This window comes from Eurytemora carolleeae, unplaced genomic scaffold (assembly GCF_000591075.1).
Source record: "Eurytemora carolleeae unplaced genomic scaffold, Eaff_2.0 scaffold568, whole genome shotgun sequence".
Lineage (NCBI taxonomy): Eukaryota > Metazoa > Arthropoda > Copepoda > Calanoida > Temoridae > Eurytemora > Eurytemora carolleeae.
In genome coordinates, this window is record NW_019396882.1 from 152485 (window position 1) to 214351 (window position 61867).

Below are 61867 nucleotides of genomic sequence, written 5' to 3' on the forward strand. Positions count from 1 at the left end.
GGTTTATGAATGATCAAAATTTCAAATATTTGTCTCCATCAAAATTCGATCTTCATTAAATTTTGGAAAATTTTGAAAATCCACGAAAGTTTTTGTGAAAATCCGCGAATTATTTTTGTTTTGTTTTACGATGTACACAAAGAGAAAATGTTCACAATTAATTTAGAAGATGGGCGCGACTAAGGCTAGTAATTGAATAAATGAATTACAGTGATAACCAGAAAACTCTGGAATAGGAAGTTGACTTTTAGACTCAAGTTAATAGATAACACTGCTGAAATTGGACCATCAGATTTCACGTCAAAATACCTAAACTTTTTCTTGTGAATATGTTAATGTGCAGTTTACTGAGTTATAATCTCAATTTACAGGAAATGTCATCTAGGGAATTTTGAGTAAATCCATTTTTCAGATATTGTAGAAATCAAGGTCATTTTCTGGTCTAAAAACAAATGTATCTTTTGACGTCAAACCTTACAGAAATCCAACGTATAGAAACCGCTACGTATAGCAACAAGGCGTATTTTACGGGAGAACATTTTTTATATTTTTGAGAAATTAAGTAATCAGTGTAAAGTAAATATAATTTTCATAAAATCCTTTTATTTAAATGGTAAAACGCAATTTTATGAAATCATATTAGCATTACTAGAGAACTTTTTAAAAAACTTTTAGATTATTTTTTCTTAAAATAAAACTGTAGATAACATTTTTATAAAATATCTTTTTTAATAGTAACACGCAATTTTCTGTATAACCATATAATCATTCATTTATGTTGTCAGTACATAATAAAATCTGTGGGACCTTAAACACAATAGAGAGCAGTACAAATGTACATATTAAACTATTTTGCTCCTTAAATGTCTAGGGTACTTTAAAAAAATAGAAATTATGATAATGATAATGATAAGCTACAATGTTTTACAAAAACGTTTAATTTCTCAAAAATATAAAAAATGTTCTCCCGGAAAATACGCCTTGTTGCTATACGTAGCTGTTTCGATACGTGGATTTCTGTAAGGTTTGATTTCGTATCTTTTGTTTCAAGGCTTGACTAAGCTGATTCTAGTTTTTTGCGATATTTTTTGAACTGTTAATTGAGTTGTTTTGTGAGTTGTCCTTAACAGTCTTAAGACACGTTTTAGCAAAAATTCTATACCATAAGTGAGCTGTATGACTGCTCAAGTACTGCCTATATAATGGTTTTTGAAGTGGAATTCTTAAAAATCACTTCAAAAAGACTTTTTCAGGGCGTATCTAGTCGGTCAGGCAGTTGACTTGGGATTAAACTCAGTAATAGACTGCATATTAACATCTTCTGAGGAAAAAGTTTATAGGTTTTGACTTGAAGCCTGATGGTCCATTAACAGCGGTGTGAGGTATAATAGTTTTCTATTTCCAACAGGGGGGGCGTGCGCCCCCCCCCTGTAGGAACACAAGGGTGCGTGCGCCCCTTTGTCCCCCTCTCAGTCACACGGCCCTGTATATTACACAAAACGGGAATATTTAAGCATCTGTTTAATTTGCGCCGATTTGTGACATCCTTTATTTTAAGAAATATAAATTTTGTTACGACTGTTGCCTTCATTTTCTCTCTCTATTTATTATACAAATTTTAATCAACATTTGTTGTTTCACTTACTTTGTACAAAAGATTTACATTTTTAACAACTTTTCTTGTTAAATAGTTTTCTACTACACATTTTCTTCTTCTTTCAATTTGCTCATTTCAGACCAAGGGGTAGGAGAAGGTTGAATACAAGAATACAACAGCATCTGCTAAAATCCATGCAGGAGGCAATTGTGTCAGGCCTAGCTTCTCATCTGCCTTCAGTTTGGCTTGTATAATGTATATTCTATATACAACATACAAGCCTTAAACAACATCTGTTATAAGGGGAACCAGAGAAATACGGGGGTGGGGAGCATACGTACACAAAGATCGGAAAGAAATCCTAATTTTAGAATGAGAGAGAAAAGGAATGATCAAGGAAAATGGAAGGGATAAAAAGAAGAGAAACAGTTCAAGAGATGGATGGGTTCAAGAAGGATGAAGGGTTCAAAGAGAAGGAAGGGTTCAGGGAGAAGGAAGGATTCAAGGAGAAGAAATGGTTCAAGGAGAAGAAAGGGTTCAGGGAGAAGGAAGGATTCAAGGAGAAGAAAAGGTTCAAAGAGAAGGAAGGATTCAGGGAGAGGGAAGGATTCAAATAGAAGAAATGGTTCAAGGAGAAGAAAGGGTTCAGGGAGAAGGAAAGATTCAAGGAGAAGAAAAGGTTCAAAGAGAGGGAAGGATTCAGGGAGAGGGAAGGATTCAAATAGAAGAAATGGTTCAAGGAGATGGAAGGGTTCAGGGAGAAGGAAGGATTCAAGGAGAAGAAAAGGTTCAAAGAGAAGGAAGGATTCAGGGAGAGGGAAGGATTCAAAAAGAAGAAATGGTTCAAGGAGAAGGAAGGGTTCAGGGAGAAGTAAAGGTTCAGGGAGAAGGAAGGATTACATGAAGGAGAATGAAGAGTTCAAGGAGATGGAAGGCTTCAGGGAGAAGGAAGAGTTCAAGGAGAAGAAAAGGTTCAAGGAGAAGGAAGGGTTCAAGCTTCAAAAGGAGAAGGAAGGGTTCAAGGAGAAGGAAAGGTTCAAGGAGAAGGAAGGGTTTAAGGAGAAGGAAGGGTTCAAGGAGAAGGAAGGGTTCAAGGAGAAGGAGGGGTTCAAGGAGAAGGAAGGGTTTAAGGAGAAGGAAGGGTTGAAGGAGAAGGAAAGGTTCAAGGAGAAGGAGGGGTTCAAGGAGAAGGAAGGGTTCAAGGAGAAGGAAGGGTTCAAGGAGAAGGAAGGGTTCAAGGAATTTAGTCTAGATTATCCCCCCCCCCTTACCTATTACTTAAGTTCTTATCGATGTATTCATATATAACTGTGTATTTGTAATCGATTTTCTCATACTGTGTGCAGACTGTACAAGCTGTACAACATACGCTAGTTACTGTACTCTGTACAGTATATGAGAGTACAGCTTGTACATTAAGAACATAATTAACCAGCAGGTCTATAAGGAACTTTATGTACAGAATAAATCTGAGATTAAGAACCTAATAAACGTCCTCTATAGGTTTAAAGGGAACTATATATAAGAATATATCTGAGGTGAAGAACCAATAAACCTGCAGTATAGGTTTAAAGGGAACTATTTATACAGAATATATCTGAGATTAAGAACCAATAAACCTGCAGTATATGTTTAAAGGGAACTATATATGCAGAATATATCTGAGATTAAGAACCAATGAACCTGCAGTATAGGTTTAAAGGGAACTATATATACAGAATATATCAGGGATTTAAATGGAAAATAAAAAGTTTGAAAGTAGCATCTGCTAGACTGCAACAAACTACTATACAACGTAAGTTTACGCTCAATGATTTGGGAAAAATATGAAGTTGCAAAGTGCTGATAAATTGCAAAGTGCTGATAAATTGCAGAGTGCTGATTAAGTGCACAGTGCTGATTAAGTGCAACCTTAATTTTCGCAGTTCATGCAGTATGACGTTAATACATATTAATCATAAGCTTCTCCACCACACTTATCCCTCGATCTCACTCTTGCTTCCACCCCCCTCCCAAAAAAACAAACATAAAATACATTTATTTTTCTCTTCAACATCCCCTTCTCTCAGTGTTTATTTCAAATATTTTCCGTAAATCTATTATCACAAAATAAATATTTTTATTAGAAATAGTCTATCCATGAAAGGTCTCATCTCTATAAAGTATGAAATATCCTATCCGTGAAAAGTCTTCTATAAAATGTCAAAATGTCATGCATCGATAAAATATCCTGTATGACTTCCGATCTCCTGTCTCCCCCCAACCTTGATTCCCCTGCTTATTCAAGCCCTGTACTGGATCTTCAGCCCACAGACCATGCCAAGCCAACTGCTAAGAGCCCTGTGATTGGTTGAGAAATAAAGGTAAACGAACCCTATTCTAGTTTCAACGAGTATACCATGTTATAGTTAGATATTACAACTATAGATGTCTCTACATTTAATCTTTATAGGTTAAGCTATAGCACAAATTCTAGCACAAATAGTCATCATAAAACATTTCAACAGTAAAACTCTCCACAGACTCTCTTTTGAACATCTGAATATCTGATATTAAGATATATTGATGTTAACCCATTATATATTATTATTGTGGATATACAATCACTCGCAAGGCTGACTAACGGACTCGTAACAGATTTATTTTAGTATGGCACATATTAAATGGCTTCATGTATTATTTGAAACCCTGCTTTTCAGGGTAGCTAAAAGTAAATAGTAATATACAAGATAAATTTACCTAGATTTTGAAGGACTACTTGATAGGTTGATAATTCTAGAAAGAACTAAGGATTTGCTAAAAAAAGGATAATAAAAACAATATTTAGGCCGCGATTGGGAGGAGTAGGGTTTGGACAGAGAAATAAACCTTTTAATTTACATTTTTATTTCTTTAGCCTGCAGATATAATTGGTGCATATAAGAGCATTTTATGAAAAGTGTTTATGAAACAATAATTAACCTTTAAAATCTTCCTTTCTTGTTTGCTAAGTGTCATTAAGGTGCATTATGTAAAAAGTCATCAATAACATAAAACACTTCTTTTAATTTTTATATATGTAGAATCCCAAACCACTATCAACCAATGTTCACAATGTTGGGATTGGACTTGGTTTGGGAAAATGTGTAAATAGTTGTTTGCGGATAACAAGAAGATTCTTAAGATGAAATGACACACAACAGATTAACTCCGTCTCAAAAATCAATAACAAAGAGATTCTCTTTATTTCCTGAAAAAAATACAAACATTGATAAGGTGTATAAATGTTAATATTATAATGAATTGTTTATAATGAAAAAATTCTTACGATCTAATAGCTGAAGACAGAGGGTTAATAATAGTTGGACAGTACTAAAACGTTTTAAGTTTCTGAAATAAATGACAGTTTATAATTATATTAACGAAAGTCACTAATTCTGGGAGAGAGGAGATTGGGTTGAAATTGTTTGATTTGGCCGTGGCTGTCAAAGACGACTTTACAATGGGTGTTTGTTGTTTAGGGTCAACAACAGTGTTCTCCATTTTCTTCTTGATCGTGCATCTTCCATCATGTTAGGCAAATTTTGAACCGAGGGGGTCCATAATGAAATAAACCATAATGTCAAGTAACTGAGTTCCTGCCACAAACTCTGATTCTCCAATTCCTTTATATTTGCAAACCAATGTCTTATTATTTTGAATACATCGAAAGAATTCATCAAATGTCGTATTCTTCACTTTCTTATAATGGAATGTTGCAGATATTAAGTTTTTTAATTAAATGATTATATAGAACTCTTTAAAACTGTTCCTGCATATTCACGGCTTTTTATTTATTTTCGCAAATACTGAAATTTACGTAATATAGTATAAAACTCATTGAGAAATTGTCAAGACGACATTTGATAAATTCTTTTGATGTATTCGTTATAAAGGGTTTCACTGTAGTTGTGTAAATTTTAAGCTAAGAATTCTGTAAGATCAAATTGTCCAGGTTTGAAATATTAACGGTTTACACTATTAGGTTGCAAAGATATTAGGATTAGAAATATTGAGTTTGTGTCAAAAATTCAATTGCTTTGTTTAGAGTTTAATTTGAGAATACAAACATCCTTTTTTTGTCGGCTTTTCAGATTTTTTTTGTATGATTTTACTGCTATATATATATTAATGGATTTGGAATATTATTTTTGAACCTTAGAAAAAAAAAAAACTTTTTCAGGAAATTACTTTTTTATAGTTATTTGTTCCCGAATTATTTGATAACTTACCGTCGAAACTCTAAACCAATAAGGAACCGGTGCATATAGATTTAATAAATAGCAAGAACTGGTTGAACTACGTACAGAGTTAATTGAACTACTTCTCTTGTCTTGTGGTGCTGACTCAAGTTAAAGAGAAATGCAGTTCAACTTAGTCAATGTTGTTAAACTACTTCCAGCTATTTAAATCTGATCACCTCCCCAACAATTGACAATACTTGGTAATCATGCGATGCATAACTTTTTTTTTATAGTTGAAGAGAAATAGTATTTGAAGATCATTCACCAGCAATTCATGTTCTTGCGTTCAGTTAAAAATTACGTTTAATCCTAAACATTAAATATTTCATAGGAAAATGTTATAAATAATAAAAACATTGCAAAAGTGTTAAATCTTCTAGAAAATATACACGTTCTTCTCTTTTTCATAAAGGAAAAAACATATTTGTTTGAAATATATGTACCGAGGCCGAACTTAAAGAATTTGAGCCGCGGCTGAAATATGGTCGGTTCCACTTAAAATTGCATTTAATGTTTCAAGATTTAAGCCGGCGTTTAATTAAACCGTTTTTGGCGGATTTGAGACGCGGCTCAAATTCATTAAATCTGGACTCTGTTCATTTAATTAATTTAATTGGGGTTTAGGATATTCTAAAAAAGTTTTTAGATTGCAATGAAACTCAATTTTCTAAACGTATGAACAAAGAGAATAGAATATATATTCATATTCTCTTGGCGTATGAATCTTTTAAACGTCTCATCTCAATATAATTTGATATTTTAGATTTTAGTCAGAAACATTAAAAGTTTTAAATAAAAATAGCTTCAATGAACTATTATTTGTACTATTTGTAGCATATAGTACTAGGCTTTCATTTCTATTGTGAAGATGATCTCTTTGTGAAACTAAACGCAAACAAAAAATGTCGTTGATTTTCAAAATTTTCAAAAATATAATTTTGATGGAGGAAAATTTTTAAAATTCGATCATACATGAAACTTGCTTGGGGTCACGCGAGGTTCCAACATAATTTGGGCCAGATCGGTTCATCGGCCTGTCCAATCAAAGTTCGGGAACCCCTTGACCGATATGGCTCAAATTTAGATTGGGGATTTGAGTAAAACCACATTTGGAAAATTCTTTGTGGGTTTAATGTTACAGGGAGAACTTAGTTTTCAGGCAAAGCTGGGTTCCCAAGGCAGTATAAAATAAATATTGATTCATGATTGTATACTTTGACAGGCCTAATAATATAAAGAAATATAATTAATTTCATGTTGAAAATATTTAAAGCCAAGGTCATGTACAAAATTGATAGTCGTGGAGGGGGGGGGGGGGCGGCAGAAAGCGTTCTCCAGGACACACTGCAATCAAGCACTTACATTAACGGCGCTTGATATATTAGCCTGTTCTAGCCGAAGTAAGAAAAAAAAATTTAATGATTTGCACTATTATCAATATTCAACTGTTCATTCGCTGCCTTTGAAAATATTTGGCTAGAATTCAAACTGCGTTAACAAAGCATATTAAAACAATAGCACAAGGAAACTGCTTTGATATTTGTGTTGAATATAAGGCAGATTGTTTACACTTTATTGCCGCGGATTATGTTAAAGTAGAAAATGAAAAGATTAAGAAAGAAAACATAAAAGATGAATTTGTCAAAGATGAGAAGGAATTTATCTTTAAAGAAAAATAATGGGAAAAAGACCCTTTAAATTGGGTCTCAAGTAGTTTTCATTTATATAAACATTCACACCTATTTCAATTTTAATTTTTCGTTTGTGATCAATGATGTTTGTTTTGTATCAAATTAAACAATAATACAGATTTATTGCTAAATCTTATTTTAAGTTAAAATTGGGGAAACATCGAAACAAGAAATACAAGAAAGGTTCAAATGTCCAATATACATATTTTTCAAATGTATATATTTTGTTTAATAATTAAATGTACATTGTACAAGTATATTGTTTACAATAAAAAATACATTTGTTTTATAATTCAGTAATCATAAATTTTCTTTTCTAATAATTTCAGCAAGACAAGGGGCAACATACCGATCTACCTAAAATTAAAGTTATCATAAAATGCAATAAAATTCTAATCTTCTTGAGATTGACTATAGCTTGATCTGTGCATATAGGTTGTCACAAATAACATAGGAATTAGGCAAGCACTTCTATATCGTGTACGTAGCATTTTTCACAGTTAAAACAATGATTACCGAAAACTATTAGCCTCGGAATTTCCCAAACGTGGTCTACCCATAGATAAATAAATAAACATAGATAGCTTATGTACGTAAAATCACCAAGAATTGTACAGTCCGCGAAATCATGCTTTTAGGGGTCAAAGTGTACTTCAATGATAAGCGGGGTGGTTTGGTGTTTTAATGGATTTCATAATTATTAAACCACTCAGGAGTGAATTTTATTTTGAGAATATCAATTTATCATATTGACGAGAACTGAAGAAGGACTCGAGAAGGACTAAACTAACTTAAATTTCTCTCTATACGGAACTCATGTACACCACAAGTACTCAAAGATATAAGAACAGCCAATGTTCACAACCGACCTAGTTAATCTACAAAATAGGAATATCTTTAAAACATCTCTGTACATTTATATCTTTCAAGATGAAAAATGTCGTCTTATGCGCAATCTATCTTTATCTATGGGTCTACCATTCTTGCAACGTCAAAATTGTCTGAGTTATTGAGAAATTTGTCCATATACTTCACTATTATTAAATTACAACAAAATTGGTTATAATTCCCGTGTTTATTAGGACAGCTTCTACGTTTAAAACTAAACAGTTTTTTATCATAAATAATTAAAAACGTTTTCCTTTTTTGGTTGTGAAAGACGACATTTTTTACGCACTTAAATGTTTACCTCGGTTTTAAACTTGTTCATTATCATCCCTTGATACCGTTTTGTGTCCAGGATAAACGGCAAATCCTAAATATATAAAAAATGCTGGTTAAAACTAGTAGCAACTAGTAGATTTTATAACCTTGTTAAAGTCAGATTTTATATTTTATATTATAAATTTTATTTTAGATTTTATGACATTTGACAGATTGTAAAATTCGTCTTAAATACAGGTGTTTTTATTCGTTTGTTAATTGGGATATATCATTTTGAAAAATGTTATCAGTTCACAGAAAATTAAGCTTATTCTGTTCTTTCGTCTTACTTTACGGTTAATAGTTTTAGAAAACAAATTAAAAAAAAACTTCCTAGATTTCAAAACTGTATTTTGTTTAAGTTTGCTTTTGTAAACTTTGCAATATCTCTATCTTAAAAATGAAATATCAAAGGTTTACGACATTGGGTTCCAAAGATATAGGGATTAAAAAATAAGAGTTTGTGGCAAAGACTCAATTCCTTACTTATTTCTTACGTAGATGACTAAAATTAACCCAAAGAAAATAATGTTTAAAGAATTATAGGTCGTTATTAATTGTACTACAAGCACGCGTGTTTCAAGAGAATCTCCATTCAAAGATGGACATGTCCATTGTCCAATTCCCAACAGTACCCTGGAAACCTTTATCTGATCAATATTGTGGAAGAAATTGTCGTTTTTTTAGGTTAAAAACTGCTTACTTATGATCATTCCTAACACATGTTTTTCTAAAGTAGAAATGCTCATTATGCACGTTACTTTAGTGGAGAAATCACAATTAAAAATTATAATTTTTCAAAATCATAAGCATTAATAATTAATTAATACTGATCAGACAAACCTTTTGAGGGTAACATTGTGAATCAGGCATTGTCATCTTTGCATGGAGGGTTACTTGAAATTACGCTTACAGTCTCTTTAGTATCATCTTTTGTGGGATTTCAAAATCACCTCCAGGGTTAAAACACAAATCCAATTCCTCCAAACTCCATGACATTTCACCTAGCAACAATCAATTTCTTGTGTTCCAAATAAAATCGTAAAAGGTTGACAAAGTGGAAGTAATGATCGTTTTTTTTTAAATAAATGAATAAAAATGATTATACTCTAAGGATTTGTATGAATTTTAAGCATTGTTCACGTTTTTAAATAACATAAAAAAAGTAGATAACGCTTCAATTGCTCAGAACTTTTCAGGGACAAAGGAAAAGTTTTAAATTATCATTTAACGTTCTAGTCTTTTTTTCTTAAATGAAGTTTAATTTTATTTTTAGGTGGTCTTAGAGAATTGTGGGAATTGTTAAAAAATGATTTCACTATCTAGTTTCCTAAAATGATTTCACTATCTAGTTTCCTAAAATGATTTCACTATCTAGTTTCCTAAAATGATTTCACTATATAGTTTCCTAAAATGATTTCACTATCTAGTTTCCTAAAATGATTTCACTATCTAGTTTCCTAAAATGATTTCACTATCTAGTTTCCTAAAATGATTTCACTATCTAGTTTCCTAAAATGATTTCATTATATAGTTTCCTAAAATGATTTCACTATCTAGTTTCCTAAAATGATTTCACTATATAGTTTCCTAAAATGATTTCACTATCTAGTTTCCTAAAATTCTAATTTCCAACCGTTTTCTGATAATTCCAAAGAGTAAGTCTGACATCAGAATTAAGTCTGAAAAAATAATAAAAAAATCATTAAATACTTAAGAAAAATGTACAGCTCACCTAATATCAATATTCTGTTCAACTGTCCACTTGTTTCTCTCAAAATGGAGTCTAGTAATTCTACCCAGGGTTTGGAAAACATACTCTTCCGGCATATTGGAATCCCTTGAATATAGTTGTTTTCAGAACTTTTTCCTATAATTTGTCATTTAGTCCATTTTTAGCCGTTTTATATACATTGTCTTTGTATTATATACCTGGAATTAATTTATAATCTAATTTTCCAAATATGAAACAATAATAAAAAGTAGCCCTATTCCTGCCAATTCCAAAATGTGGTCTGCCTTTATTGTGAATTTAAAATTACCAGGGATATATATATACATGTAAAGTCGTCTGATTAACTGTCAACTAATTCCAGGTCTGTCTGGTTATGGCTACAGTTCATAAAAATAAAATAACAAGACATAGTTTTAAAAAAAAACTTTTTGAGCTCGAATTCAGATTAAAATACGGGTTTTTAAAGCGTGATCTAAACTTTATCTTTAATTGATTTAAATTAAAAATACTATGATTAAATAATTTAATTACCTGCTCCAATCTATAAATGATTTTGCTACAGGGTGATTTATGAAAAAACTTGTCCAATTTCTAGCCATAACTACGGTACGCAACCCTGTACGATTTATATAGAAATATATTAGCAATAAAACTTGTATAGTTTCTAGCTTTAACTACGGTACGTAACCCTGTACAGTTTATATAGAAATATTTTAGCAATAAAACTTGTATAGTTTCTAGCTTTAACTACAGTACGCAACCCTGTACAGTTTATATAGAAATATTTTAGCAATAAAACTTGTATAGTTTCTAGCTTTAACTACGGTACGTAACCCTGTACAGTGGACTTTTGTCTGGACTTGAAAACTTGTCTGAATAAAAAATGTAGCTTTTTAATTATATCGAAAGTGCTTCAAATTCAGATTTTTCTATAGGTACAACAGTGTACCTAATACTTATACAAATACAAAAGGACTACCTTTGAAAATGGTTAGATTAAAAGGAGGCTCTTTCCTATAAGAGATTCAACCATAAAATTTTTTTAATATTAAGATTATATTATAATTTTAAGAAAAGGTTGATTAAATGATTTATTTTGACTTAATTAGTGAAAAATTGTGTTTGATCCTTCGAACTTTAATTAATTGATTGATTGATTGATTGATTGATCAGTTGATCTGAATATTCCTGAGAATCTTGGTTTTACTAATTGGAGTTTCATCCTTAGCTTTGTCAGGATTATAATTCGGTCTCACTAGCTCCCATCTAAAGAGAAATTATCAAAATAAATATTATCCATTTTATTCATACTTTGTTAGAAGTTATCCTTACTTTGTGATCTAAATTACCGGAAGTAATTTGATCTCAAATCAGAACCTGTAGATATTTGTTAATCTTTAATGCTCGACTTTAATATCTAATGTTGGGAGTTTTACATTTAAGGATCAATTGCTTGATCTTCCAATCTAAAGATATCCAATATCCATGCTTGGTATGAATTGACCACTGCAGGATATCGAAGAGAAATTAATCTAATCCATAGATATGCATAATTGATGGAGACCAGTAATTCCCAAGATTCACAACAAAAAAGTTCTGACTTCTGAGCTGAAAATTTATAATGGTGGACATCAAGATTAATGCTTAAACTCCTGGTTTTACCAAACCCCAGATTATCTTAATACGCATTCGATATCCAAGAAAGAAGTATAAAATTCAACCATGCAATCAGCGTATCATGTTGAGATGTACTCTTTAACTTTTAAAAAACCGTTTTTTTTTCTGGTGTTAATAGTATCAATTGAACTAAACATCAATTAAATAAATGTAAGTTTTGGATTAATGTTTGTTAAGACTCATTTAAAATGATGATAGTCCTAAAATGTTATAAAATATATTTTTTAATAAGTTCATATTAACATATTAAATTCATATTTGCTTAAATGCTCTAAATGCTGGCTTGTGAACAGCTGACTTTAATTCAATCGAATATTAGTTCAATGGTCATAGAATTGTATCATAGATAAATAAATAAACATAGATAGCTTATGTACGCAAAATTACCAAGAATTGTACAGTCCGCGAACTCATACTTCTAGGGGTCAAAGTGTACTTCAATGATAAGCGGGGTGGTTTGGTGTTTTAATGGATTTCATAATAGAGTGTAAAATAACTCCAGGAATGAAACTATTTGAACAACAATATTTCACTGAGCAATATATCATATTTACGAGAACTGAAGAAGGACATGAGAATGACTAAACTAACTTAAAATTCTCTCTACAGAACTCATGTACACCACAAGTACTCAATGACATAAGAACAGCCAATGTTCACAACCGACCTAGTTAATATGTATAATAGGAATATCTTCAAAACATCTCAGTACATTTATATCTATCAAGATGAAAAATGTCGTCTTATGCGCAATCTATCTTTATCTATGAATTGTATCTGTAATTGATATCAAACGTAACTTTTATACAGTAGGGATATCCAAAAAAGAGGATTAAGGATAAAATCAAAAGTGTGTACATTGGATACTCAGATTAAGCGATCAGGATTAAGGATATCTCATTCTAAAGTTTTCAGCTCTGTTTGATTTGGGATTTGTAGAAAAATGCAAGGTTTACCGAGTTCTCCTATTCACAGGTATTTGGTCCTTCTGTCCTATCTATATGGTTGGCAATTGCGCAATGCCCGGTTTAAATTTTATTACCACATATCAGACCAAAAAAATGATGGGGCGAAAAAAAAGATTATTAGAGTAAAAAATAGATATCAAATCATAATTACAATGCCAAAAATCTCCTGGAAATTACAATTTTCTCCAAATACAAATAGAAAACTAAATATACCTGTGTTTAAGTTTTCTGTAGTATATTTTATCAGTCATCTTAATTGAGCTGAAAACAGTTGAAATTAGATAAAAATTGCTTAATGACACAATGCTTGCATAACTTCATACATACCTACCCCTTGAATAAAAAATCTTTAATTAAAAGATTTTTAATTCTTCACCTAAAAATTCCTTTTTAATTTTTACTTAGTTAAAAAATAAGAAGTTTTTCCTAGGATATTAGTGGAGGACAAAAAGACATTAAAAAGGCCTTTCTTGAAAAAAATGTTGCCTTCAAAAATATTTTTGATTAATTTTTCACAGGTTTTGGTTTGATTTACCAAGCCGACCTATTTGCAACTAAATCAACATGACTACATGACAGTACACCGAATGTATGTACCTCATGTACGGAAACTGTGGATTGGAGAGTCTGTACAATTCACATATATGTAAATATTTTGTACATTTAAAATCAAAGTAACAACCCCTATTTAAAATAATAGTATTTTTCATGTTGATTTTTGGTTTAAAAAAGTATTTTTTTTAATTACTTACTAATTGTTTATTACAAGCTGAAAGATTCAAACGATCAAGTGTGGGTAAAGAGGGTAAACGGCGGAAGCTAGTCTAATATAAAGTTGTAATCTCTGTTTGTTTGTTTAGATGTCGGATCAGAACTCATGAACCCCTTGACATTGATTTGCCTGAAATTTTAATTTAGGAACTCGGGAGAACCACGGCCGGGCATGTTCCGAGCTTGGTTTTGAGATTCTTAGTTGAGATAATCAACTTTTAGATAAATTCGTAATTTACGACCAAGCCCGGGTAAACGGCGAGAGTAAATACGAGTACCCTGGGCAATGCCATGGTTTCTCAAGCTAGTTATGTTATAATTAAGATATTTAATATATTCCTGGTAAATTGTTTTATTGATTGTCTAGGGAGTTCAGATCCAGCTAAGTTCATAAAATACATCCATCCAGGTCTTCTATAAAAGTAACAGGGGTAAAAACTCTTTAATAAACACCCCCCAAACCCGTCATCAGGGAAGGGAGAAGGGTAAATAATTTCCAAACCCATGTTGGAAAAAAATTAAAATTGATTTTTAAATTCTTATTCTAAAATTAGTTTATTATAGCATAAAATGTAAATTTTACTAATAGAAACTAAATTTTTAAAGAAAAGCCTAAAATCCAAGTTAAAATGTCTTTATATTACCTTAAAAGTTCTTCCATGCATTTCAGATCAGCCTAAAGATAGTATGAGGTTATTTGAAATAAATATATTTTTACACAAGGAACCTCCAATTCAGAGATTAGAGAGTAACATAGATCAATCCCTCGGTATGAATTTTGTCAGTCTCTCTCAGCCTGAAAAGGAGTTCAAAGTGTACAAATGATGTAAATCACAAATTATATGCAGTAGAGTACATTAATACAGATTGTTCCCTAGACTATCTATTTCAATTTCGAATTTTTTAAAGCTGTTAAATAAACTTTATAAAAGGAATTAGGTGAATAAAAAACATCATTTGATTTATAGTTATAACGGAAATCATCGTTTGTGAAGTGAAAAGCATAGATTCTATGTGAAACGATCATTGGTCAACAGGCGCGTACACAGGATTTTAGCTAGGGGGGGGCAAGCTTTTTTTGCCCCCCCCCCTGGAATTGTTTTGTTCAAAAAGTCAATTAACACCATAAAAATACACCAAAAAGACTACATTTTTGGGTGTTACTTAGCTTATAGAGTCTAAAAATTATACCTTTGCTCGGAAAACTAACTTTAACTTTTTAACTTTATTTATCACTTAACTCCATCACAGCTAACTAAATCAATATATTTTTAATCAATCTTTCACTTTTCAGACATTTTCTTTTTAAAACTCTGCAACTTCTAAACTTTTAATAAATAACATTTAATAATAAGCATGTTTGTCAAATTTAAATAAATGACTTTGACTTCATGTCACATTTGAGCTTTATGTTATGTAGACAATTTGTAAAAGGAGTAGGGGGGGGAGGGGTCCAAAAATGAAAAAAGTGTTTTGCTTTTAAAGGAGTTGATATAAATTATAAGACAAATTACAAAATAAATCAAAATGTGGGTTAAAACAAATATTTGCATAGGACAAAAAAATTTAAATTTTAGCATAAATAGTTTACGTTTTAAACATATTTAATGTAATTACATAACCAATTTCAAATTCTTTTTTTATGTATTACGTAAATGTTTATTATAAATTTCTCGCCTTCTGGTTATGAACCTACTCCGTGACTGACGGAGTGTATTTATGAGTGTACTCCGAAGGGCGATATTGGTAAAAGATGACCTAAGTAAGATCACATACATTTATCTTATTCAGTTTGAAGTATCTTAAAATCTTGTATTAAAAGTGAATTTAGACAAATCCTTAGTCTTTGTCATTGTCAGGTGTTACTTTTTAAACGTAATTTTCTTTTAATTTTGTATTTTCCAGGGAGGGGGGGGGCAGGGCCCCCCTGGAACTCCCAGGGGGGGCAAGAGGACTACTGCTCCCCCTAGGTATGCCACTGTTGGTCAATTATGAAACCAGCCTATTTCATAATTTGGTTTTCATATTAATTTTAGATTTTCTATAAGATTATGTTCCAGGGCCTTTTGGGCACAAATATGCGAAGTACACCTTCAGTATGGAAACAGTACAACAAAATGGCCGTTTTACACATTTTTTTTAGTAAATTCCACTCTAATATATATTCTATTCTCTTTGGGCATCACACTTAACCGAATTTCTGAACCGCACAACTTTTTTTCTTCCGAAAGCTCAAATATATTTTAAAAAACTAAGTAAGTTTAGAATAGGTAAAAAGGGTAATGTCCACATTTCCATACAAAATGGCAGGGGGGCTTATACATTCATCATGCATTTTTCAAAAAAATAAATGGTGTGAGGAGCCAAGAAAATTGGTTAACTACTTTTCCTTATTTGATAGGAGCAAGCACATATTTTTCCTATCCCACTATTTTTAACCTTTTTTTTAACTATCCCCCCCCCTTGAATATTCCACTAAATAGATGAATCATTGCACATGAATTTATCTTCAAATAAAAATAACTTTCATGTTATAGTTTTTGAAATTTTGATGGAAAATAAAAATGTCAAAATGTCTGAATTTAACAACTGAATTCTGATTAACGACCAACTTTTATTTGATTCATAATTTAGAGGTGTAGACTGTAAAGTAACATCTGTATTAAAAACTAGGGTATAAATAATAATTTAGATTTTTAATATGTATACTTCTACAACAACTCTTGTCGTAAGTGTTTTAACATATATACATCTCCATAAGCATTTTTATCCAATCAAATTAAATCAAATATATATTTTTGTCCCAGGGGCAGCCTCCCACTGGAGAGTCAGTTTTTGCAATGATGCTGACAAAAATATTAAGTTGCTAAACATAAAAAATTACTCTATTTAAAAAAAATTTAATCTTAAAAAGTTTTTACTAAAGATAATTAAAAAATTGTACAAATCTATTTTAATAGTATTACAGTATTTCAATTTTTCCCACTTTTTAATTCTGTCTGATATTTCTGGTTTGTTGCAAGGAAGGTTTTTAAATTCAATATCTCAGCTGCTGAACTAAACCCACAAACAATTATGAAATAATATCCCTTGCAAGTTTTCTGGAATTTGGAGGTTTGTAGATTGTTAAATGTTGATGACTTTACTAAATATAAATCTATACACAATTAATGTGTATGTTTCCTAGCGATAGTGCTTTGCAGGGTGATGAAAGAAAAAGGGATACTGACCCAAATGTGGAATTTTGAAAATTTGTAGGACCCAACTTCAGAATCTCCACATAAAAATAATGACAAATGTGATAAAAGGAGTTTAGGCTAGGAGTAGATTATCAACAGTTTGACTCTTGAAATAGATGTTAATGAACATCTTGGCAGTACTTGTAAATGATACTTGTACTTGATGCTTCTCCAAATTAGGTAGGTCCGTGGTTGATGGATATTTACATGTTTCCCATGGGTTGTGCGTTTTACTTAAACACTGGCTCACCAGACCTGTTTCTAAGAAGTGCAAGTCAAACTTTTCCATAGCAAGCCTAGACCCAGAAAGGTAAAACACTTCTGTTCTCCAGGGTAACTTGGATTTCCCATTTTTCTCTGTCTCCCTGTACTCCTAGTTTCTGTTAGAATTGCCTCTGCAAAGACCTAAGTCCTGCTTTGAGGAAAACTAGAGTTGAATCAGAAAATTACTCTATAAAACCAAGAAAATCTGTTAAATTGTCTACATATTTTGGTTTTCAACAGTGAATTTATTTGAAATTTTTTTCTCAATTTTAGGATCCATGGTTTCTTATTTGTTCTGAGGAAAATAAAATTATTTTAATCCTGGAGGCGGCGGCCAAACCAGTTTTCTTGAATTTTTCGTGGATATAAAAAAAATATTTACTTAACATTTTAAAGTAAAATAAAGTTTTATCTCCAAGGAATATTAAAAATATTATGTTTAGGAATAATGAAGATTCTGGTCCATCTACTAGTCCTGACTACCATTATCTCCATGGGGTATTCAAAATATTATGTTTAGGAATAATGAATATTCTGTTCCATCTACTAGTCCTGACTACCATTATCTCCATGGGATATTCAGCATGCCCCAAGGAAAGGATTATAATATATTTTAAACTTTGTTCCAACGGATTATGCGGGGTTACCCACTGTAGACGTAATTCAAATAGTGCCATGCCTGATTCCCTTTTAACATTTTAGGAGTATATTTTTTTAAATAAAAAAATAAATTATATTATACTTCTACTCCAAGAAATGTAACCCGGGTGAACATTGTATCAACGATAGGGACTGCACCTGTACAACTTATAATATTAATGGAGCTCTCTCTAGCAGCTGTGACCAATTTGGAATGGTATGCGCGAAACAGACCCCTAAAAGTCCACAACGTTGTGTTAAGTTCTGGGGTGGTTAAGACACTTGACACTGGATACTGGATACTGGATACTGGATACTGGATACTGAATACTGAATACTGAATACTGAATACTGGAAACTGGATATTGGATACTGGACACTGCATACTGGATACTAGACACTGGACACTGGACACTGGATACTGCACCAAAATATTGAAAAGATTGGCATTGTAATATTAGTAGCCTTTCAGCTTTTTTATAACTATTTTGGCATTAAATTTTATGTCATTGGAAAATTAAATACATTTGAGATTTCAAAATTTAATAAACCGATGAATAATAAAAAAAATTTTTTTAACGTTTTTATTAAAAGATCTCCTGACATTTTGTTCGTTTTGTCAAACTAACGAAAGCTTAGATTTCGGGAGCCATTTGACAGAATTTTGTTTCTTTGCCACCACTGTTTTGACTCTAGATTTTATGAATTTAAAGTACCTACCGTCGGTTTAAATTTGAATCACAGATTCACATCCTTCTTTAATCTTTAAATTTGAACCGGTTCAACGACTTTGCTCAAATTAAATTTCAAAATTCAGTTTCTTAGCTGTACATAATTAAAATACATCAATACCTCTAGTACTGAGAAATGTGCCCAGTAGATAGGAATTGAGTTTTTTAAGACAAAAATATTATTTTTTCCAAATCTAAAAAAAGAAAATTTGAATTACAAAAATAAAGTTGTTATCAATCATACCTATTGTTGTAGCAGTTTACTAATAAATTCACAATATCTTTTACCCCGTCTTCGGCTGTAGGATCTATAAAAAAATCCTAAAATTTGCTTTCTGATGCTTCTTGATACAACAAATATTTTTTTGTTAACTTTGTTAAAAAATATCAGAAGTTTCAGAAAAATGCATGTCCAAATAATAATTTTATCTAATTTATCAAGAGCTATAAAGTTTTTAAGAGAGAAGATAATTTCTTAGTTATTAGCAATTCAAAGCTTTTGAACTAAACTAATCTAATCTAAACCCTCGGGTTTATCATTGAATCCGAAGAAGGTTTAAATTTCCATTGGTTTAATTTTTCTATAAGTAAATGCTACATTGAAAAACAAGAATTTAGTTTTTATTTGCTCCTGTTACTGTACAGTGTACTTACCTAGATGTATACAGTAGGTATGGTAGGGTTTATAGATAGTACTCAGCAATAGTTCAAACTGTCTAGGATCACTGAAACTTAATGAATTAGTATTTTCAGACACTTGAGACCGATTTTAAAGCATTTTAAACGCGTGGCTGATCCACCAAAAACCGGTTTCAATTGAGCGCCAGCTCAAATTTTGCACCCCTTAATACAGTTTCATTTTTGAGTGGAACCAACCATTTTGAACCGCGTCTCATATTTGAGCCGCGGCTCAAATTCTTAAAATTCGGCCTTTGAAAAGGTAAGCCTTAGTATTCATGAGTATTAATTAATTTGATCAAACAGAATTCTTAGTTGAAATACGACATTGGGTTGCATAGAGATAGGGGTTAGAAAATCAGAGTTTGTGACAAAGACTCAGTTCCTAAATCTGAGACAAAAATGTTCTTTTTATTAAAATGCAACCTATTTAAGATCGTTCGTACGATGCAAACTAACGTTGTACTGCAGTGTGACTGTACCTGTACTTCCTGTACAGAGGTACAACTTGGAGGGGGGGGGGGGTGACCGCCTTTTTAGTAAGATTGTATACTTGTAAGATTTATGGCAAAAAATGTTTTTTCCCTGTGGCGCGTTTCATCTATATACAGTATCAATATCGTTTTGTCTGTTTGTTTCATCTATATAAAGTATCAATCTCCTTTTGTCTGTTTGTTAGTCAGTTTGTATGTCCGATCATACCTCGCGAACTCCTTGACCAATTTGCCTCAAATTTTGATTGGGGAACTCGGTTGAACCACAGGAATAATCTTTGCTTGGTCTTAAAGTTGTAAGTTGACTACGTCGCTTGAATTGTATAGTACAAATTTAGTGTCCTGGGAACACTGGGGTTCCAAGCTAGTTCAACATATAATTGTACAACATATGTACAGAATTATTCTTTAACTGTCAGTACAGAATACAAAATACCTGTAAACCTGAATTGCAAATGCAATTGTATCTGGACCCTCAGAATCATCAACATTAGTGCCATCTTCAAGGACTTCTATAGGTATTATGTCCATGCAACTCTAGAAGCAAACATGGAAATTGATGTATACTTGGTACATAGATGCAGTACACTTGGTACAATGATGTAGTACAGTTGTTGCATGGATGCAGTACACTTGGTACATAGATGCAGTACACTTGGTACAATGATGTAGTACACTTGTTGCATGGATGAAGTACGCTTTGTACACAAAGATGTTGTAATCTTGGTGAAAATAGATGCAAATAAATATATCTATACTTGATTCTTTTATCTGAAATAGATAAATAGAATAGATAAATTTAAAGAAAACTTCCATTTGAAGAGTGGATGTCAAATTAAAAACGGTACCATAGTGAATCGGATATGCTAATCTATAAAAGGAGGGTCACTTATAATTACATTTACAGTCCATTGAAGCGAAATTAGTTTTATTGGTTAAATGTATTGTTAATTATTGTTTAAAAATATCTTTATTATATACAGGGTGTCCCATGAAACATGACAGTTGGTGAATAGTTTTGAATGTCTTCTTCCATATATGTATTAGACGTTAAAGACTTTATGCAGTTTATTTTGTTTTAAAAAATCGTTTACACAAATATATTTAACTTTGAAATCCAAATTATCTATAATATGACTGCCATTGAATATTTTGTTTATCATTTTCTTTGGTATCAAATAACTTATTGTGGAAGAAGACATTTTAAACTATTCACCAACTTTCATGTTTCGTGGGACACCCTGTATTTCCAGAAAAGCCTGAAAATAAACCTGAGCTCTAAGTTTAACTGATTCGTCTGAGTAGAGTTTATCTTCTAGTTCAAACCTATCCTGACATACTTCTGGATTCAGGATACTACAGGTCTAAACATTTTTATCTTCTTATAGTTTAAACCTTTCCTGATATACTTCAGGATTCAGGATACTACAGGTCTAAACATTTTTAAACCTTTCCTGATATACTTCAGGATTCAGGATACTACAGGTCTAAACATTTTATCTTCTTATAGTTTAAACCTTTCCTGATATACTTCAGGATTCAGGATACTACAGGTCTAAACATTTTTATCTTCTAGTTCAAACATTTTCTGACATACTTCAGGATTCAGGATACTATATACAGATCTAAATATTTTTATCTTCTAGTTCAAACCTTTCCTGATACACTTCAGGATTCAGGATACTACAGGTCTAAACATTTTTATATTCTAGTTCAGACCTATCCTGACATAGTTCAGGATTCAGGATACTGCAGGTCTAAACATTTTTATCTTCTAGTTCAAACCTTTCCTGATATACTTCAGGATTCAGGATACTACAGGTCTAAACATTTTTATATTCTAGTTCAAACCTATCCTGACATAGTTCAGGATTCAGGATACTGCAGGTCTAAACATTTTTATCTTCTAGTTTAAACCTTTTCTGACATACTTCAGGATTCAGGATACTACAGGTCTAAACATTTTTATGTGGGACTGACAGTACAAAAATAAAATCTATTGAGAGCCACCTTCTGTATATAAATTTGGCTTGTCTGTCTGGGAGTCTGACTGTCTGTTTGTATCCAATAAACGTCAAAACGGCTGAACCGATCGGGCCCAAATTTTTTGTGTGACATCACGTGACCACAGGGAAGGTTTATGAATGATAAAAAAACATGTTCACAATTAATTTAGAAGATGGGCGCAGGCTAATTGTTTAAAATTCTACAAATAAACCCTATATTTGCTACTGTGAGAACCATTAAACTTTGGAACAGGAACACGACTTTTAGGCTTAAGATATGACTTTTAATATATAGATATATTCTAATGGATATATATGACACCGCAATTGTGCAATGTAAACAGACCCATTTTACTTATAATAATTAATTTAATAAGATTTTTAGTAAAACTATTGTTAAAATTAATTCGAAATATAAGGAAGACGATTTTTCCGACTCAAATTGCCATAGCCTTTTCTCTAGATGTTTGCGTACTCTAGATCTATTTCCTCCACGTAGTGCTCACATGTCAAACCCCGCTTCTTCTCCCCCCCCCCCTTCTACAGATACCAGCCCCGNTTTTAATGCCACTTGGGAAAACACTCGTTTTATTAAATAAATGTTAGAAATATCCATGTAGATCTCCTTTTATTTTATCATATTGACTTTTAAAGTCAATAACTATATATTTGCTTTGTAACAACATTTACATTTAATTATTGCCTTAACTTTGTGTTTCCTTTCTTGGTTCTCTCAAGGGAGAAAGGAACTCATATTGAAAATAAAAACAGTTTTCAGGAACTCTTAAATACCCGGTTGATGTGAAGGTTGTTGAGCTCCTTCTGTATATTCCTTACTCTGGAGACACAGCTATGAACCTGGGTCTATCATACAAACATTCAAAATTAAAATATCAAATTTTAAAGTGACTGTAAGCGTAATGTCAAGTGACCCTCCATGCAAAGATGCCAACGCCAGGTTCCCTTGAAACCTTAACCTGAATAAAAATGTGGTAGATGCCGTCGTTTTTCTACCTCTAAAAGTGTTTATATCTAAGAGTTTTTCTATTGTTTCTTATCAGCAAGAAATGCACAAGGCAAAGAAACTGCAAACAAAAATAAACAGTTTTAAGAAACAAAAACATCGATATCTAAAACATGCTTGATCAGAGAAAGGTTTCAATGAAACGGTTGTAAATCGGGCAATGTCATCTTTGCATTAAAAATGAAGAACAGAGTTACAAAAAACGCTGTCCCATAAACCCAACTATTCTTTTTATAGTGTTTATACGTTTACTGGTTCAATTGTTTACTAAGTAATCAACTGAAAATGATTATAAGCAAGTTTTGTTTACGTTTTCAAATAAGTTTTTCTTCCCATTTCTGATTTGTAAAATATTGTTGCAAAGAAATAAATTTAAAGTGAGAGGGGAGGAAGACCAACCTGAACATTTTCTCGTCCGAGCCACCTTTACATCCTTGTCCTTTCAATATTAGTATTTTCAACTGTCTAATCCTTCCAGAGGCCGGTCCTTCTATAGATAGTGGACGTGTAGTTCACGTACTTTGGGGGACGATAATTTGGCCGCTAGATGTCTCCCGTGAGTTATTCATGGACGGACAGAGTTTCTCACGCCATACGGTATCTGGATCATTAGCCGTACTGTGGCCATGATTTATTTGAGAAAAGGTGGCAGCACTAATCAAAGTAGCTTTCTGATTTCATTTCATAAATTAACTGCAGTGTCTTGTTTTTAAGATCCATTATGAATTTGAAAATAAATCAAAGTACAATTTCCTATGTCTAAGATAGTTTGCCGCATTCAAATCAAATTTGTAATAAGCTTTCCCTTTTTTCCGTCGATAGGGGTCGAATATGTATGTGTTTATGGTCGGACAATACTCGGACACTGATAACTCATGGAAGAACGCGTTTGAACAACACTATTTCTCCGTACATTTCACGACCAATATAGGAGACGTCAAGTTGTCGACCAATGTAGTTTATGGAAGGTACGGCCTCTGATAATACTAATATTTTTTATGAAACAGGCCACGTTTGGGCATAAATGAAATATTAAATTTTTGCAAATCGAAATATAAAGTTTCAATTTTATTAAAGTTTTCAAGCTTAGTGTCCCTAAAAATGTTTACATTTTTGACATCATTCTCATGGACTTGAAGATTCCAACATGATGTAATCATTGCAATACTTTAGTCCATCCATATTTTATGCCCTAACGTGGCCAGATTTAAAAAAAAGGTTTTATCTTCGAGAATTGGAAAATACATAATAATCGGAGGACAAGGATTCCGAGGTGGCTCGGACGAAAAAATGTGGCTCAGGCAAGAAATTGTTGTTGCTGGCCCTCCTCCCCTCACCGTGGTAGGGTCCAAAACAGGAATTGTATCTTGAACAAGGTTCACTATTGTATCTTGAACAGGGTTCACAATTCTATCTTGAACAGGGTTCACTATTGTATCTTGAACAGGGTTCACAATTGTATCTTGAACAGGGTTCACTATTGTATCTTGTACAGGGTTTACTATTGTATCTTGAACAGAGTTCACTAATGTAATTTGAACAGGGTTCACTATTATATCTTGAACAGGGTTCACTATTGTATCTTGAACAGGGTTCACTATTGTATCTTGAACAGGGTTCACTATTGTATCTTAAGAAAATTATAGGAAGCCCTGAATGTGTTACCATATTCAGATATTTTCAATTTATTCAGAAAACAAAGTTAAAAGGTAAATCTTAAAAAAATATAATTTAATAGGAGTTTAGTTTGATATAAAATGAATGAGGAATGGAGGACAGTATCATGAGAAATTTTCAGGGGGCGGAAACGTCATGTGCGTGTGTCTGTACCAAAAGAATGTGTAAGGAATACCGAACCAAAGGCGTGTTCTGTAGGTTTATGAAGTACATAAGAATCTCTGTATTTGTACAGTCTTGAAAAGTACATTTGTTTATTGTTAATTGTTTACTTAAATATAAGTTTAATATACATGTAATATATCATTTACATATTTAAGTCAACACTGTAAAGCCAAATTTTCATGCAAAGAATATGATTTGATTAAAGTTTACAATAAACTTCTCGTTATTCAAGTTTAATTATAATTTAAGACATTGTTCTGCAATTTCCTTGACTGTAGTCATGTTGTGTGTCTGTACCAAGAGAGTGTGTGTAAGATTTACCGAACTTGTCTGCAAAGCAGTGCGAATAGCTATCTCATGCCAGACCAGCGCCATTTCCTTTCCCTTTAATCCTATTCCCTGGATATTTTGATTAAAAACCAAGCAGCAGAAAATTTAACTTGGTAACTTAAAAACAGAACAATTGACAATTTTTAAACTACTCCCTTGTGTATGTGTACCGGATGATTTACTATTATTAGAAGTACGAGATATATTTGGATAACGAGGAACCATAATTAAGGGGAAATTAATTGTAGACGGAAAAAAAAGTTCTTCTCAAAACAGAACCAAATCCACCACATTCAGGACTTTTTATCTCCCTTGTTCATTATCAGAAACTCTATCAGAACCATTTTCATCTTCGACTCTTGACGAAAGCTCAAGATGATCATTTTCTTTTGTTTTGTGATTTGCTGTAAAATAGTTTAAACATGAAAAAACTAAAATGGCGGAGAAGAACAGCGGTTTCTTGCTGCTCCTCAACATGCTTTCAACTAAATATTCTAAACTACAAAATAATTTAGAATAATTGAAAAAAAACAAGTGTTAAAATGTATTCGATGCAAAGATAAAGGAAATCCCAAAAAGGTGTTTTTAACTTTAACAAAACTTAAAATAAATTAGAAATAATTTTCTTATGCTTTAGAAATTCGAAAATATGAATCATTCAAAATATAAATATTAAAATATATTGAGAAACAAACATAAATTAAGAAACACCGACTCATTGCTATACATTTAAATATCTCCGAATTCCTTTAAAAAAAGGTTATCAAGTCTTTAAGAAACTTTACGAGCCACTTGATTAAAGTTTAATAAAAGTTTTCTTCTAGAAAATGTTGACAAATAAGTTTAAACTATTTTCAGTTCTTGCCTGGTTCTTTGGATCCATATATTACCGGATTCTTAATTCAATCTAGAACTGGGATGTATATGTATTGCAGTAACCCGTCCATAGGCTGATGATGAAGGATTCTTCCAAGGCCTTCTACGAAAGTAAAAAATCATGTTAACTGTGAACACTGAACAATGAACATGGCCATATGCCACAACATATCAGCCTCTTAAATTGGGATCCAAAGTGTTAACTATTTTTTTAAAACCTGATCTGTTCATAAAATTAATTATCTCCTTCTTTTTTTAAAGTAGAAGTTGCGACTTTAATAAAAAAAATGATACAGATCTTTACCCTGAACACCTTCAATTTTTATTATAAACTCATTTTCTTCGAACTTCACTTTTAGGGGTAATCTTTTATAAGATTTAGTTTAATAGAAAGTAAATAAAACAAATTAACAAAAAAATTTATTTTCTAAAAAATGATCAGGATGAATTTTTCGTCTTCTTCTTCTTACTGCTTCCAGAACTAGTGTTCTCCTTACTCTTTAAAGGGGTTTTCTCAGGACTTTCAATCTCCTTCTTAGGGGTCTTACCCTCCTTTTTAGGAGTCTTCCCCTCCTTCTTAGGAGTCTTCCCCTCCTTCTTAGGAGTTTTCCCTTCCTTTCCTATCTGGGGAGTTGTGCCCTCTTTCTCCTTTTTAGGAGATTTACCTTCCTTTTCTTTCTTAGGAGTTATCTTTTCTTCTTTGATTTCACTTTCCGGAGTTTTCTTTTCTTTTTTCTCAGACTTTTCTTTCTTTGGAGTCACGTTTTCCTTTTCTGTTTTATCTTCTTTCTTTCCAGACTTCTTCTTCTTTTTCTTCTTCTTCTTGGACTTTTTATCTTCGCCATCTTCCATTGAGATATCTTCAACCTTATCTTCTTCTTCTTCTTTCTCATCTTCATCTTCATCTTCATCTTCATCGTTAAACTTGATTTTCTTATTTTCCCTCCCCTCGTCCTCCTCCTCATTCTAAAATATATAACAAAATAAGAACAAAGTTATTTAAAATGTAAATCTTAAAATGAAAAATTAATTATATAATATTGAAAATTATAAATTTGGATTTACTTTTCAGAATAGCTGTGAAAGTTTTGACATTTAGTGCAAAACAAAAAAAGGAGAAAGATTACTAAGAGATCTAAGATGCTTAAGTAAAAATAAGTTTTACAAAAAAATCTTGTTTTTTAGTCTCAGTTCGTTTTATTTGTCATTTAGTGAATGTCAAAATAAAAATGCATTAATAAAATAAGTTTAAAATATGTTTATATGTCATTAAATAAGAATTTTAAAATAAAAATAACGAAACAAATTTGATCAGTATTATCTTTTACCTGATTCTCGTTGACGACCTTCTTCTTCTTTTTCTTCTTGTTCTTGTTCAAGGTTTTATTCTCCTTCTCCTCCACCCGGTCATTATTCAACTTCTGATCAAATCAAATCATAAAAATATTATTCCACTCAAATCATAAAAGTATTATTCCACTCAAATCATAAAAATATTATTCCACTCAAATCATAAAATATGATTCCACTTTTGAATTCCTTTAAACTTTAAAAAATTCCAAGTATCACTTCATTTATAGAGTTGAATGTCTGATTTATAACAACAATACTCTTACAAGCTTTCTATGATCAAGTGAATGAGAACTTGCTTAAAATTGCATCTTTAGTCCCTTCAAGTTTACAGAACGATGAATATAAAAACTATTTCTTAAATATTATTTTTTCAATTGAAAATCTGTTTTTAAAATTTGTTTTCCTTTGACTCTAGTAGCTTGAAGTATGATTTAGTCATCACTCTAAATAATTTGGATTGTTTGAATCGAATTTTTAAAAATCTATATCATTTTTAAAATGTGTTTTGGTTTTATTTGAAAAAAATCCATGAATCCAAATATCCCTGGCTTCCGTTTTCAGTTTCTTGAAATCCGCGAAGTTGTTTTTAAGATCTAATCCCAGATCCGACGCTTTGTTGTTTATCTTTGCAGCGTAGTCCTTAAAATAATATAGGTTTATCCTACTTTACTTGTGCAGTAAAGGTGGTCAAAGTCTCCACTCCAGTTTTTCCCCTGAATTTAATATTTTCTCCCCCTACTTCTTGAACTAAATGTAGCTCTTTGAGTTTGAACTCCATATCTTCCCAGCCATCTTTGTTCAATCACATTTTTCGTTCTGTCTTACCTTTTTATACTTTATCCTCCCCCACAAGCTCTCTTTGACACATCAATTACTACATTTATACCCCTCCCCCCCAATGACTTTTCTACCTTTCCCATTCCTTATATCTATTCTGCCCCCCCCCTCTCTCTTTCACCTTGCATCCTCCCGCCGTATTTCACCGTCTAACTGAATACTACCTTGCACTCCTGATCGAACCAGGCCTGGTTGACAGGGAACCAATGCTTCCTGGTCATCTTGATCTTGTTCATCTTCTCTTTTACCTTCACATCAATATATATTCTAAACAACCTTTCAAACAAAAAGTTTAAGTACAATGGTCGGCGTTTATACCAATACAATGAAAACGACTTAAATATTCGTTTGATTTATAAATAAATTTTCATTTTACACCCCTGTGTGGATATTGATTTCAATTACTATCCCAACTAAAAGATTTGCCCCCAGAACAGAACTTAAATCTACAATTATTAAATGTTTGTATCTGCTTCTAATTTTGTGATCATGTGTTGCTTAATATTGTGATTATTAAAAAAAAAGTTATAAAAGAAATCATTAACAATTAATAAAAAAACGTCTCTACTAAGTTTAAAATATATTTTCCTTGAGTTCTTTAACCAGTTCTTTCATCAGCTCCTGTTCACTTTTCTGCTCAGGGTTGTTTGCTAGATAGATAATAATAATTAAGGGACTGGTCTTTATTATAAGTGAATTTAAAAATTACTTGCGCAACTCTTCTGAAGAAACATCAATCGCCGTTTTTGTCTAATATAGATTCAAGGCCTGCTCATTAAAAAAATTAGACATCTATCTTTAATGGTTAGGGTGCAAAGGAGGATTTAGAAAAGTTCAAAAAGTACGTCGGAAAAATGTAAAAAAAAAATATTTTTACTTTTGATAAATATGAACATGTGACATGTTATTACATTTCAAGGGCTTTTCAAATATATAAGTTTTAGTCCTGTAGCTTAATAAATTTAAAATTTATTAACCATTTCTGAAAACCCGCCGTTTGACTGTCCTCCACCCTACCATGTGCAATATGCATAAACATATTTGGCAAAATTTGTTCAAAACATTTGTTCATTTGATTAATCCACCCCCACGATATCTTCCACGGTTAAAATAGCACCGTTGCCCCTTTTCAACGAAAATCCCTTTAAACGAAAATGTTCTTCATATGTTTGGAAATCTTGCTTTAAACAAGAATTATTTTTGTAGTTTTTACCAAAACACCAAAAAATGCTAATTTTGTAATATAAAAAATGATAAATTACTTTTACTTTCACTTAAAATCAAAAGAACATCTAATTTTTTAAATATTACTTTTTCTTACCTAGTTTTTCATTCAAAGCAATTTCAAGTTTAGATTTTTTCTTTCTGATCTGAGTTTTAGCTGGAGCAGAGGTTTCATTTCCATCCTTAGATTCAGGTGTAGGTTCATCTTTGCTGTTAAACCTAGAAATATTCAGGTTTATACTTGCTGTTAAACCTAGAAATATTCAGGTTTATCTTTGCTGTTAAACCTAGAAATAGGTTTATCCTTGCTGTTAAACCTAGAAATATTCAGGATTATCTTTGCTGTTAAACTTAGAAATATTCAGGTTTATACTTGCTGTTAAACCTAGAAATTTTCAGGTTCATCTTTGCTGTTAAACCTAGAAATATTAAGGTTTATCTTAGCTGTTAATCTAGAAATTTTCAGGTTTATCCTTTCTGTTAAATCTAGAAATATTCAGGTTTATCCTTTCTGTTAAATCTAGAAATATTCAGGTTTTTCCTTGCTGTTAAGTGTTAAACCTAGAAATTAACAATTGTGCTGTAAGCAATATTCACCTAATTCAGGACTTTGTTGAAATCTACAAATCTTAAGGTATGAAGAAAAATGTTGTGCTTGTAACCAGGGATAACAGAAAAAAGCTAAAGAAAGACAAACAATCCCAATTTTGTAGTACATTCCTAATCAGACGACTTTAGAATCTAATTTTACAAATATAATTGATGAAACGATAATCACAAAATAGCCCTAGTCCTGCCATTTCCAAAATGTGGTTGCCTTTTATAAGCATTTAAAATTGCCAGAGATATTTAATGTAAAGTCATCTGATTAACTGTCAATTAATTCCGGGGTCTTTCTGATTATGACTATTTAAAAGCAATGGATATTTTTTTCTTCAGAAAAAATTTTAAGCTAAAATATTTGTGAAAACTGAAATTGTGAAATTTAAAAATTTACATGTACCTAGGTTTGATGTCTCACATACTTTTTAATGCTATATTTGGACTCAGGGGGACTAGGAAAATGGGAAAACAGTCTTGGTATTGAACAATTCATGTTTTTTAAGACACCCTAATATACAGGCTTATCTTTGCTGTTAAACCGATAATTATTCAGGTTTAGGATCGTCATTGCAGTTGAATAAAATCAAACCTAGAAAAATGCAATTCTCAAGTAAGGAAAAAGTTCTTACATCCCTATTTATTTCAGAAAACATTGTTTTTAAACTTAAACTATTTTAATTTTTACTTTACCTTTTTTTTGCGAGGAGATCAAAGTGTTTGGCACATTCCTTAGGGTACAATTCGTTCAGCATATCTATAGACGAGATTCTTTAAATATTTTTAGAGAACAAGGGTGAGGTTAGATGTACATATTTTAAAGGTTACTTTGTAATAAATATCGGGTAACACGACATTCTGTAAACCTGAACTACATTGTACTTTATTAACTATCAACGTTTGTAAGCTTTTATGTAAAACATATTATTCATTTGAATTGCACTTTAAATGAATACTTAGCATGATTTTTGATTAGCTTAATTATGTGATATATAATGACGTACATCTCAAGTGCGCCAATTTCAATTGTATTGTACATACGTAACATGATTGTCTTAATCATGTGAGATAGATAACGACGTAGGAATTGTAATTACATATAAACCTCAAATAAACTAATTGATATTGAGACTCAGCTTTGAGTACAGGAGTAATTTAGTTCTTGTTAAACATACGAGTTGAGATCATGTCCATTGATTTGGCATTGATAAGTTACTAGCTTGTGTCTGTATTGACATTGATAGCTGACAAGATTGTGCCCAATGTTTGGTATTGATAGATTACTAGCATGTGTCTCTATTGACTTTTAGAGCTGACGAGATCGTGCCCAGTGGTTTGGTATTGATAGATTACTAGCATGTGTCTGTATTGACTTTTAGAGCTCACAAGATCGTGCCCAGTGGTTTTGCATTGATAGATTACTAGCTTGTGTTGATGCTGACATTGATAGCTGACGAGATTGCGTCCGAATTGACATTGATAGCAAAATACGACTGAGTTGAACCTGGATAGATGCGGGAAGGAGAGCAGTTTATGGAGTAGGGTATTTACTACAACTGATACTTTCCACATTACCCAAGGAATTTAAAGTAAACCAATTGTAAGTTTCCAAATGTTTTTGGCGATTTGCTTGACACCCTCTCGTTACCAAGGAAAAAGTTTTCAGGAGAAATTGTACTAATATCTAAAATATCCGTAAGTTTAAGAAAATTTTTGTCCCTGTATTCTTCTCAATGTTAATATCCATCATGGCGCCCAGCAGGTACAGCTGAAATATAATAGAATTGTACTGTATTAATTGTATACTAGGGGTTATTGAGTGTATAACTAGGGGTTATTGAGTGTATAATATTAATATCCAACATGGCGCCCAGCAGGTACAGCTGAAATATAATAGAATTGTACTGTACTAATTACTAGGGGTTATTGAGTCTAACATGGCGCCCAGCAGGTACAGCTACAAAATAAAATAAAATTGTACTGTATTAATTGTATACTAGAGGTTATTGAGTACATAATATTAATATACAGCATGGCACGAATGGCACCCAGAGCCCAAAATTTAAAAGAGTATCGTTGAACGCGAAACTCTCGAGTTTAATTTGTGTAGATTTTGATTGTAGAGATTCGAAAAAAATGGATAGTAAGAAGAAACCAAATAAAATAATATTGTGTCAAGAACTAGCTTTTGAGTGCAAAATAGGAAATATTGAAAAATAAAAATCACATACTAAAACGAATCATAAAAAAGTTTGAGAAGAATGGAATACCACATAAAATAAATAGTCCCGAGGCCGAATTTAAAGAATTTGAGTCGCGGCTTAAATTTTAGACGCGGCTCAAATATAGTTTGTTTTACCTGAAATTGTATTGTTTCAAGATTTAAGCCGGCGCTAAATTGAAATCGGTTTTTGGCGGATTTGAAACGCGGCTCAAATTCATTACATTGAGACTTCGTCAGGCCCGGCTGATGGGAAGAAATGAAAACAATTTTAACAAAACACTTTGGCTTACCGCGTTATAAGATTCTTCACATTGTTTATCGAACCAAGGCATGTTCCTGAACAAAGATTCGTTAAATATTGCATCTAGAGTTGAATTTTTTTTTTGGATGTTTTGGTTGAGGTTTGCCTCTGAACCTAGATCTGTGGATCCGCGTATTTTTGCGGATTTGGTGACCGAAAATTACCTTGGACACCATTTCTCAGCAATTTTCTTCTGAACAATTTTATCCGAAGAGTTCTTGAGGGCATTCTTCTTCTGCTTCTTCTTCTCAGAGAAGAACTTGGCGGTAGCAGCAGCTAGAGCTTTCTTCAGCACAATCTCACCCTGGTCACCTAGCAGAATATTAGTTTATAAATAAATAATAAAGATCTGATAGGGAACACGAAATGGAACGCACAGACCGCCCACCCTCAGGGTGCAGCGCATCAACGAGCAGCCTGAATTCAATCCGGACTTGAGAACAATTCTATTCAGTGGCATATCCGATTTACAACGGTACCCTAAAGAATATATGTCTGATAATGAAGGTATCCTTTGTTTTCTAACAGAAAATTGAGTTTCAAAAACCTGATTGTAACACTCACTTTTGTGCATATAACGTCGCTTAGAATTTCTAGAATTCTGAATGTTCTTTATCAAAGTCATCAACACTTGCATGCGTGTCTGTAAATAAAATACTAACGCATTAAATTTTTAGCTAAAAAAGGATACCCAGGCCCATGATCAATCAAACGTTGAACAGGCGCCGTCGTGAATCTGACGTGCCACTCCGAAATAGAGGGTTACTCGAAATTACGGTTACAAATCCTTTTCACCCCCCCCACACCCCGGCCCCCCTTTTGCAAAAATGATGTTATTTCAAATTTTCAATGTAGATGATTTCAATCCTTTTCCCTTTTTATGATCCACCCTTTACCATCTTTCCACTTACCCACTTCCTTCTTGATCTTCTTCTCGATCTTCTTCAGCTGTTCTTTCTCACTGGAAACAAGATTTATATTGATGTAACCTTTTCTTATCTATCTAAGAGAAATGGATAGAGTGGGGAAATCAAAATGATTTTTTTTAGATGGAAAATTATAAACTCGACGTATGTATATTGTATACTGTTATGTCCCCGCCCCCCTTTTTAGACTCTTTTAAAAGCTAACAATTTTTTAGTAAACCGGGGGAAAAATTATTTTTTATTTTTCAAAGTTTTAACAATAAAGAAAAATGCAAAAATCATTTTCAAAACTAAAGAATTAGAGTAATCCCCAACCTGGCGCTCTTCTTCTTTGCTTTAACCTCAGCTCTCCTCTCCATCATGATCTCTTTCCTGACCTCAGCTTCATCTCGACCAGACTCTGGAAAAACAAATTCTTCTGATTGTTGTGAAATACAAATTCTGCTTTTCATACAAAATCTATACAATGGTGTATATTTTTCTTACAAAATCTATACAGGGGTGTATATTTTTCTTACAAAATCTGTACAGGGGTGTATATTTTTCTTACAAAAACTTTGCCCAGAATCTATTTTATCTAGATGTGCTAATATTTAACAAACCCGGATTCTATTACAATGACGTATCACCAAAACATGTCTATATATAAATAAAAAAATTCAGACCAAGCGCTATTGTTGAGGGACTAGACCCTAGATTTTGTGCTGCTGTCAACTAAACATGATAGATTTTACTTCATTATTTTTTTGAATACCATATGATTATACATGCATTGCAGACGATACTTCATTTAAATAAGAAATATTTGTCTGATGTACAATTACCGCGTATACAATAACCTATTCTGAATATTTCTTATACAAATGAAGTACGGTCTGCAAAGCATGTATAATCATATGGTAGGGCGGGCCGCGTCAGTTGTATCTCCCTTCTATTTCATACTCCTACAGGTTATTACTTACCTCTAGCTCTCTGTTGAACGAGCTCATTGACTCGTTGTCTATGTTTTGACTTGGTCATCTTGATTTCTCCCATTTTCTTCTGCAAAATTACATAATTATATATTTGCAATATTCATTCAGGTACGAGAAATGTAGAATAATTAATAAATATATTGTGAAATTGTATGCAAATAAATTAGTGTTCTTTGTACAGTGTTCCAAGCATTAACTTTCACTTTAAATCAGTACACTGTACACTGCATGTACAGTGTATATAGGACATGTACAATTACATGTGCAGCAATTAGCAGATTTTTAGACGCGTCAGAAAATGCAATGGATCTATCTTTGCACAAATGGAAACTGAAGTACTTCCAAAGTGTGCACCAAAGTACTTTTAAAATGGACATTAAAGTACTTCTAAATGGACATTAAAGAAGTTCTAAAATTGACATTAAAGTACTTCTAAAATGGACATTAAAGTACTTCTAAATGGACATTAAAGTACTTCTAAATGGACATTAAAGTACTTTTAAAATGTACATTAAAGTACCTCTAAAATGGACATTAAAGTAGTTCTAAAATGGACATTAAAGTAGTTCTAAAATGGACACTGAAGTACTTCTGAAATGGACATTATAGTACTTCTAAATGGACATTAAAATACTTCTAAAATGGACATTAAAGTAATTCTAAAATGGACATAAAAGTACTTCTAAATGTACATTACAGTACTTCTAAAATGAACATTAAAGTACTTCTAAAATGGACATTACAGTACTTCTAAAATGAACATTAAAGTACTTCTAGAATGGACATTAAAGTACTTCTAAAATGAACATTAAAGTATTTCTAAAATGGACATTAAAGTACTTCAAAAATGGACATTAAAGTACTTCTAAAATGGACATCAAAGTACTTCAAAAATGGACATTAAAGTACTTCTAAAATGGACATTAAAGTACTTCTAAAATGAACATTAAAGTACTTCTAAAATGGACATCAAAGTACTTCTAAAATGTAAATTAAAGTACTTCTAAAATGGACATTAAAGTACTTTTAAATAGATATTAAAGTACTTATAAATGGACAATAAAGTACTTCTAGAATGGACATCAAAGTACTTCTAGAATGGACATTAAAGTACTTCTAAAATGAACATTAAAGTACTTCTAAAATGGACATTAGAGTACTTCTAAAATGGATATTAAAGTACTTCTAAAATGGACATTAAAGTACTTCTAAGATGGACATTAAAGTACTTCTAAAATGGACACTAAAGTAGTTCCAAAATGGACATAAAAGTAATTATAAAATGGAAAACTAAGTAATTCTAAAATGGGCACTGTTTCTTGATCTTTGGCATGTATCCTTTAGTTCTTAGTTTTCTGACAGCTTCTCGTAGATGTTTAGGTCTTTTACATCAGGATTATTACACAAAGTCACAATAAATAAATTTATCTGATTGTATCCAATATGAAGGAAATAATCTAGGAACCCCAACTCAAATGTAAACAAATTGTGTACAGTACTATCTGGGATGCAAAGAGATAATCATTAGAAAGTCAAAGTTTGTGGAAAAGACTTCTTTTGAATGTAAAATCCAATGTTCCTGATTGGTTGACCAGCCTCCCCTGACTTTCCCATATCCTCTAAAGCCATCTCTACAACCTCGCCTGCAAACACCTGAAAATAATATTTGTTTCTAACAATCTGAAGGAGACTAATTTAAACAAGTTACTAAAATGGGCCTAATCTAGTCAAAATTTAGTCTGCTAAGACAAGCGGCTTCTTTGTGTTAAAACAGGCGTCTCATTGCAGAAATACATACTTCTAAATTCTATCTCTTTCCACTTTTGAAAACATTTGAGGCATCATTTCAAGGATGTTTATTAGTCCATTTTTATGTCAAAAAAAATACACTTTATCTATCTCACATTTTATCTTATAATTTGTACATTAAAACTAATGTAGAGCAAAGAGAACAAAAAACATTGCAGTGATAAATAAATGATGAAAAAATAAAAATGCAAGGAGATCCTACAGACAGTAAAATCTTTTTATGTTTTCTCCCTCAAAAAATTACTGTTAAACTTTTTATACACCTTGGTAATAATTTAAAGATCTTGTATTCCCTGATTTTTTTTTTACCTTTGCAATACCAGCCATAGCTATAATAACATTCTGTCCTGTACTAGAACTACCAGTAATATTCTGCATTATCTTCTTAATTGTTGCCTAAACAAAACAAGTTAACAACTTTATTGTTGCCTAAACAAAACAAGTTAACAACTTTATTGTTGCCTAACCAAAACAAGTTAACAACTTTATTGTTGCCACAACAAAACAAGTTAACAACTTTGTTGTTGCCTAAACAAAACAAGATAACAACTTTATTGTTGCCACAACAAACAAGTTAACAACTTTGTTGTTGCCTAAACAAAACCAACATCAGTTTCATGATTCCATGTATATTCGTGTTTATTCTTATAATGGAGAATGAGAATGATTTAAATCGAGCTTTGAATTAAAATTGCAGAAGGATGACAAATTCTCAAGTTGTTTTTAGAATTCTCGGGATGGGATTTGGAATTCTCCAGCAGAATTAGAAATGACGGAGTTCAGGAATTCTGCTCGCGGGTTTTGAAAATCTCCTAATGACTCCGGAATCCTTCTACTCTCTCTCTTTATCCTGTTGCCTGTCCTGCGCATCCTCGAGCTCCTCCTGCTCGGGCTAGACCAGGCGTCTCCTCTCCTCCCTACTTCTTATGTTCCCGTTTCTAGAAGTGACCAGGCGACTTTTGCCTGGACAGAACTAGGAGATACCACATGTGTGTTACTTGCGCTGTATGTTTACTATACAGTCATCGTCGTATGTATAAATACAACAAAAACGACTTTCTATTTCAATTTGGATTTCTTTCAGGATTTCAAACAGCTGTAACGCTTAAAAATTTAAACAAAGAAAAGTTGTGAATTAAGAGATTCTCTGTGTTCACTTGTAAACTTTCAATTTTAAAAATGTTATGTAACAAACCATTATTAATAAAAAGTCGTCTTCTTCATTGATATAGTCGCCGACCACTGCACTTTATCATAAAATCTTGAAAAAAAGTGTAAAACCTTAGGAAATGAAGCTCTTCTATACATAGCATATCTATCCAACTGATCCTCGGTAAAGTTTGAGACGAGGAACTGCATCTTCTCCCTCTCCTCCTTCTCGGCCTCCTTCTTGTTCTTCTCCTGTGCTGTTGAACCCCCAGGGTGGGGGGTAGTGGGGGTATCAAACAGAGGGGTTCCATCTCCACTCTTATAAAATAGAATTATAGGAACTGTCCGACTCACAACAGTACCCTTGAAAGCTTTGTCTTATCAAGTATGAAATCTAATCCATGTTTTTGTTTTAGAAAACTGATTATTTTATTGTTAGATTCTCCACAAAAGTTCCTTTTTATTAGAAATGATCAGAATGATCCGAACTACACACTTAAATGTCGTTATCCTCCAGATTATTGATCAGATAAGGTATCAAGGGTAACGTTGTAAATCAGACCAGTTTAATTTGTGATCAGTTTATCTATATTAACATTACAATTGTAACCCTTCTTTAGCGGTGTAAATTAAAAATATTGTATTTTTTCTTTTGCCTAATTATAAATGTAAGTCAAATGTTCAAATAATTGACGACCTGTTAATAAATTAAACTCAACTTCTTTTAAAACATTTATAAAATAAAATAGAGCAGTTTTATTCCGGAAGCATATTTAGAGTTAAAATAAAATCAAATTACCACTTTAGATTCCTCTGCACTTTTTTGAGAAGCTGAAGCCTGTTCACGGACAAATCAACTTTTCAACAAAATAGATTTTTTTCCGCTTGCCAAATATATGGTTGCCATAAATATGTTTTTAGTTTTTAAAAATAGACTAATGCTAAATAATTGTATTAACTTTCGTGAATCTTTAAAATTTCAAAAAGTTACAAAACAGAAGACTAAACAAACAAATGCTAAGTCCGTTTCCTCGTCAATATTAAGCTTTGGAAGATCTGGTTTCGCTTTCAACCTAAAATATTTTGATAAATTAAAATCTATGCAGCTAGCATAAAACATTTCATTGTTCGATATAAAAAAATATTACATTAATGACCAAACCTGTCATTGCTGGGCTCTTCAGGATCAGGAGCTTCAAGCTTGATCTTTTTCACCGACGGCTCTGAACCTTCTGTAAATATAAATTATAAACCAAAATTTAAAAAAAAAAAAAATTTTCAATTTGGTGCCATTTTTGCTATCGCCGCCATTTTTCTTTCCCTTTTTTATTTTTTAGACGCCATTTCTGAGAATCAACATTTAATTATAGACATCGCTTGCGTAAGTGTGTATTGTATAAGTAAAAAAAAAACATTAGAGAAGCACTTTTTTGAATTTTTGGCGTCTGTTTCTTATAGATATAAAAAAAGGACAACAAGAAAAAATAATTAAGAAACTTTTGAAAACCAACCTGCTGGAAGATCGTCGGTTTGCAAATCAGACATCATCTTCTCTGAAATTTTGCAAAGTTTAAAATATATAATAAAAACTGCGGCTCACAGAAATTTAACCAATACATATTATTCTGTAAATATATTAAATTAACTGTTCTGAATGTATTTTTTCCAACTCCTACTGTCGATCGTACACGTTAACAAAATATACTCGTTTTATGGCTGAATAAAATATTTAGACTACAAAATCCAGTTTTTGACAGGATTCATTACTCAAAACCTTCGTCTCCATATTTATTCTTATTTCTAGATTGTTGTGGCGGATTATAGAGTCCAGGTGGGGCGGAAGATGCTGGCGGAGTATATACGGGCGGGAGCTCCTGTTGTTGGGGCGGACGGTAGGGTGCCGGAGGATCGCCTCTGTTTCTTCTCCTCAACTCCTCGTAGGAAGAGATGGAGGTGGCGGGGGTTACCACAGGTTCACCCTGGTATCCGTAGCCAGGAGCAGGGGCAGCCCCACCCTGCTGCAGGGGGACACCTAGACCACTAGCTTCGGCACCTGAATATTCAACTTTTTTGATAAAATGGTTTTTTTATTTATTTTTACTTTTGGAAAAAAAATGTGACTTTAATTCTCATGCTTTTTAAACACAGATAAAATGTTAATTAGAACAATTAAAATTCTTGTTATTACCCCCTCCCCTTTTATTGACAATAAAAACTCAAAATAATAAAATAATAAGTTTATACTCCTATTTCACCATTTTCTTAAAAATATTAACTTCTATCACATTTTAGTATACATTTCAGTAAAAATTGCAAAAATTCATAAAAGTTTAAAATATTATTTGAAAGGTAAAAAAAGTTTGTTAAACCTGTATCTTCAACTTCGTCCGGCTCGCGTTTAGGCATTCCTCTTCTAGCCCGTACCGCCTCCGCTATTTTACCACTTTAACAAAAATTTATTTTTTAAAATGGGTTCTTAGTGATTGGCCGGATTCGGATTCAATTAGCAATCAAAACCAACCAATTAAATATACATTTTCCCCCCACAACAGGATATTACAATAGAGATTTTACATATCGTTAAATTATCAAAAGTTCTCTTTTTTTGTTTTTAAAGAAGTTCATTAAAATTAATTAAAAAAAGAAAAAGAAGCGATAAACTATTTCAAACATATAGAAGTTTTGAAAATTTGTTATTTTCACCTTGGCGCTTCTATGAGGAATTTGTCAGCACAGGCGTCAGCGTAGGAAAATTTACCAAAAAAATACCCAACCAGGGCAGCCAGTGAGGTCTAAAATACATGAAATTTCAAAATATTTACATTATTATGTTATGTGTATATTTTTAATGAACCGATCTATGGTTTAACGATTAGAGTGGGTTTCCAGTCCAACAAAAATGTTGTCAGAGCTAAAAACTTTAGAGTGGTGGATATCGAAATCAATGCTTAATCCTCTCTTTTTGCTAATCTCAAGACTTTAGATTAATTTTTAGAGATTAGAGATGCGCTCTTTAACTTTTGAAAACCCGATTTTTACTTTTTGCGCATTTCTGGTGTTGATGGTGTCATATTAATTGAACTAATGAATGATTAAACGAACGTAAGTTTTGGATTAATGTTTATTAAGACTATCGTTCAATATGACCATATTCATGAAATGAGATAAAATATGTTTTAAAGAAGCATATTAAATTTATATTTGTTTAAATGCTTCAAAATCCGGCTTGTGGACAGCTGACTTTAGTTCAATTAGATATTAGTCCAGTCGATATAGCATTATTCCTGTAATTGTTATCAACCGTAATTTGTATACAGTAGGGGGTATCCAAAAGAGAGGATTAAGAAGAAAATCATAAGTGTGTCCATTGGATACTCAGATTAAGTAATCGGGATTATGAAAATAGACAAGAGAGAGTTAGTTAAGTGTTGTAAAATTGAATAGAGGAGTTGGTTGGCCTTGATATATATATTGGGACTAATCTTATCAAAAGCTGATTCTTATTTGAAATTCACATTGAAAAAAAAACTCACTAAGGTCAAACCTAACTTTTTTAGAATTGAGACTAACGGATTTAGACTCGAAACTAGCTTTTAAATTTCGACCTTGCAAGTTACAGATGAGCTTGAACAGGGGCGGATACAGGATTTAAATGAGGGGGGGGGCGAGATTTTTTAGGAACCAAAAAATTAATAATTAGGAACAACAAATCGTGCCGCAGGCGACATTTTTTTTTTACTTAAAAGACTCAAAAAGAGTCAAAATTAATGACTAAAGACTAAAAAACTAGATTTTTAACTTAAAGGAACAAAATTAACGGATTAGAACAGGAATTTAGGAACAATTAAAAGATTGTTCAGGAATTAGGAACAAAAATAAATGATTAGGACAGGAATTTAGGAACAATTAAAAGATTGTTCAGGAATTAGGAACAAAATTAAAGGATTCGGACAGGGATTTAGGAACAATAAAAAGATTGTTCAGGAATTAGTAACAAAAATAATGGATTAGGACAGGGATTTAGGAACAATAGAAAGATTGTTCAGGAATTAGGAACAAAAATATTGGATTAGGACAGGGATTTAAGTTGGGTCGGACACAGTATTAGGAACAGGAACAATAATAGGAACATTAGCAATTTAAAAACAAAAAGAAATTACTAGTTATACTTAAATGCATCAAAATTAGGACCAATATTACAATTTTGATAAATGAGTATTGATTAAGGAACATTACTAGATATGAACAATATTATAACTTAAGTCTAGTTTCTTACAAATTTCTAATTCTAAATTTATCGTTAACAATAACATTTACTTGTTGTCGGTGATTTTTAAATTAAACTGAAGAAAAGAAAGTCAAGATTTCCATTAAATAAAAAAGCTTGAAATTGAAATCGATTAAAACACTTAAGAAATTATACATTAAAAAGAAAGCACAAAAAATAAAACTCTCCACTCATTTTTACCTTTGGTGCAGGCCCAAATCTCATGTGGGGCCTGAGTACACCCCTTAGCACGAGAACATGTGTGGTGGCAGCAAGTACAGCCCCTAGCGGCAGGGATCGGTACCAAAAAGATTCAGAGTTGCATTTACGCAGAATACTCTGCTCCTCTAAAATATTAATCAATCAACAAATCAATCAATATAATCAATCAATATATCAATATATCAAACAATTAACCAAACATTTTGTCGACTTGACGTATCAATGCTGTGAAAAGTAAATTAACACAAACGTTAAATTTTCAATATCCAATCAAAACATCGAATATTTTTAAACTTGACAACTATTAAATAAAAAATTTATTTATTATTGTTATTATTTATTTATTATTATTATCATTTATTCATAATTATATCTTTACTAAAACGAGTACCTGGTGTTAGCTGAGGAGGTCCCCCGGGGGGCAGTCCTAAAAAACATTTTTTGACCTAATGTGTTAAAAAAAAATCCTAAAAGGTGGATCAAGGTAGTACAGGGAAATATTTATAAACTTTTAGTGTTTTAAGACTTATAAAGGTCACCAAAGAAATAATGCAAATAGAACATTTATATTTGTAGTTTTAAATAATAAGTGAACACGGATTTCTTCTACAGTAACAATGGAGGAACGTGTCAGAATTAAACAATTTAAACTATAAAAACGATGATATTTTTAATTACATTGTTATGTAACACTTAAATTAAAAGGAAACATGATGTGAACGTGTTTAAATTTTCTTAATCCATATTAAAAATTATATTAACCTACCCTGTTGTTGTTGTTGTTGTTGTTGTTGTTGTGGATATCCCTGTTGTTGTGGATATCCCTGATGTTGTGGGGGTATACCGGACATTTTTAACTGGAAAGTAAATATTAATTAAATATCAATAAAAATATTAAATGATCTGCAAACATATATTTATCATTCGAAAACAAATTCCGCTTCTGAACGATTCGAAATGTTTTAACTTATCGTTGTGATTTCAAGTGACCCACCAGTCAACGAGTTTTCTAATTTGAAAAATGTTTAACTTTTACAAATTCCATCCCCAAGTCATTTATAGACGAAACCACTATTGAAAGTTAACCAATTATGACTATCTCACGCATTCTTGATCATATAAAGTTTTTATGGGTCCCATTGTGAATCAGACATATTGCTCATTTAAGGAGAACCACTTGTTTAACCCATCCATATATATTTTGTTTTCATTACTTACAATCCAGGGAAACAGTTGGTTTTTAATTTTAAGAAAATTTCCATTTTCGGCTTAACGAGCAAAGCACATAAAAATATACACAAATGGAGTGTAAAGTCTAAAAAGCACTGTGTACGATGTAAATATTTAAATTGTAAATAAATTAAGTAATAGAAGTAATCTCCCACCTCCTTCTTAATTGTAAGAATAAGGTGGTAAGTGGGATGACTTTATTTATTGGACAACCCTGAAATGTTTAATTTTATAAAATTATCGACATTTTCTGTCCAGGGGATCAAAGATGGAAAATAATAAATAAATCAAATCAAAAATATTGTTTTAATTCTGGGCTGTCTCACTATGCAATTCGTCTTACACATTTCCTTTCATTGAAAGTAATACAATAATATCCATAGAAAATATCACAAAAATAGTTTTAAAAGATTTGAATCTGTTTGTGCCAAATTGAACTAACGCCACATCTTAGCCATCAGCAGTAGTTTTGGTAGATTCTTCTTTGTCAGAATGTTCAGCTGTATTATCCAAACTAGATGGGGTCCCATCGATGGAAGTCTTTTTTTCTTCTGGTTTATCTGCGGTTTCATCAGGTTGATCTGCATTTTCTCCAGTTACTTTCTCATCATGATTATCATTTTTTCCCTAAAATTTTTAATAAGTCAATGGTGGATAAAAAATTAAATTTAGCTATCATAAGCATTAACTTCATAAATCAATAGGACCCCTTCTCATTTTAATGCAAAATTTCAATATTTTTATGTTGGAAATTTATTAAAATAATATTAAAAGTTTCTCAAGATCGAATAAAGAAACTATAAGGGACAAAATGTTTTTAATGCAGGGATTTTCAAATTCTTTCTTGAAAAACGTGAGAAAATATTAACAAAAATCCACGAAACGATTAGAAAAACTGTCACATATTTGCCTCGAAAAAATTGGAAACCTTTCATTTCAAGGATCGTTGCATTGAGAGAAAAAAGACGGGAGGACAATTCTGTTAAAATAAAATGAAACAAAATACCTCATTTTCTTCTCCAATAATAATTTCTTCCGGATCTGGTGCCCTTGGCAGGAACTCCTCCCCGGGGAACATCCGGGCATAAATCTGCTCCGCGCTAAGGACGGAGGTGTCGAAGTCTAACTCAGGGTAGGGTCCTTCAGCTCGGTATACATTCTCCAGCGTGGTTCCAACATCACCTACATACGACAATATGAATTTTGGGTTTCAAATCTTGTCAGAGTTAATTATTTCTTAAGCAGGTGTCTACAACACTTTTCTTTTTTTGATTGTATTATTTACTTTAACAAACATAAATGTGTTTTTTAATGAAATGACGGAGCATCAAATTGTTTTGTAAGGCATTAAATGATAAAAGAAATTAACACTGGGATTGGAAAATGTGTGCTATGCTTGTTTTATCCTTTTAAAACTCGTCTTTGTTTTGAATAACCTGTTCTTGTTTTCTGAATAAAAGAGAGAGAGTAAAGAATAGATTTCTCCGGTAGAACTTCTCTTACACGTTCTTCAATCTCCTCCCCCCAATCTTTACAACTAGCATGAACCACCTAGAAATATAATAAAGGATTAACTAATCCTCTCCTTAATCCTTATAGCTAGCATGAACCACCTGGAAATATAATAAAGGATTAACTAATCCTCTCCTTAATCCTTATAGCTAGCGTGAACCACCTAGAAATATAATAAAGGATTAACTAATCCTCTCCTTAATCCTTATAGCTTGCATGAACCACATGGAAATATATTAAAAGATTAACTAATCATCTCCATAATCCTTATAGCTAGCGTGAACCACCTGGAAATATATTAAAGGATTAACTAATCCTCTCCTTAATCCTTAGAGCTGTCAAGAACCACCTGGATTAAAATCAACGGATTTTTCGGTAATGGATTCTGTTGGAGGAAAGGGTTAAATTGTTATACCTCTTGAGCGAAAAAAGGGACAAGGAAATTTATAATTGATAGATGTAGTTCAATAGAGTACAGGTGGTTCAACTGCTTTTTAAATACAAAGAATTCAATAATTTTCACAACATGTTTAATCTTGAAGTTTACCCCGCTTCACATTGACCCATAAATGACCAGTTCTTCCGTAATAAATATTTTCTGGGTTTTACTTTTATATTTTTAACAAGATCTTTACCTGCAATCCTTTAGGACAAGTGGCAGTGCCGGGGCCCACTTCAATAACATGCAGTGGTTCCTGATATTTTGTTCATCAACTAACACATTAACAAAGACATATCGAGATGAAGCGAACTTTTTACATAGGAAAGCTTTATCTTTTATGATAAACTACATTGGGAACCCAGCGTGTACCAGGGGAGTCATAGTTATTCCCACCATTTGCACGCCCCTTGTCGTAAATTACGATGTTAGCTATTTTTCACGATCCACTCAGCTTATAATCTCAAAACCAAGCTAATAACATTCCCGAGGCTCTCCCAAGTACACCACTCAAAATTTTAGAAATAGGTCGAGAGATTCCCGAGTTATGATCAGACAAACAGAGATTGCAACTTTATATATAGATGACATTCCTGTGTTTGCATGGTGAGTAGAGTAATTTGCTCCTTCTCTGATGGGAGTAGAGAGGTTTCAGTTATAAACATACTTCTCCGGGTACCAACCTGTACACAGATTATATATTTTATATTATATATTTATACATAAATCGGAGTACCAGGAAGTATTGTATCCGGAGTAAGAGAATACCTGGAGAAAGGTTAAAGGGAGGATTGTATCTGGAGTAAGAGTATACCTGGATAAGGGTTGAAGGAAGGATTGTATCCGGAGAAAGAGTATACCTGGGGAAGGGTTGAAGGAATTATTGTATCCGGAGTAAGAGTATACCTGGAGAAGGGTTGATGGAAGGATTGTATCCGGAGTAAGAGTATTCCTGGAGAAGGGTTGATGGAAGGATTGTATCCGGAGTAAGAATACCTGGAGAAGGGTCGAAGGAAGGATTGTAACCGGAGTAAGAGTATACCTGGAGAAGGGTTGATGGAAGGATTGTATCCGGAGTAAGAGTATACCTGGAGAAGGGTCGAAGGAAGGATTGTATCCGGAGTAAGAGTATCTGGGAGAACAAGATAATCACAAAGTATACGCTTGCCACCAGCAACAACACCAATACATTTACCATCCTGAAACCAATCTGTAAATAGTATTTTCTCTATAATTTCAGCGTCGTGACTCCATGTTTCAAGACCAGCGAAGTTCAGATTATTACATGTTTTTTTTACTGTTTTTGTTTGTTCAATTTAAAATTCAAGATTTTTAACTACTACCTGCAATGGAAAGTAAAGCCATTTAACTACTTGAAATCCAGAATACACATATATTTAATAGTACCAATCGAATTTTCTTCTTTGACGAAATCACGGCCCTCTTTTAAAAGTAAAATGTAGGAAGGTTAATATTTTGAAGAAAAAAATTATTTATTAATTCTTTGAAGGGATTGACCGGCAATGTATGGTATGAGAATGTAATATTGTGGAGGAATTTTCTCTTCTCACCTTAATTATTATATTATCTAAAGCCCGGCCTAAGTAGTAAACCCCACCGTACACTGCACATAACCTTAAACAATGAAAAATTAAATACATAAAAATGTACAGGAATTTGTCTAGGGGGGAGAGGAGACCTAAATATTTTTATCTCCAAGGAGAGGGGGGGTAAGGGGGAGCAGGGCGAGACGTTTAGAAAAGATTTCGATATGCTTATACTGTGAAATATTGCATTTAAAATTTGCGCACTTGTACATATGTACAAGAGTGTACAGTGTACACGGAATACCGCCTAACCTGCAAAATGCTTGCGGGAGTTCTCCGCTACCATACATGGACCAAAGGAAAGGTGTACTGCCGAACCGTCCTAAAAATACATTCATTTAAAATCAAGATTGACATCAGGGATAAATAATAAATAAATTAATTATAATCTATGCTGGGAACTTCTTAATGAAGAGAACGAGTTTAACTCGGTATAACCCCCAGTTAGAAGACGACATTAAATTAGTTTTATGATTCTGTTTTTTTGAGGCATTTCCGTGTTGAGTCGTTTCCGTGTTGAGGCGTTTCCATGTCACCAATAGATCAGCTCGATCCACCATTTTAAAAAGTTTCCGGCTTTGTAGCAAAGAAACACTTCCTATGAATCGTTTGACCAAATTGAAACTTTTTTTAATAAATAATTTATTAAGTCTAAAAAAGGATCTCATACAACGAGAACCAGAAAACTTTGGAATAGAAAGACGACTTTTACACCCAAAATTGACTTAAATAAATAGTCCAATGAACACAAGACAGAGCAATTGTGTAGCATAGACCCATTTCCCTGAATAAGTGATTTAATAAGTCCCAAATAAAACTTTTTTCTTTGTAACAATTTAAAACACACTTCAGTACTGTTTTAATGTCGTCTTCCTATTCCAGAGTTTTCCGGTTCATACTGTATTCTTTTAATTTTAATATTAGAATTCAATTACCAAGACTGGATAAAAACTTCCTAGTTTGTTGAATTCCTTGAACTGTGTTTGTATCAGGTTTGACCATTGCTATTGAATACAGAACAAAATGAATCAGGTTGTCTGTCAACTTCTCATGCTTCAAGAACTCTCTTCAAACCAAATTTCAAATAAAATAGAAAATCTTCATTGTCTCTTCTCATTAGTCCTCGCTGGTTGGAATTTGTTCTAATTTATCTGTTGTTGGATGTTGTGCTTTCAGTTGCTTTGTTTATCGTTTTTCGTTTTTTGCCCATATTTTCTTTCAGGGTCAAAATTAGACATAATGTTAGTGAAGAAAATGTTTTAAAAAAAGATTATTGCAAACATTTTCCTTCCTTTAAGTATATTAACAATTGACCCTTGCAGAAGATACATGCAAAAAGATAATAAAAAATAATCCCAAAAATTATGAAAATACGAACGTACAACACGTTTTTAATCGTTTTTAATTGTTTTTCCGATTTTTTAGAATAAGGATTATTCCAAAATTCAACAAAAGCAAACTTTAACATTACACGTTTTGAAATCTTTGAAGTTTGATTAAATTTGTTCTTAAAAAACGATCCAAAACGCATAGCCCCGAAATGGTGTTAGGTATTTTCCCAAAGGCATTTTCCCAAGGGCGACTTCACTAGTGACAATTTCCGAAGTGGCAACTTCCCAAATTTGAAAATTCCCAAGCGGCAACTTCCCAAAAGTTAGGTTAGCCTTCTGAGGCGCCTTCTATGCTGCAATCGGAGCCGAGCGCCGCGGCTATGATGCTAAGGTTTTTGCTTAATTTCCGTAAGATAATACAGAAAATTATTACCATTCCGCTTTCAGAATATTAAAAAAGAATTGAAATTTTCAGCTTTATTCTACTTTTTTATCTTTCATTTTTATTCTACTTTTTGCCGACTTATCATTTCTTTATATGCTTTTGGTATTCTTTTAGGCCAGATTGTTCTTTTTAAAAATCTTAAATGAATACAATTAATCTTGAGTAATTTTTATAATTTTGGTTCCTAAATGGTTTCTCCTCCATTCCTTTCATTATATCTTCATCCTAAAATGTTTTTTATCTTTCAGATGATTTTACGATTATATTAAANCCATATTCAGTAATCAGATTAGAGTTTAAACGAAAATGTTCTTAAATTATCTTTAAAATAAAACTTTTACGAACCTTTTCTGAGATGCAGAGAGAGAGAAACTTCATAAGAATCCTTTTCTCAACAACAGATATATGTTTCGTACTGAATACATCAGCTCTACTGCTAGGTACATGCTCCAACCTTCCATCTATCTGTAAAGTGTAAAGTGTAATGTAAAGTGTACAGTATATAGTGTACAGATATATGTTTCGTACTGAATACATCAGCTCTACTGCTAGGTACATGCTCCAACCTTCCATTTATCTGTACAGTGTACAGTGTACATAGATAGTTAAGTGTACAGTATATAGTGTACAGTGTACAGAGATATGTTTAGTACTAAATACATACGCTCTACTGCTAGGTACATGCTCCAACCTTCCATCTATCTTTCAACTGTAAAGTGTAAAGTGTACAGTGCACAGTGTGCAGAGATATGTTCAGTACTGAATACACTGCTAAGTACATGCTCCAACATTCCACCTATCTATACGGTGTACAGTGTACAGTAAATAGTGTACATAGTAATGTGTAAAGTGTTTACTGAGTAAATTCTAAACTGTAAAATGTAAAATGTTATGTGTTAACTGTAAAATCTAGTGTTGATTGTAAACTGTAAACTGTTAACTGTAAAATGTAGTTTTGACTGTAAACTGTAAACTGTAAACTGTAAACTGTAAACTGTAAACTGTAAACTGTAAACTGTAAACTGTAAACTGTAAACTGTAAACTGTAAACTGTAAANCCGGATTGCAAGGGGTCATGTGCATATCCACGTTTCTGCTAAAAATTTGCACCCGTGGGTTTTAAATAAGTTGCTTAGTATAATTTTCTCTTAAAAAATTGAGATATTAGCATTCAAAGTTTTCAAAAAATTTATCATTCTGTAAACTGTAAACTGTAAACTGTAAACTGTAAACTGTAAACTGTAAACTGTAAACTGTAAACTGTAAACTGTAAACTGTAATCTGTAAACTGTAAACTAAAAGTGTTCAGTGTCCAGTGTGCAGTGTAAGAATACATAGATATTAAATTGATATATATTTTCATACTCGATCACTAGGTTTACCTGTGTGAGAACTCTTGTAACAGACTTAAACTCAGTGTACCGGGCAATATTGGAACTAATTAGTAGTTCGACCATACTTCCCCTGAACACAATATTGGAATTTATCAATAATTCGATCATACTCCCCCTGAACACAATATTGGAATTTATCAATAGTTCGACCATACTTCCCCTGAACACAATATTAGAACTTATCACAGTTCGACCATACTTCCCCTGAACACAATATTAAAACTTATCAATAGTTCGACCTGCTTCCCCTGAACACAATATTGGAACTTATCAACAGTTCGACCATACTTCCCCTGAACACAATATTAAAACTTATCCCTAGTTCGACCATACTTCCCCTGAACACAATATTGTAACTTGAAATAATATGTTAACTTCTTTCATGAAAACCAGAGATTTTACGAATTAAAAAAATTAACTAAATTTTCTTCCCCTTCTTTAATTTTCAGTGTTCACCCTTAGAAAGTGGATGACAATTATGTCGTGTAAAAATGAGATATATACAATATGCACAACAAATAATGTAACAAATAGCATTTTGTAATTACCTCGCATAAAGAAGACGAGGTGTAAGGTCTATATTAAACCGTCTAGACTCTTTCTATTAAAAAAAAAAGATTAGTTCAGTTGAACAGATATTGAAGCTGAAATTTTTATATTTAGTTCAGTTAAACAGAAACCAGATCGACGCATGTTCAGATATGTATTTTTATAGTTCAGTTGAACAAAAACCATATATACATTGTTAATATTTAGTTCAGTTGAACAAACCCCGAAGATGCAATGCTTATTTAGTTCAATTGAACAAAAACCTGAAATGTATTTTATATATTTAGTCCAGATGAATTAAAAATCTGACATGCAATGCCTTTATTTAGTTCGGTTGAACAGAAACGCATTTTCATCCTCAAATAAGATTACAATACAGAATACAGATCTTACAGCAATCTCAAGTTTAATGCGAACTTACCAACAGAGTTTCTTTGCTCCAAACTTTGGATTCTTTTGAGGGATTAGCTTTAAGACTTGATTCAGATGTTTCAGCTTTGGGACTCAAGGATTCAGATGTTTCGGGGTCTGAAGGATTTAGGTTCAGATCAGGGTTCGTGGGTTTTTCATTTCCAAGAGAGCTGGTCTCAACAAACCAGGTTTGACGGAGGTTTTCTACCGTTTTAAAACTGCCCAGGTTCAGATATTCTTCTCCTTTTCCTAGTTCAGGGAGGTCAGGGGTTTCGGGAGAAGGTTCAGATTGATCAGGAGATTGTTCAGATTGATCAGGAGAAGGTTCAGATTGATCAGGAGATTGTTCAGATTGACCAGGAGAAGAATCAGATTGTTTTGAGTTTTCCTGTGATTCATCGCTACTTTTAATCCAAACATCAAGACCTGAATAATCCAGATTTTAATCAATCATAACAGGAGGGTGGTAGAAAACAAAACTTATAGGTTTATTGGATTAGTTGGAATTTTCCAATTTGTTGACACATTTTCAAATATCAACCCCCCCCCCCCCCCCTCCTTGAAAAACCATACTTTCCCCCAATATATTGGGAATTTCGAACAAATAAATAAATTTTTGCGTAAAAGTTTCACTAATAATTTCTCACCTTCAAGTGTAAATGATGCAAAATCTCCTCCATAATACCCTGCAGTATCTATATGCAGTACAGTGTGTCCCATCCTAGCCGCAGCAGCAGCAACTATACTCTCCACCAGTCCAGTTCCTACCACCACCAACTAGGATAAACCATCTTTATTAATAAAACTATACTCTCCACCAGTCCAGTTCCTACCACCACCAACTAGGATAAACCATCTTTATTAATAAAACTATACTCTCCACCAGTCCAGTTCCTACCACCACCAACTAGGATAAACCATCTTTATTAATAAAAAATATACTCTCCACCAGTCCAGTTCCTACCACCACCAACTAGGATAAACCATCTTTATTAATAAAACTATACTCTCCACCAGTCCAGTTCCTACCACCACCAACTAGGATAAACCATCTTTATTAATAAAAACTCTCCACAAGTCCAGTTACGCCTAACTGGGGTTGGACTTATTAACCCCGCCCACTCAGGCTATTGATTTTTACCCCGCCTCCCCGGGCTGGACATAAACCCAACCTCCCTGGCAGTGCTTAGGATCCGGATCTGTTGGATCCACAAGATTTCGGCTTTCTGGATCCGGATCCAATGGACATAAGGTCAACCAAAAACTGCAAAAAAAAATATTTTTTTACTCTCAAAACCCAAACCTGAACTTTTGAGGAAATAGACATTATAAAATTTCATGATCCCTCTTTGTTAAAAAATGCAGTAAATCTTGAAGAAATAATCATGGCTTGGATCCAGATCTATTTTTTTCAGTGCGGATCCAGGATACGGATATGGATCCTAAGCACTGCATTCCCTTGGCAGTATATTATAACATCTCTTCCAACGGCATTTCAACAAAATCTCGCCTAGCTATCTGGGCAGTAAATACTGAAACTGGTCTGGAAGATCTAGTAAATACCTGGAACTGGTCTGGAAGATCTAGTGTACTCGACATTATCTTCGCTTTATGCAGGTGAAAGTTCTGAGCACTAACTCTCTACAAATATGAATACAAATATGAATTCTGAAGAATAGGCTTGCGCTCCCGTCCAGTTGAGTTCCATCACACTAACTCAGTGAAGAGCCGAGTGTAAATATATTAGTTAGAAACAAGCCTATTGCTGTCTACAACGGGCCCTTCTGTATAACCAACAGACCCCTAGTGGCCCTGTCGGTACCCCTAGTATGCTGACATGTTTAATCCAACAGATCCCTAGTGGCCCTGTCGGTACCCCTAGTATGCTGACATGTTTAATCCAACAGATCCCTAGTGGCCCTGTCGGTACCCCTAGTATGCTGACATGTTTAATCGGCTTTGTGGATAATGGTTGATTACCATCACAATCTGCTTCTATCTATCTATATCTGTCTATCTATCTATCAATTGTCTTCCAGTTTTTTGTTTAAGTGAATTTTTTTTTCATGTTGACATTCATATATGTTCTCAATAAAAAGTTTAAGAACAAATTTCTGATAAAACTTACATTTCTTGCGAGGATTGATTTAGGGGAAGAGAAGTTTAGGATGAAGGACCCCAAATAAAAACAAAAATATTAAATAAACAAAAGCTACAAGAATTAATATAAAAAAGAAATAAAAAATATCATAGGAAGTGATAGTTAACGAATTTGTAAGTGTCTAGTGAGTGAGTGCCATATCCTCAAATTATGACGTAAAATTTAGCTATTTTTTGATCTCATCTGGGTAACAAATTTCTATCTGAAAAACAAAGATATCTCAATCAATTTGAATTTAAAAAGAAGATTATATCTGTAAAATAAAGCTCTTCGCTCATGTATATATGTATGTATGTATATATTTATATATATATGTTAGCTAAAGCTGGCCAAAAGGCTGGACCAAATTGGCTGATTTTTTTGTTGAGAAAACATAGGCTTAAAAAAACTTGATTTTTTTCTTCTTCAAAATTCGATTTTATTAAGAAATTCCACGGGCAACACCAGGCACTTTAGCAACAATGTTCATAATCTCGTTTAATTCTTCTCAAATATATGTATTGTATACCTGCATATGTGAATACAGTCACGTCAGTCAACCTGTTATTTTTTAATCTGAAAACGAAACACTTTACAATATTTGGTTCGGAGGGTGATTAAATGATTATATGTTGGAAACTAAGAAATTTTCTGTAGGTCTAAATGCAGAGAAAAAAAATTGACATGCAATATTTAACAAAATATTATTTACAATTAATCAAAACTCCGAATAAGGATCTTTGTTGCATCAGACTTTTCTGGACGCTTCTTCTTTTCTTGGCCTAATCACTGTCACTGTCGTTTCTTCCGTTCTTCCTGTAGTTCCGTCCTTAAATATCGTCAAATTTAATATCTATGAAAATAGGGAGGGGGGGGGGATCAAATGAGCAAAAAGAGAGATAGTAAAGAGGTGAAAAGAATAGGATAATAAATATCGAGATCTAAGATAACTTAAGGGGAAGGTATTGTATTTTTCTAGGTTTAAGTGTTTAATTCTGATAATTTCTACAAGTTTTCCTGCAAGTCCCTTATGTATTGAAGCCACAGTTGAAAATAATCAGATTTCCAAAATTATGAACATTGATTTATAATTCACAATTGATCAGTTAATGCATATAGGATACTGTTATGAACCGGGCATTTCCATCTTTGCATGGATGTTCACTTGAAAATACGCGTACAGACCCTTTAATTGGAAAGAAAAAATAAGAGAGTACAATAGATCAAGGACTAAAAGATAAATGGTTGAAGGATTAATGAATATATCACAGAATAATGCCCACCTGGTTTCTTTTTCTCTCCCTTGGTCTTATCCTTGTCTTCCGGTGAGCCATCCCTCTCTTCTCCACTGTCATCATAATACCGTCTATACCCAGACCCAGATCCTACACAGAATACACTACAGTACTGTACATAATACCGTCTATACCCAGACCCAGATCCTACACAGAATACACTACAGTACTGTACATAATACCGTCTATATCCAGGCCCAGATCCTACACAGAATACACTACAGTACTGTACATAATACCGTCTATATCCAGGCCCAGATCCTACACAGAATACACTACAGTACTGTACATAATACCGTCTATATCCAGGCCCAGATCCTACACAGAATACACTACAGTACTGTACATAATACCGTCTATATCCAGGCCCAGATCCTACACAGAATACACTACAGTACTGTACATAATACCGTCTATATCCAGGCCCAGATCCTACACAGAATACACTACAGTACTGTACATAATACCGTCTATATCCAGGCCCAGATCCTACACAGAATACACTACAGTACTGTACATAATACCGTCTATATCCAGGCCCAGATCCTACACAGAATACACTACAGTACTGTACATAATACCGTCTATATCCAGGCCCAGATCCTACACAGAATACACTACAGTACTGTACATAATACCGTCTATATCCAGGCCCAGATCCTACACAGAATACACTACAGTACTGTACATAATACCGTCTATATCCAGACCCAGATCCTACACAGAATACACTACAGTACTGTACATAATACCGTCTATACCCAGGCCTAGATCCTACATAGAATACACTACAGTACTGTACATAATACCGTCTATACCCAGGCCCAGATCCTACACAGTATACAATTGAGTGCTGTACATAAAACCGTCTATACCCAGGCACAGATCCTACACAGAATACACTACAGTACTGTACATAATACCGTCTATACCCAGACACAGACCCTACACAGAAAACACTGCAATACTTTAACATATAATATTAACATTGAAATCAACAAATAAGATTTACAATAACTTCTGATCTGAAACTTGAAATGGACTCCAACAATCATTTTACCTTTATTTTTATCCTTGGACTTTGATCTTCTATCTCTTCCTGATCCTCTACCCTTGTCCCTGGACTTACCCCTGGTCCTAGACCTAGACCTAGTTCGGGACCGTCGACGGGATCTGAAAAAAAAATTTAAACATAGAGTTTAATAAAAAACTTTTTAAAAAAATGATAAAAATTTATAAAAAATGGTATAATGTTCAACTTAAGAAGGATTTTGTCCTGAAATCGTCCACCCTTAAATTACTAGAATAAAAGTACAGTATCCAACCCTACCTGGAGCATCTTGTTACAGTATCCAACCCTACCTGGAGCATATTGTTACAGTATCCAACCCTACCTGGAGCATCTTGTTACAGTATCCAACCCTACCTGGAGCATCTTGTTACAGTATCCAACCCTACCCGGAGCATCTTGTTACAGTATCCAACCCTACCTGGAGCATCTTGTTACAGAATCCAGCCCTACCTGGAGCGTCGTCTATCTCTGCTGCGCCTGTCTCTGTCTCCATCCCTTCCCCCTCGTCCTCTACTATTGACAGACAAACTTATATATTAAATAAAAATTCTGTTTTAAGGGAAAAAAACCTTAGAATTTAAAAGAAAAAAAACTATAAATCAAAAACACGTAATCTAAAACTTGCGTAACGTCCCATCAACTCCGCACATTGCACAAGTTTAGGAATGATGAACCAAGTTTGTCTGTCCCATTAACCTTTTCCGTTCTTGTTCTATCTCATACTTGAGATCTGGCAAACCATCAGCTCCCCCCCTCCTTCCCCCCCTATCCTTGTCATATTCTTCCCTTTTCTTCTTCTTCTCCGCCAACTGCTTCTTCTTCTTCTCAATATTCATCAACTGAGCCTATTATCAAAATATGATAAATAAATATATATAAAGTTGTAATCACTGTTTGTCTGTTGGTTTGTTTGTCCGATCATAACTCAGGAACCCCATTTTAATCAAATTTTGATTGAGGAACTCGGGAGAACCACGGGAATGTTCTAAGCCCTCTTTAAAAATAACCGCCTAAAAACGGAAGTAAAGTTGTCAGTCAAAACAAAAACATGTAAATGAGAAAAAATAAGGAGAAAATGTCTAGGATGCGTTTTTTTCTGTTTTTGCTTTTTTTGGATGTTAACCTATTAATTCGTTTCAGATTATTTTTGATGTTTTAAACCAACATAGGATGCAAGAACACCATATTGATAATTATTAATTTGAAACAAAAGATGACGAAATTTGAGAAAGGGAATTGATAGGGAGGGGGGAGGGGGAATGAAAACTCGAACTGACAAGTTTTCTCCTAATAAGATACTTCCGTTCCATTTCAAGATGTCAAAGAAATATGAATAATTATTCTTTAGTCTGTGCCAACATGTCAAGTTGTCTAACCTGTTCAATCTCATACTGAAGATTGTTATATTCTTCCTCAGTCATTTTGTAGAACCCCTCAACACGGTAGGGACATTCCTTAACAATATAACAAGTTTAATAACAGGGTAGGGACATTGGTAACTTATCCAATGTAAACTAGCCAGGAGAAGATGGTCAAATTTATGCAACATTACAGGAATAACTAGTGGCTCCTTCAGTTTTGGTTTTAGGAACAAGTATGCGAAAATCAAATCTATAATATAGAAATTCAAAATATTTTTGTTCTCTTCTAGAGCTCTTAAAAAAGAGGAGTAATGATTGAAAACATGAGATTTCAATTTTACGTGAACTTTACTTTAGTTTGTCGTGTCTTGCACTTGAAAACTTAACCTACCTTCCACCAATGCTTCTCATCGTAGCAGATCCTACAAGCTCGACATTCACAAAGTCTCGCCTCCTCAGCACAAATATTACAGAACTTGGGATCCTCCGGGATTGCCCTACAATGATTCGTGATTTATGAATGAGATCATATCTTAGTTTATGACTTCACTCATTGGATTCATTAGTTCCCAGAATTACGACAAAAATAACATTAGACGATGGATTTTTAAGCTTGACTCTTGGTTTCTTGGCCTATATATTAAAAAGAAAAAGATTTAAAATAATAAATTTTATATCTAGAAAGGGAAGCATTAAATAAAATGTTAAATTTTGACATCGTTTTAATTTATTATTTGGCTGTATTTAAAAAAAAAAAATAATTAAACCATTTTGTTAAGCAAATTTTATGATAAATCTAATATAAATAATTTTTTATCTAAATGCATATAATTGTTATCAGTATTATTAATTTTTTGTAACGCATTAAAACCAAATATAGTTATATCATAATTTTTTGACAATAAGTTTTTATAAAATAAAAAAGATGATAGTAGATAAAATTATCCAGGGTGCTTTCACGTCTACGCACACTCTGACCCTATTCTTGTGACACACCATCGACATTTCTACCTTTCTTAAATACATGTATATTAATAATATTTAATGAATAAGATCCCTACCTGTAAGGACAGTTATCAAACTTGTGTCCCTTTTGTTTACAGTTATGACAATCATATCCTTTATTCTTTAGATCTCCTGATAAATAAAATCTTGTTTTTCTTTTTATATTTCTAATATATAATGTTTCTTAAAAATTATCAGTTTGATTATGTAATATGCAACAATACTAACTTCGATATCTGATTTTTAAAAACAAGGATGAGCAAAAATAATGTTTTAAAATGATTTTTATCATCTATGAAGATATGAAAACCAGATTACATCATTATTGGGCGACCATGATCATGAATCTGAATTTTTTGCGCATTTTTCCAGTTTTATCAATATTTTTAACAGTTTGTAAGTATTTTAAGCTATCTCTAATTAAACAGCCAATGATAGGTTACCTAATTATCTATTCAAAGTTCCAAATCATAGAAAATGATGATGATATTATACCTTCATCCTCATCCTCATAGTAGTAGCAGTTCCCCTCCTCATCATAATAGTATCCATCCTCATCCATATACAGATACCCCTCCGGGTCTTCCTCTCCCTCCTCATACTCGTCACCCTCATCTCGACGTCGACGACGTCGCCGATCCTCGCCACCGTTCTTCCTTCCAGATCTGAAGTGGATTGTATAGTGTAGACGTAATTTCAATATTTGTATTTCCGACCCATATTGATACTCGGTATGCATTTACAAAATTTAACACTAACACACTAGAAAGCAATGATCAGATATAGTTTTGAAGGAAACCGTTCTACATCGTAAATGCATGCAAATTGTTGTGTTCTGGATACTAGGCAAAAATAATACCGAGAACATTTTCTAACTTAATTGATTGATTGATTGATAAACGTTTATTTCTATACACCTTATTACTGGTGTCTTAAATCCATTTTATAAACTTTCATTAACATTTTCATAACAACCATGGATGGGATTTTTTTTTATTACCTTGATCTGCTCCTGGAGTTGGATTTGCCTCTTGATCTTGAACTTTTCTTTCTTCTTGATCTTGATCTTGATCTAGGAACAGACAATCAATGATCTTGGAATAAGTTTTCCATTTTAAAGAAGACAATTGAGAAATTAAATTTTTAAGAAATAAAATATTCATCTAAATGTTTTTCGGTTCACTTCAATAAAAAGTAACTTTTATCAATTTTTTATTAATTTAAAATATTAAATTTTGTTGAATATTGATTCTAGTTTCCTGCTGGTGCCGGAAGATGATGAACTGCTGCTACTTGATCTCCTTCTCCTACTCCTACTCCTAGTCCTACTTCTGCTCCTCCTCCCCTCGTTCTCGTCTGTCTGTATCTCCCCCTCCTCCGCCTTATCGATATACTTCTTACGGAGTAGATCTCCCAGCTTACCGGAGCTACTGCTGGGCCCGGCTCCGGAGTCCATCTGAAATCAGAGATGTCTAGATTCTTCAGGAATATATTTGTTTAAAGAATTAAACCACCCCCCACCCCCCTCCTCAGGGAAATGATGCCATGAGAAAAACATGAAAAATCAAAGGACAAGGTTTTTCAAAACCTTTTTTTAATGCATTAAACACAAAATATTATTTATTATCTTAAAAGCGAATAAAACTCCATATTTACACAATAAATAGTTATCAATTCCCTATATCAAATTAATTTTATAGTAAATAAAACTTTACTCAAAAATGAATTCATTTCTTGAACCCTAACAATAACAAGAAAATGTTTTTTAAGAAATAGTATAAAATCTCATCGCCCGATGAACTCGTTTATCCCTTAAATTCTTGATACATTACCATTATTAATAAATAATAATACGTAATTTATTGCGGTAATTTCCTATTATACGATTTTTTGGACCCCCCCCCCCACTCCCCTCCCATCAATTTTGTGCAAGGATCTCATATGCAACACATGGATAAAATTGGTCATTTGGCCGCAGCGCCCGGCCCCTTAGCCTGTCCTAGTCTCGGCCCTGGCCTTTCCTAGCCGCAGCGCTCGGCCCAGAAATTCTCTTAACCTAATCCTATAATATTACAAAATAAATATTAATTTATCTGAAAACAAGTGCTCATATGGCCCCAGCGCTAGCCGCGACGCTAGGCCCCTGGACTGTCCTAGCCGTCGCGCTTGACCCCCTAGACTGTCCCAGCTGCAGCACTCGGCCAAGAAACTGTCTTATCCTAACCCTAACATTATATAAAATTAATAATTTTTCGGAAAATTAATGGTCATGTACAAAATGTATAGATGGGGGTCCAAAAACCGTATACTAGCTAGGACGGACCCATTTATTGTTAGTACTACCTAATATATCAACCTTTAATTATTTATCTTTTATCATTTGATAAATTAGCTTATTTTGTCTCGTAAATCATTTTCATTTTTATAACATTTCATTTTAAACCCGACATTGTACATTTTCTGCATTTTTCTCATCTTAAACCAAAAATCCAAATCAGAATGTTATTTATTTCTCGAGACGCAATCTAAGGTGTCCACGTTTATATTTTCCAATATCACTTCTTCAGTCGATTTCTCTTTAATGTAATCTTTTAAAATAATAACTAAATTGAGACGGCTATTTTCTGCGAAGTAAATGTGATATGGACAAAATCCCATCACTTATTAAGCGCCAATATTTCAGTTTTTCGGCAAATTAGATGTGGAAATCTTAACTTTGCTTATGAAAATAAAATTGCAATTGAGCACTGAGGCCGCGTAATTATTGTTTTATCAAAGACGACACTATATATCCTCATTTAAAAAAATGCATTTTCAAGAAAAGGTTTTTAAAACTGTTTATTATTTTATAAATTTGGCTTATACCAAAACAAACGTGTGTGCGTGTGTGGAGGAGGGGGGGGGGAAATAATCTTGGAGTGGTGTATTCTGTCCTCCCATCGAAAAAATCTTGCAGAAATATTAGATGCAGAAATCTTTTAGCATGTGGCAGAGAAGCTTGACGTTTAATCAGTGGCTTACTGGGGAGGGTGTGGGGGTGATTCAAACGGGAGTAGTTCAAACAGGGTAGCATCAGCGGGGGGGGGGCTTGAAACCTGTTTACTCCCTAGACACGCCCCCCCTCCTATAGGATTGTAGGCCCCGGTTCATGATCCTATATGTTCTTTTCTTACAGTTGAAAAATTTTCCGTTTCATGATAATTTCTCAAATTCTTTTATCAGACTTTAATTTTATTTGCAATTTTTTCAGAATACGTTTTTTAGGGAATACACAACGAAAATTATAAAATGTCGAGTACACCTCGTACACCCCTGCGTTTAATAGTTAAAGTGCTGCAATTGTAGCAACTGATTTATCTCTAAAAATGTTCTGAAAATATATTCTACAACTAACAAATCAAAAAAGGTTATTGTTAATTGTTCAATCCTCCTAGAAATCAGTTATCAGACGGTTAATAAACAATTATTAAACTACGCCGAAATTTTCTTACGGGGTTTTGTTTTAAGAGTAAATCTATAGCTCCAGGATAAGGGAGGGAGTGCAAACTACCTAGATTTGTAATCACCACCAACTCACTTTAAAATTACTTCTATAAAAAATAGTTTAGTTGCAAATTGCAAAAACAAGACAAACAATTTATAATTAAAAGAAAAAATAAGAAAACAATAATTTCATGGTTTTTTGGTTCTTATATTGTAATCTATAAAAGAACAAAAACTTAAACTTAAAGCTACAGTTTGTCCTAAAAAAATCTAAAGTGTTAAAAATGTTATTTAAACCAAATACCCAAATCATAAACATTTATTTAAAATTTTGGCTGAAAAATTATCTAATAAATCATCTAATAAAATTGTTTTACATGTACGTAGATAAAGATAAGAAGAATCATTAATCAAATAGATCAAAACTAACAATTCTATAGAAATTATGCATATTCATATTCAAACATGGAAAAGATTTTATTGATATCACTGTAAAATTAAGCGAGCAAAGTTGGATCTTTTTTTTATTCGAATCAATATTTTTGTAAATAATATTCATTATTATTGTATTTAAATTTCCCAAAAATAGATTTTTTTTAAATTAAAAAATACTGTAACATTTAGAAAGGAATTACTAAACCAAATACATATATATTCAATCTTATTTAATAATTATATAC

The 61867-nt window shown here is 32.7% G+C and overlaps 6 protein-coding genes and 1 long non-coding RNA gene across 15 annotated transcripts; 1 reads left to right on the plus strand and 6 right to left on the minus strand.

The window, feature by feature from the left end:
* Nucleotides 1-7797: 7797 nt before the first annotated feature.
* LOC111709705 (beta-1,3-galactosyl-O-glycosyl-glycoprotein beta-1,6-N-acetylglucosaminyltransferase 4) lies at nucleotides 7798-25634 on the minus strand. 8 transcript variants are annotated; one of them, XM_023483580.1, is made up of 20 exons: nucleotides 25463-25634; nucleotides 24317-24609; nucleotides 22748-22819; nucleotides 21221-21313; nucleotides 20386-20486; nucleotides 19432-19502; nucleotides 19022-19085; nucleotides 18899-18971; nucleotides 14549-14580; nucleotides 14244-14318; nucleotides 13731-13760; nucleotides 13347-13394; nucleotides 11677-11754; nucleotides 11468-11502; nucleotides 11020-11104; nucleotides 10489-10593; nucleotides 10390-10435; nucleotides 9707-9757; nucleotides 8740-8805; nucleotides 7798-7907 (listed from the first exon to the last, which is right to left on the minus strand). In XM_023483580.1, exons 1-20 carry the CDS (start codon nucleotides 25626-25628, stop codon nucleotides 7851-7853), a joined length of 1641 nt encoding a protein of 546 aa, XP_023339348.1. In that variant the 5' UTR covers nucleotides 25629-25634; the 3' UTR covers nucleotides 7798-7850. The 8 variants fall into 8 exon arrangements, with proteins under 8 accessions (XP_023339348.1, XP_023339349.1, XP_023339350.1 ...); XM_023483581.1 differs by lacking the exon at nucleotides 22748-22819; XM_023483582.1 differs by lacking the exons at nucleotides 21221-21313; nucleotides 22748-22819.
* On the plus strand, nucleotides 16548-18000 carry LOC111709706 (uncharacterized). Its single transcript, XR_002766913.1, has 2 exons — nucleotides 16548-16632; nucleotides 17928-18000. It is a non-coding gene; the product is annotated as an uncharacterized LOC111709706 (long non-coding RNA).
* Nucleotides 25635-26434: 800 nt separating the features above from the next.
* On the minus strand, nucleotides 26435-46546 carry LOC111709710 (neurofilament heavy polypeptide). The gene is made up of 15 exons (XM_023483595.1): nucleotides 46536-46546; nucleotides 34455-34533; nucleotides 33808-33892; nucleotides 33478-33527; nucleotides 32731-32878; nucleotides 32556-32601; nucleotides 31761-31809; nucleotides 30735-30798; nucleotides 29539-29660; nucleotides 28806-28867; nucleotides 28382-28465; nucleotides 27925-28019; nucleotides 27784-27823; nucleotides 27356-27448; nucleotides 26435-26993 (listed from the first exon to the last, which is right to left on the minus strand). Exons 2-15 carry the CDS (start codon nucleotides 34525-34527, stop codon nucleotides 26466-26468), a joined length of 1539 nt encoding a protein of 512 aa, XP_023339363.1. The 5' UTR covers nucleotides 34528-34533; nucleotides 46536-46546; the 3' UTR covers nucleotides 26435-26465.
* LOC111709713 (transcription initiation factor TFIID subunit 11-like) lies at nucleotides 35701-39028 on the minus strand. The gene is made up of 8 exons (XM_023483598.1): nucleotides 38936-39028; nucleotides 38587-38656; nucleotides 38455-38497; nucleotides 38224-38262; nucleotides 37557-37742; nucleotides 36585-36671; nucleotides 36046-36119; nucleotides 35701-35848 (listed from the first exon to the last, which is right to left on the minus strand). Exons 1-8 carry the CDS (start codon nucleotides 38970-38972, stop codon nucleotides 35767-35769), a joined length of 618 nt encoding a protein of 205 aa, XP_023339366.1. The 5' UTR covers nucleotides 38973-39028; the 3' UTR covers nucleotides 35701-35766.
* LOC111709712 (OCIA domain-containing protein 1-like) lies at nucleotides 38977-42770 on the minus strand. Its single transcript, XM_023483597.1, has 6 exons — nucleotides 42680-42770; nucleotides 42305-42340; nucleotides 41893-42038; nucleotides 40128-40216; nucleotides 39794-39867; nucleotides 38977-39477 (listed from the first exon to the last, which is right to left on the minus strand). The coding sequence occupies exons 1-6, from the start codon at nucleotides 42762-42764 to the stop codon at nucleotides 39188-39190; spliced, it is 720 nt and encodes a 239-aa protein (XP_023339365.1). The 5' UTR covers nucleotides 42765-42770; the 3' UTR covers nucleotides 38977-39187.
* On the minus strand, nucleotides 42771-53582 carry LOC111709709 (rab proteins geranylgeranyltransferase component A-like). Of its 2 annotated transcripts, XM_023483594.1 has the most exons (18): nucleotides 53501-53582; nucleotides 52395-52472; nucleotides 51479-51608; nucleotides 50842-51257; nucleotides 50420-50472; nucleotides 49860-49941; nucleotides 48823-48942; nucleotides 48662-48702; nucleotides 47637-47767; nucleotides 46954-47023; nucleotides 46666-46729; nucleotides 46183-46293; nucleotides 45688-45777; nucleotides 45291-45350; nucleotides 44580-44694; nucleotides 44150-44325; nucleotides 43545-43770; nucleotides 42771-43451 (listed from the first exon to the last, which is right to left on the minus strand). In XM_023483594.1, exons 1-17 carry the CDS (start codon nucleotides 53504-53506, stop codon nucleotides 43594-43596), a joined length of 1920 nt encoding a protein of 639 aa, XP_023339362.1. In that variant the 5' UTR covers nucleotides 53507-53582; the 3' UTR covers nucleotides 42771-43451; nucleotides 43545-43593. The 2 variants fall into 2 exon arrangements, with proteins under 2 accessions (XP_023339362.1, XP_023339361.1); XM_023483593.1 differs by having other exon boundaries at nucleotides 42771-43770.
* LOC111709711 (uncharacterized protein DDB_G0287625) lies at nucleotides 53549-60069 on the minus strand. Its single transcript, XM_023483596.1, has 12 exons — nucleotides 60048-60069; nucleotides 58964-59160; nucleotides 58705-58776; nucleotides 58200-58369; nucleotides 57761-57836; nucleotides 57091-57196; nucleotides 56715-56792; nucleotides 56035-56183; nucleotides 55789-55851; nucleotides 55327-55439; nucleotides 54255-54356; nucleotides 53549-53800 (listed from the first exon to the last, which is right to left on the minus strand). Exons 2-12 carry the CDS (start codon nucleotides 59158-59160, stop codon nucleotides 53754-53756), a joined length of 1173 nt encoding a protein of 390 aa, XP_023339364.1. The 5' UTR covers nucleotides 60048-60069; the 3' UTR covers nucleotides 53549-53753.
* Nucleotides 60070-61867: the final 1798 nt, after the last annotated feature.

Coding starts and splice junctions, on each gene's coding strand:
- LOC111709705 (XM_023483580.1), bottom strand. CDS start 25,628: ATGTTGAGGAGCAGCAAGAAACCGCTGTTCTTCTCCGCCATTTTAGTT. Junction 18,972..19,021: donor GTAAACTGCTACAACAATAG/GTATGATTGATA, acceptor TTCTTTTTTTAG/ATTTGGAAAAAATAATATTT. Junction 14,319..14,548: donor TGCATGGAAGAACTTTTAAG/GTAATATAAAGA, acceptor TTACTTTTATAG/AAGACCTGGATGGATGTATT.
- LOC111709710 (XM_023483595.1), bottom strand. CDS start 34,527: ATGGGAGAAATCAAGATGACCAAGTCAAAACATAGACAACGAGTCAAT. Junction 29,661..30,734: donor GATCTCCTCGCAAAAAAAAG/GTAAAGTAAAAA, acceptor GAATATTTCTAG/GTTTAACAGCAAAGATGAAC. Junction 27,449..27,783: donor TCAAGCTACTAGAGTCAAAG/GAAAACAAATTT, acceptor TGATTTGATCAG/AAGTTGAATAATGACCGGGT.
- LOC111709713 (XM_023483598.1), bottom strand. CDS start 38,972: ATGATGTCTGATTTGCAAACCGACGATCTTCCAGCAG. Junction 37,743..38,223: donor GTGCAGAGGAATCTAAAGTG/GTAATTTGATTT, acceptor CTATTTTATAAG/AGTGGAGATGGAACCCCTCT. Junction 35,849..36,045: donor GAGGCTGGTCAACCAATCAG/GAACATTGGATT, acceptor CTGATGTAAAAG/ACCTAAACATCTACGAGAAG.
- LOC111709712 (XM_023483597.1), bottom strand. CDS start 42,764: ATGTCCGGTATACCCCCACAACATCAGGGATATCCACAACAACAGGGA. Junction 42,039..42,304: donor ACCTCCTCAGCTAACACCAG/GTACTCGTTTTA, acceptor TTAATATTTTAG/AGGAGCAGAGTATTCTGCGT. Junction 40,217..41,892: donor GATTTGGGCCTGCACCAAAG/GTAAAAATGAGT, acceptor CATGTATTTTAG/ACCTCACTGGCTGCCCTGGT.
- LOC111709709 (XM_023483594.1), bottom strand. Junction 50,473..50,841: donor GGAGCAAAGAAACTCTGTTG/GTAAGTTCGCAT, acceptor TTTTTTTAATAG/AAAGAGTCTAGACGGTTTAA. Junction 49,942..50,419: donor CCTCGTCTTCTTTATGCGAG/GTAATTACAAAA, acceptor TATTGTGTTCAG/GGGAAGTATGGTCGAACTAC.
- LOC111709711 (XM_023483596.1), bottom strand. CDS start 59,160: ATGGACTCCGGAGCCGGGCCCAGCAGTAGCTCCGGTAAGCTGGGAGAT. Junction 58,370..58,704: donor AACTCCAGGAGCAGATCAAG/GTAATAAAAAAA, acceptor AATCCACTTCAG/ATCTGGAAGGAAGAACGGTG. Junction 57,197..57,760: donor TTTGATAACTGTCCTTACAG/GTAGGGATCTTA, acceptor GAATCATTGTAG/GGCAATCCCGGAGGATCCCA.